At 31.2% G+C, this 72,089-nt stretch overlaps 7 protein-coding genes and 1 long non-coding RNA gene across 10 annotated transcripts; 2 read left to right on the top strand and 6 right to left on the bottom strand.

Moving 5' to 3' along the window:
• The first annotated feature begins 2,970 nt into the window (after positions 1-2,970).
• LOC105803602 (LEAF RUST 10 DISEASE-RESISTANCE LOCUS RECEPTOR-LIKE PROTEIN KINASE-like 1.3) lies at positions 2,971-8,056 on the top strand. 2 transcript variants are annotated; one of them, XM_052623724.1, is made up of 5 exons: positions 2,971-4,480; positions 6,076-6,111; positions 6,209-6,523; positions 6,611-7,521; positions 7,791-8,056. In XM_052623724.1, the coding sequence occupies exons 1-5, from the start codon at positions 3,706-3,708 to the stop codon at positions 7,809-7,811; spliced, it is 2,058 nt and encodes a 685-aa protein (XP_052479684.1). In that variant the 5' UTR covers positions 2,971-3,705; the 3' UTR covers positions 7,812-8,056. The 2 variants fall into 2 exon arrangements, with proteins under 2 accessions (XP_052479684.1, XP_012491318.1); XM_012635864.2 differs by lacking the exon at positions 7,791-8,056 and having other exon boundaries at positions 6,611-7,781.
• A 6,579-nt stretch (positions 8,057-14,635) lies between these two features.
• LOC105803603 (uncharacterized) lies at positions 14,636-15,124 on the top strand. Its single transcript, XM_052623664.1, has one exon. The coding sequence runs from the start codon at positions 14,636-14,638 to the stop codon at positions 15,122-15,124; it is 489 nt and encodes a 162-aa protein (XP_052479624.1).
• Positions 15,125-35,132: 20,008 nt separating this feature from the next.
• Positions 35,133-36,961, bottom strand: LOC105803604 (PR5-like receptor kinase). Its single transcript, XM_052623663.1, has 2 exons — positions 36,943-36,961; positions 35,133-36,339 (listed from the first exon to the last, which is right to left on the bottom strand). Exons 1-2 carry the CDS (start codon positions 36,959-36,961, stop codon positions 35,237-35,239), a joined length of 1,122 nt encoding a protein of 373 aa, XP_052479623.1. The 3' UTR covers positions 35,133-35,236.
• A 151-nt stretch (positions 36,962-37,112) lies between these two features.
• Positions 37,113-38,139, bottom strand: LOC128034898 (LEAF RUST 10 DISEASE-RESISTANCE LOCUS RECEPTOR-LIKE PROTEIN KINASE-like 2.7). The gene has a single exon (XM_052624115.1). The coding sequence runs from the start codon at positions 38,137-38,139 to the stop codon at positions 37,525-37,527; it is 615 nt and encodes a 204-aa protein (XP_052480075.1). The 3' UTR covers positions 37,113-37,524.
• A 663-nt stretch (positions 38,140-38,802) lies between these two features.
• On the bottom strand, positions 38,803-41,219 carry LOC128034897 (LEAF RUST 10 DISEASE-RESISTANCE LOCUS RECEPTOR-LIKE PROTEIN KINASE-like 2.4). Its single transcript, XM_052624114.1, has 2 exons — positions 40,210-41,219; positions 38,803-38,960 (listed from the first exon to the last, which is right to left on the bottom strand). The coding sequence occupies exons 1-2, from the start codon at positions 41,009-41,011 to the stop codon at positions 38,803-38,805; spliced, it is 960 nt and encodes a 319-aa protein (XP_052480074.1). The 5' UTR covers positions 41,012-41,219.
• Positions 41,220-46,713: 5,494 nt separating this feature from the next.
• LOC105803605 (L-Ala-D/L-amino acid epimerase) lies at positions 46,714-52,013 on the bottom strand. 2 transcript variants are annotated; one of them, XM_012635870.2, is made up of 7 exons: positions 51,359-52,011; positions 50,509-50,619; positions 49,894-50,110; positions 49,252-49,585; positions 48,259-48,320; positions 47,946-48,018; positions 46,714-46,937 (listed from the first exon to the last, which is right to left on the bottom strand). In XM_012635870.2, coding segments are annotated over exons 1-7 (1,299 nt in total). In that variant the 5' UTR covers positions 51,860-52,011; the 3' UTR covers positions 46,714-46,936. The 2 variants fall into 2 exon arrangements, with proteins under 2 accessions (XP_012491324.1, XP_012491323.1); XM_012635869.2 differs by lacking the exon at positions 46,714-46,937 and having other exon boundaries at positions 47,942-48,018; positions 51,359-52,013.
• A 1,950-nt stretch (positions 52,014-53,963) lies between these two features.
• LOC128034637 (uncharacterized) lies at positions 53,964-54,806 on the bottom strand. Its single transcript, XR_008190760.1, has 2 exons — positions 54,552-54,806; positions 53,964-54,309 (listed from the first exon to the last, which is right to left on the bottom strand). It is a non-coding gene; the product is annotated as an uncharacterized LOC128034637 (long non-coding RNA).
• A 5,850-nt stretch (positions 54,807-60,656) lies between these two features.
• On the bottom strand, positions 60,657-63,239 carry LOC105801017 (uncharacterized). Its single transcript, XM_052623662.1, is given in 7 exon segments — positions 60,657-60,935; positions 61,095-61,151; positions 61,468-61,590; positions 61,677-61,731; positions 61,874-61,963; positions 62,186-62,421; positions 63,188-63,239. Coding segments are annotated over 7 exon segments (747 nt in total). The 3' UTR covers positions 60,657-60,801.
• Between the last annotated feature and the right edge of the window lie 8,850 nt (positions 63,240-72,089).

The following is a 72,089-nucleotide window of genomic DNA, read 5'->3' as shown; positions in this document are numbered from 1 at the left end:
GGTAGCAATAGCAAATAATACTAGTATCCATCCAGAGGCATGCCTACATCGTGCCAATGTTATGATTCCTGAAACTTCCTTGGAAAGCCTCCGCAATCATTCCCCGGATTGGAAAGGAGCCTTGGAAACAGGATTCGAGGTGCAATGGAGGAAGAACTATGCAGAAGAATGCTGAAATGCACTTCTTCCGGTGGAGCCTGCGGTTTGGGCATCCACGATGAAGCCTACTGCTACTGCCCACCTGGAAAATGGAGTGGGCCGGAAGGCAAAGAATGTCGGCCCCATACAGGTAAGTACTATCCCTTTTTACAACTAAACAAAGCTTTCTATTATTAGTAGTAGTATGATTTCCCAGTGGATTAAACTTCAATACATAATTAAAATAACTGAAGTGGAGGATTTGATAGTTGTAGACTTGCATTGCAGTAAAACCCAGACACCAAAACAAATACATAGAAATGAGGTGACTAACAAACTGGGATAGGGGTTATGAATTATGAGATTGAAGAAATGGAGGTTGGGAAACTCTCTTGTTTTTAGTTAATAGAAAATAGGTTAATTTGATGTATAGAAGCTACAGGCATGAGTATCATGTTATCTTTTTTAGGTAAGAATTGGATAACAGCATCACTCTAATACTCTCATCTTTATTTATTTATTTATTTATTAAGAGTAGGATTCATTTTATGCATAACTTTTATTATCTAAATAAAACAAATTCACAATATTGATTTACGGCTTTAAATAAAATATTCGTGCTCCAATTTAGTTTTATTATTGTTCACTCAACCCAAACCACAAATAATTAATTTCAAACATAAATTTAAGCAGTTGGTAAAAGAGTTTAATTCATAATATTCTTTATAATATCTCTATCGTTATGGTTGACAATTTTAAGTTAAAAATTTTAAACTTTGAGATCAATTATTTTAAATATTTAAATTCTTTAAATTTATAAAAAAATATATTTAAAAATATTTCATTGAAACTTTTTATAGTATATCTTTTTAAAATTTTATCTATATTAAATTTTAGAGAATAATACTCAAATTTTTTCACTAAAAGTCAAAATTATAAATTTAGTCACTTTGTATAGTTTAAATTACATTTTGGTCACTAAATTTTTAAAAATATGATATGGTCACTAATGTTATCAATATGTTATATTTTGATTATTGAGTGTTAATTAGTGTTGATGTTGTAATGGTAATTGATATGGCATATTATATCATCAATTTAGACAAAAAAAATTAAAATATAATATTAATAAAAACGAATTTCAATCAATTTAAATATTTTTAAGTATTATTTAAATATTTATAAATTTAGTCAAGGACAAATCCAACTGATGAACTAGGAACAACATTAATTTTGTTTTATTCTATGTACTGATAGACATAGTCAAAATTGTCGGTCTGATTTATTGAATAATGTCAGTCCCCTCTTTTCATCATTGGTTTGCATAATCTGAACAGATCTGGACTCATCTGACAAAGAAAGCATTCATGTTCCACATGATATTTCCTTTTTCATTTCCCAGAAATTACCAAACTCCAGGAAATTTCCTACAATGAACAGGAAATTCAGGAGACTCTTGCTGCCAAACTCATACACACGCGATCAGCATGTCTTCATCAACATATCCTGGTTGCAAACATAAAAGTGCTATTGTGATTAGTTGCAGTGAATATCGATAGCGGAGAGAGTCGAATCCATAAAATAATCACCCTAACATCGTTTCCCGATCGGTTCTTAATCCTGTTAATACAAAACAAAGATTTTTTAGTTGTGTGTGTAGGTTGATAACTTGATATATAGAAGTCAAGTTCCATTTCATTGCTTTGATCTTCATTTAGTCTATCAGGTCAATTAATCCAACACAAAGAAGATTCTTAATAGAAGTGGGGACTTGGCACCCAATTTCCAAATTATTTTGGTTTAAGTCTCCACTTCAGTTCTTCGATTTGGAATTAGGGTGTTTTTAGTGTTGTCAACTTATGTTATGTCCAAAGCATTTCCTGCCAGTTTCCTTCAAATTCTGCCATCGAAGCTTTGGTCTTCTTCCCCGTAATAGATGCCCCCATAGACTTCTGCAGCACTCTAGAACCAATTTTCCAACTCCTGACGTAATTTCCAGATTAGAAAAGGATTAAACGTGTATACTAATATTGTAGAATTCAACATTGACCATTCCATAATTCATAAATATATTCAACCCATCACCCTTGTAACATCAACAAGATGTCTTCGCTTTCTCTTCCGATATCTTCCCTTCTGGCCCTCTTCTTTCTCGTTTTCTTAACCAGAGTTCCGACGATTTTATCCGCTGACGATCCGCGGGCCTGCAGGGAAACGCTAACATGCGGAAGCGTATCAAGTATCGGTTACCCATTCTGGGGAATGAACCGTCCGAGTTATTGTGGCCAACCAGGATTTGAACTGAGGTGCGAGAATAATGTAACGGAAATCCTGATGAATGAAAACACCTTACGAGTTCTTGACATAGACCCTGAACGACAGATTCTTAAGGTAGCTAGGGAGGATTACTGGAATGGTTATTGTTCCACGAAATTTATCAACACCTCAATCGACTTCGATCACTTCAATTACGGCTCAAACATTAGGAACCTCACCCTATTCTACGGATGCAACCGCTGCCAACCTCGACATTTCTTCCTAACTGCTCCATGAATAGTACACTTATTGATGTGTCATATGCTGTTAGAAACATGTTGGGTGACCCTCGCTATGGCATATGCCGTGAAATTGTCGTAGTTCCGGTTTATGAAGCTGCAGCAAAGGACCTGGAGGTGAACCCTATGATTATGCAAGCTGCTTTAAGAGGAGGTTTCGAATTGCAATGGGAAGCGGATAATGATCAGTGCAGAAGATGCAGAGATTCAGATGGGATTTGTGGATATAATCATAGTTCAAATAGTTTCACATGTTTTCCAACAACTGAAGGTACGTTATAGCTCTTCTTCCGTATAAGTTTGCTCAGCTGTTTGTTGTTGCAGAACTTACCGTTTCATTGAATATCTTGAGCCTTAACTCTCAAGTAACCTTCACGGTTTGACTCATTCTGATGTCCAATCTTCATAAGCAGTAGCAGCAAATTGGCCTTTGTTACTTCAGATCGAATCCTAATCTAAATCTCCCCAAGAAGCCAATGACTTCATTAACTCTAACCATTTTGATTGGTTAATACCAGTTCATCTTCAAATTCCATGGCCGCTTGTTCTCTTTCCCATCACAACTGCATCAGCTAGCAGATAAAACGTAGGGTCTTACCAGTTGTTTATAGATTCGACCTAGAAATACTTTCAGCCAAAGTAGTACTATTATTGATTTATTCAATCATTAAAATCAGATGATATTTTCCAGTTACAGCTTTCTTCAAGTTTTCAACAAACTCGAACTGAGTTTATACCTTTATGAGTTCCGAGTCCTGAGAGCACTATTATAATGAACTGGGTTATTCACACTTAATAATATATTATTGCCATGGTAGGCTACCTAAATTTCCATAGACTGGCACTTAATGGTGGCATATAACAGAAGTTTCCTTTAGAAAATTTTCAACTTTGAATTAGTCAAATACCAACTATTTGATCATGAAGATCAACACCAATTCACTTTCAGACGCTCATTTTATATCCAACTACTGTCAGTTTCTTTCCCTCATGCTCTCCATCCTCTCCGACAATGCCATCCAAGTTTTCGTTCACCATCATCATCATAAGCTTGGTCCTGATTCTTTCTCCAAAACCAGTGTTTTCGAATAATTATTTGAGCTGCAGTGTCCGATCTAGTTGCGGAAATATTTCGGATATCGGTTACCCTTTCTGGGGATTGGATCGGCCGGAAAGTTGTGGATATCCTGGATTCAAGCTCAGCTGCAGTGAAAGTGAGCTAGAAATCACAATCAGCTCTGCAACATACCGAGTTCTTGCAATAAACAAGGAATCACAAACACTTCATGTCTCTAGAACCGATTACAGTGAGAATCTTTGTCCCACTCATCTCATCAACTCCACTTTTGAAAGTGAAACCAGTCCTTTTCGACAAAACGGGGATAGTCAGGATATAAGGCTGTATTATGGTTGTCAGCCTCTCACAGCTCCACAAAATCTCACATCAATTCTCGGGATTTCCAATCAATTCGACTGCACAATAAACAATACAAAGATCGTAGGTTATTATGTGACAAGGGAATTCGCGGGAACTGTCACCGGCAATTTCCTGAGATCTTGCAGTAACAGTGTGATTATTCCAGTCCCGAATTCCCAAGTTCCGTCACTGGAGGAAGGCCGGGATCCAGATGATTTGGAAGAAGCGGCTAAAATTGGGTTTCAGCTGTGGTGGTCTGCAGATGATACCCGTTGTAATAATTGTGTAAACAAAGGTGGGCAGTGCGGGCGTAACCTCGTCTCAGGTGGATTTGAATGTTACTGCTCAGATGGCGACGTTTGTTCCCCAGGTACAATCTTCGTTGTTTGCTGTACCTGTTCAAATATCTCTTGTAGTGGGATTTAAGTCGTACGATTTCGGTTCCAAGAACCCAGTGTTTTGGGGAAACCCGAAGCCGGAAACTGATGGAACAAGATGTCGTCGATCGTTGTTCCGACCAAACAGTAGTTCAGGGTTAGGTGGATGTAGTTTGGTCTTGACCCTCTAATAATAATAATAATATTATTATTAAATAGTCCGGGGGGGCTGTCATGGTAGGAAACAAGGACATTGGGCCATTCCAGAATAGGATTGTTGAAACTCATTTATTTGCTTTTCCCAAACGCAAATCCCATTACAGTTTTTATTCTATATTTTAATTTTTAATTAAGGGTGAGTTTAGATAAGCAGTGCATTTACTTGTGGTTAATGTAAAAATAACGGTAGTGGTGAGATTAGATACTGTAACGATACTAAAGCGTGAGACAAAAAATAAGCTAAACGCATCGCATCACACCACACCCAATCACCCATCCAAAATTACCTTAACTTCAGACTCTGTTAAATTTCTTCCATTTTATGGTCGATTTTGGAGCGCTGTAAATTTAGCTGCTTTCGTTTCATACTATTATAGCAGCATGAAAACTTGGGAATTTGATGCCATTAAAGTTGACCCATTTGCTAAGCCTAAGCTAAAAAATTCAACATTCCCCATTTGTTTTTCCACGCGGCTCAGTAAGAAACTTCAGCTAACCCTTCATCGCTGGCCCATCTCCACCTAACTATGGCCCACTCACCTTTCAGCCTGACCTACTCCAAAAATACCACCTGGACACTGCCACTCCGACTCTCGAAACAAACCAATCCGTGTTGGACACTGTACCCAAATACACAATTCGACAAAGTCAGTGATCTTTAAAAATCCTTTAGAGGAAAAACAAAAGGGAGAGGAGGCAGAATTTGGTGGAAAAGGAGAAAGGCTAAAGATAAGGGAAACGAAAAGAGAGGAGGCACAATCTATGGGGATAAGAAAAGGAGCTGGTAGGGGAAGGGTGATTATGGTTTTCTCTTTTCTGCTTCAACTTAAAAAGAGAAGAGAGAGAAAGACTTTGAAATTTCACATTCTTTTCTTTGATCATATCTCTTTCATATATTAACATTGATAGCAAAATCTTAGTAACATAGTTAATCTAGAATTTAATTGCATTTCAAATAGAAAGAATCATATAAGTGGAATTCAAATTTGAAACTTTAAAACATAATCGTTTTGTGCATTAATAAATTTATGTCACGTAAAATACATTGAATTTTGATTACATTGATAATAATTTAGATCAGTTTAAAATAAAATATAGTTCATATATATTTTATTTCATCAGTTTAGGTAGTTTCTTTTTATTTAAAATGATATTTTATAAGAATATATCTCATTCCTTTCTCCTAATTATAAAAAAAGTTATTTTATAATTTTAAATGTGATAATTTCTTTTTATATTATGAAAATAAGAAATTTATTTGGTTTCAATAATTACTATATATATATATATATATATTTTTTTTTTGCGTGCAACTATAATTATTGATTCATATTTTAATTAACATTTTGTGATATTTTTACTATTACAGAGAAAAAGGATGGAAAGGCTCTCAAACTTGCCCTAGGTATTATTTGGTACTCATTATTAACATATTACATTGTTTCTAAAAACTTTTAGCATTGCAGTAACCGGGTTTAAGCAATCTCTTCCTTAACCTCCAGGCCTCGGAGCAGCCGGTGTCATTATACTTGTTGGAATCGGAGCTTTATGTGTCCGGCAACATCGGCGAAAGAAAATTGTAGCCCAGCTTATTAGCAGAGACCTTCCAACGTCTCCATCAAGCAAAGGGCCAACAACTTCCACAACTAATTACTCTCAAAGCAATTCATCCTATTCCACTTCAAAATATGACATTGAAAGGGGAAGCACTTACTTTGGAGCCCATGTTTTTAATTATGAAGAACTTGAGGAAGCCACTGACAATTTCAATCCTTCTAAACAACTTGGAGAAGGAGGATTCGGCACTGTTTATTATGGTAAGACAAACTTATTTGCAACTTTTTACTTTAGTCCCCTGTTATTAACCTTATCCCACCATGTTTATCTTTGATTTGCACGATCAGGTGTACTCAGGGATGGGCGTGTGGTAGCGGTGAAGCGCTTATACGAGAACAATTTGAAGCGTGTCGATCAGTACATGAACGAGATCGAAATCCTCACTCTCATCCTTCATCCATACCTCGTGAAGCTCTATGGATGTACCTCGAGACGTAGTCGAGAGCTTCTCCTTGTTTATGAGTACATTCCTAATGGAACCGTGGCTGATCATTTGCATGGAAAGCGATCCAACTCTGGTTTGCTTACCTGGCATGTTCGGTTGAGAATCGCCATCGAGACAGCGACCGCATTGGCTTACCTCCATAGAAAGGAAATCATACACCGCGATGTTAAATCCAACAACATTCTCCTGGACAAGAATTTCCATGTAAAAGTGGCTGATTTTGGACTCTCACGACTTTTTCCTAATGATGTCACGCATGTCTCGACTGCTCCGCAAGGCACCCCGGGTTATGTCGACCCGGAGTACCACCAATGCTACCACCTCACTGAGAAAAGTGATGTTTACAGCTTCGGGGTCGTGTTGGTCGAGCTAATTTCGGCGAAAAAAGCAGTGGACATCAGCAGGCACCGACACGACATAAATTTGGCTAACATGGCAATCAGCAGAATCCAGAATCAAGCATTGCATGAACTAGTGGATCCATCTCTCGGGTTCGAGAATGATTTTGTGGTGAAAAACACTGTAACGGCGGTTGCAGGATTGGCGTTTCGGTGTTTGCAACAGGAGAGGGATATGAGACCTTCAATGGAAGAAGTGTTGGAGGCATTGGAAGAGATTAAGGGTGTAAGATCGGGATCTGATGTGGTGGATATTAGATCGGGAACTGAAGTGGTGGATATTAAATCGGACGATGTTGGACTACTGAAGAGCATTCCTCCTCCATTTTCTCCGGATTCTGCGACAGAGAAATGGGTTAGCTTCTCTACTATTACTACCACCTAGTTTCTTCTGGTTTTGGTCATATGTTGCTTGGATATTTTGTTTTTGTTTAAAATGTTTGAGTATTTAAATGCCTGGCTGGAGTATTTATTGAGTCTAAATTCATCTCAATTCAATTGTCTCACATATTATAGTAGTAGTTAATGATATGTAAGCTTATTTTACTCTGATTTTCTATATTTTCTGGAAGTATATATGTCCAACCATATTCAAACAAGGTATGTGTTCAACCTTGTTTGCAGGTACAGATAAAATCGATGTAATCCCGAGTATCCTGCAAATGATGGAAGAGGCAGATGAAAATGGATTTTCAGTTCTGAGTTGAGAAATTATTGTATTGTAGAAAGGGAAAGTTGTTCAAATTTTATGAGCAAAACTCTAAATGATGTTTATGCATTAAAGCGTTGCTCAAGTAATAGGATTTTACTTATGACTATGAGCTGTGGTAGAATAAACATTACTCTGTAAATTGTAGTTATCTAATATATGATCTTCATTTTTGAACTTATACTTTCCCTATTTTTAGTCAAAAATCCCCCAAACCATTTTTCTTGGTTAACTGCCAATCTTTACTCTTTTTCCTTTTTGATGCGAGGGAGATTAAAATTTTTAGTTTTTTTATCTAAATTGTTTGAATTTTTAATTTCTAAATAATGCATTTAACTTTATTAATTTACATATTAACTCATGAATTAATTTAAAGTTTATTTAATTCTAATCGATCATCATAATTTTAATTTATAAAATAAAAATATTAATAAATGATTAGTTCAATAATAGATTACATAAAATTGAAAACGCCAACCTTAATCGGGTATTAATCCTAGTTTTAATAATTTTATATAACTTTTTAATTTTTAATAATTTTATTTAATTTTAAAAATTTTATAATGTTTTATAATCCTTTCATTTTCATAATATATTAGTCATATTTATATTTATATTTTATTCTTTTTTATAATTTTTATAATCTTTTCATAATATATTAATAATATTTTATAATATACAACAACTTTTTATAGTTTTTTTAATGTTTCTAAATTTTTATAACATTATTTTTGTATAATAGGTAAAAAAAAAAATGGCCCACACGACCCTAACTAAACTTACTAAAAATGGGCCCACACGGCCTGGAACACGATCAAGCATATGCCCGTGTGGTTCACACGGCCTGACACACTGCTAGGCACACAACCATGTGGTGTCGTCTATTTTGGTTTTTGCACAGTTTTACGAGTTTATGAGTATAGAGTCACACACCTGGTGCTTTTCTGATTAACAACACTATAACACACTCTCGAATCCTACATATGACATCCAAGACAAGCCAATTGAAAACAACACATCAAAACCAAAACATTTATTTGGCACCCTTACTCGAATTAAATTACTTGGCTATAAGAATTAAGGCATTCAATCTAACAATATGACATTCAGCCTAACAGAAATCAAACCCTAACTAGACATTCAGCTTACCCTTAGTAACAAAGTTGATGACAACCTCAATCTGTCGGAGGAATATTCACCACACAACGATCAGTACGAAAGAAAAGGAAACAGACTAGAACAATCAGTGAGGCACGGACACAAAATCAAAGGTCTACATGACAGCAATAGAACAAGCTTTGCACTATGGTGCCTTGGTGTGGTGTAGTTATCGCTTAATTGAGCAACTTGGTGTGGTGTAGTTACTCGCGTATCTATATCTTATTATTTGAGTTCATTGAGCTAATTGTTTAAAAGAAAAAGGGATTTGATTGTGTATGTGGTGATTTGAAAAGAATGTGAATGTAAATGGATGTGATCAATTTTTTAACATGATTCACTTGTTCAATAGTTCTAATTGAATCTTAGTGATATGTATTGTATTGAATGGATTGAAAAGTTATATGATTTGGTTTATAAAATGCTCACCTTGTTGATATAAAATATTTAGTATTTTGTTTACACAATTGTGATTTAAGGTAAGACTATTGTTTAAATATATATGAACCTATTAAGCATGTCAATGCTTACCCCATTTCATCTTTCATGACTTTTGTAGTTGACTTTTGGCGAATGTGGCTATCAGATTATTTTTAAGGCTCACACCATCCAACGTCTCTTTTGGTAGCCTTTTTAATTCATTTTGGCTCAATTATAAGTGGCATTTAATAGGTGTTAAGGTATATATATATGTTTTGAAGTTGTAACTTAGGAACTTGCTTATGTTGTTATGTTACAAGTGTAATGAGTAAAAGTGATGTTGTGATGTTATTTTAGTAGGTTTGGTTCATGCATATCCTTATATGCTTATGATAATGAGTAGACTTAAATTGAAGTATTATTAGGCTTTGATATTGTATTGGTATGATGATGCTTAAATAATGAATAGTGTGCATGATAAGTAGGTATTAGATTGGTTTGGTTTTGGTTGAAATGTGGCATATTGGTTAGGCATTTTAAGTTGTATTTTTGACATGTTAATGTGTATGTTTTGAGTAGGTTTTGATGTTAATGAAAGAGTGCATTTTAGGCATTTTAGCACACATAGTAACTTTTAAACATTTTACAATTTAATCCTTAAATTCATGAAAATTCAATAATTACTATATCACTTTACACTTCATTACTATCACATAATACTTCATTTAAGTCTTTAATCACAATATTGATTTCACATAATATCTTTTATACACATTACAATTTAGTCTTCTTTATCGTAATTTAACTATACATCTATTCACTTATCAATTTATGACAAATAAATAAATTTTCACTCTTTATAATTTAATCATTAGTTTCGTGAAGTTCACTGATCACTAAATTATCACTTTATTATTATTTTACATTAATAACATGCCTTTATTTACATATTCACTACTAAATTCAATATTCATAATCATATCTTATTTATTTTTTCATATGAAAATTTTAAATATTCAAATATTCAAAATAAAATAAATGAGCTTGATTTTGATTGAGTACTTACCTATTTCTCCACTTGAAATTATCCTTTCTTTTCACTTTCACAAGCTTTCTTTTTTACTTTCATCTTCATCTAAGTTGTTTCCATGATTGAAAATATTTCGGTAGCACTCTAGGATAGGAAATTAAGCTATGGTTTTAAGGAAAATCTCAAGAAAAATGCATGGGAGATTTTTCCTCTTTTTTTTTTCCCCTTTTTTCTTCTTTTTCTCCCTTTATTTTTTTCCCCTTTCTTTCCTATTTATTTTTGTTTTCATTCAGCCTTCTAATTGTGTAGAAAATTTTACACTTTTTTCTTTTCAATTTAGTCCATCTATTCCATCATCCAATCAAATTTCAACACTTTTCAACCTTAATTTCTATAAATTCCACAAACTTTCCACTTCATCAGCTATAGGATTTTAATCCCATCGTTATGTCTCTAAATATCAATTAAAGCTAAAAAATTATATTTAGGTCCCTCCTCCATAAATAAAAATTGCACTTTAGCCCCTATATCTTTTTCACTTTATTCAACTTAATCTCTATCCCAATTTTCCAAATCCACATATCAATACATATCCTTATCACATTCATAAAAAAATATTTATTCAATTTCACCTTTCTAAAATGATCAATTTGCACTTTTAGTCCTTCAACTTTCAAAAACGTACAACTTAATCCTTACTAAATTTCATTATTTATACTTTTCTCCAAATATTTAATTCACCTTTAAAATGCTTATCCTTTCTCAAAGACTAAAATTTTGGTGTATTACATTATGGAGAGAGATCGTATATAATGTGATGTATTTGGGAAGAGTGATTTGTAACTATTAGGGAGATAGGGTAGATTGGGTTTTAGCAAATAATTGTATTGGATGAATTGTTGTATAAAATTATTTTCCGAGTGAGGCATTGTGGAGTAGGATTCGAACCGTGTTAACAAATATCATGCATTGATTCTCTCTTTACTTATCCCTTTAATTCACTTACGTTTTAAACTTGTTATGTAAGCTCTCTAATTTTATCCCAACTTCTATTCCAACAAAAGATAAGACTTTTTCAACAGGGACAACACTATCAGAAACAACACTAAAAAGCAAAGTAAACAAAAAGAAACTAAAGTAGAAAAACTAGAGACTTACCACCAGGGCTTCCATAAGAAGCAGAGTGGACTTTATTTATTAACAAGCTCTCAATGGTGGTGCCGATGAGCTTGGCCCCATGACAACCACAATGAAAGTGGTTAAAAACAAAGTTGAAACGAAGGAACCAAGGCAAAGTGAGTGTCGAAAGAGAGACTTTTAATTCAATAGATTCCATGTGTTTTTTCATCAGATAATGTTCTGCATAGTTTGTCATAACTGTTCAATTGAAGGAACAATTCGTGTTTTTTGTGTTGTATTTATGTTATGTCTTACAATCTCATATTTTGCATTATTTATCATAGTGATTTAATTAAGAAAATATATGTTTGTATTGTATTCATATTATATTTATGTGTCTAAATTATTATTTGTTTATTTTATGTAGATTTTGATACATGTATATATTTTGTTGGAACATTTTCAAATATTTATAGTATTACAATAACTATAAATGAATGTGTGTAATTAATCAAAAGATACATCTTTTGGTCATTGGTCAAAAGTTATATCATTTGATTTTTAAAAAAATTATAACTATTCAAACAATATTATTTGAATAGTTATAATATTAAATGAATAATTATGTTTTTTTAAAGACATTATTATTCAGAAAGATGTCTCTATGAAGAGATATGAAAATTCCTATAAATAGGAATAAAATTTCATTTGGAAATTACACCAACAAATTTTAAAATTCTTTCTTTCCTTCCTTCATTTTCTAATATTATTAGATTATTCTATAAAGTATTACTGTACAAATCGTTCGTAGAAATTGAGTTTCTTGTTATACATTGCTCAGCGTTTAGTGGGCTATTCTCGTTAATGCAAAACACAAATAGTCATTGGCTTAATTGTATCCTTGAGGTTAATTTGCTTGAAACTCTTTTGCACACCGAAGATATATAGGTGGGGGCGAATATAACCTTAAAAATAGTGGTTTGATACAAGTCTTGGAACCTTGTCCTATTTCTTCTTTTTCTGTTTAAGTTTTGTTCGTGTGTTTGAGATTTTCCTCACTGGAATTTATGTACTAACATTTTTATGATATATTCACTTAATGATTTGTGTCATTTTATATTATTTTAATGTCATGTCTTAGCATGTATTGTAATTATTATTATAAAATAATAATTTAATTTTAACTCTAAATTCATTTAATCATTTCATTACATTAACACATATATTATGTTTAAAACTTTATATTTCCCAATGCATGGTTTGGTACGTGATCTAGTATAAGTGAAGTTTAAATCTCGATATTTATAGATTTATTGAAAAAATATATAAAATAAAAACAAAAATATTCTCATAATAATAGTTGTTATTTTCTAAATAAAAATTTTAGTCATTTTTTAATATTTCAATTATCGGATCGATGATCAAATTGATTAAACTATGAATTTTCGATTTACTTAGTTCAACTATTAGTCCAATAATAATTAAATCAATAAATAAAATTAAAAATTATAATATTAGTTCAACTATTAATTTTTGTCTTTATTTTCGATTTTTACTAGTTTCTAACAGTTTTGATTTAATCTTTTGTCCGGATGATCGATACTTAATCGATCGGTTTAATCAGTTAATTCAATTCTAATAATATTAATATTGAATTGATTCATGAAATTAATTGAATAAAGTATTTTAAGTTAATAATATAATATCACGAAAAAATGATGAAAGATGATGCAAATAATTTGCAGAGAAAGTAAATAGAAAAAAGAAAGAAAAGAAAAGAATATTAAATGGGGGTAGTTAACGGCTTTAGAAAATAACGTTTTGATTTGTAATTTTGTAGATAGCCTCCATTGGGTGGTTGAAGTAAAATCCACGCTCTTATTCCCTCCAAACCTTGGACTTTTCATCACTCTTCTCCAATTACTTCACTCTACTCTCCTTTTCTTTTTCAGAAAATATATAAATTAACATGAATCGACTAAATTTAATAAGATGACATCAATTACTTACATACACTTATAAAGTCTATAAAATTATAATACAAAAATCAAACTATGTAGGTGGTTTATTTAATTAAAATAATATCGTTGAAAACTGTAATTTTCAGTATTTTTAGTTTTAAAAAATTTAATTACTATTAAAAAATCATGTGCTTTTTTAAACAGTTTATGTAAAAAATGATAGCTTTTTTTTTTAAATCTTAGATTAACAATAAAGCTTTCCTTTGGATCCTCCTTTGAGGAGGTTCTCTCAAGCTAGAGTCTTGTTTTTCCAAAACTTTTGTGTTCAGGTTTCTCGAGTCTTCTATCATATATTTTGATTGTTTTATTTTCTAACAATTGCATCCATGTTGTTTTCAAGTTCGTTGTGCAATGTTCATCGTCACTAGAACAAGAACTTGAAAAGGGGATTTTCGAGGTGATTTGACTTAATTTAGCAATACTTTTTAAAAATATTTTTGAGAAAAAACTACTTTTAAAAAGAAGCTAACTTTTTAACTTCTCAAAAAAATATTTTTGAACCAATTTTTTATTTGAAAAAACATTTATTCTTTAAAAAAATAACTTATCTTAAAAATAATACTAAACATATTCTCGCTCTCCTAAACAATGGAGACCTAATACAAGTGCTGTTTGCTTCTTCTGGTATAGTTTGATTTTACGTGAAATCGTGCATACCGTGAGTTCGATTGTAATTTTGAGTTATCAGTATTAGTAGATGGTTTATTTTTATTTTTACAGATATTAGAATAAATGTGAAAAAATTAATTATTGCATTCCACGTGTACTACCAATATAAATTTACAAAAAAGGCCCAACAGATTGAGATAGATAAGGACCATCCCACGATCCAAACAAAAAGCTTCTCCCTTTACCCTTTTTATTCTTCCAATTTCTTTTAATAAATTAATATTTATTTTATTTTATTTTAAATTATGCTCACTGTTACCTTTCTCTTTGAGATCTCGTTCTCTTTCCCTTCTCTCTCTAAATCCTCTGCTTACTTGAGACAGAAACCGCGCTTCAAACAGAAATGGCCACTCTGCACAAATTCAAGCTTCTCGCAACTCAGTGTGCCGTCGCCGGAAGCCCAGGTCGCAGTCCCACCACCAGCCCCGTCGTTCACCTCCGCCGTCGCAAAACGCTCCGCATGCTTCTTAACCGCTCTTCTGCCACCGACCGTCGACGTTTTCATCGCCGCCAGACTGATAACTTGGATCCTCCTCCTTCACCTCCGCCACAGCCAAACACCTCCAACGCCGACAGCAAGAAGAACTCCAATGGTAAAAAAAGCCGGCGAAAATTGAAGGAACTCTTCGTGGCATCGCCGCCGTTTGAAGAAAGAGAGAGTGATGATAAAATCTGCGAAGAAGTAACGGAAGATTTATTACCGGTTACCAGTAGTTCCAGTGAAAGGTTTTCAGATCGGAGATCTGGTACTTTGACGCCAGTAACGACGTCGTTTCGGTACAGGTTATTAAGGAGAGCTTGGCGACCGATGCTGCTTACTATTCCAGAGTAAATTAGTTGTCATATATTTCAATTTTGATAATTATGAATTAAAAATATGTAAAAAAAATTTGTAGCTATTTTGTTAAGTGAATTTTTGGCTTCTTTTTTTTTATTGTTAACTTTAATTTTGTTTTTGAATTAATATTGAATTACAATAAATTTTTTCTGGGCTAAGCTTTGGGCACTTCCTCCATCGCTAATGTTTCCCTTGGAAAATTTTTACGGACTGCCTTCCTAGGATTTCAGAAATCAAGAAAAGAATTGGTGGAGTTGATGACTTGTGTGTGCTCTGCAGATGTGTATTGAGGATTATAATCATCTTTTTTTTTTTATGGGGTATCTGGGTTGGTTATCAGGAATAAAGTGAGATTTAATGGGGGAATAAAATAAATTGAACCCAGTTGCTGGTGAAGGAAGTTATTCAAGCGGCGGAAAAAGTTTTCCTGGAAAAAAGATAACAGAGAAAAGAGTAATGAAGAAGCATAATGAGAAAACCAAGCACTAGCAGCAGCAATATTGGAAGTAGTGATTGAAACAGGAAGACCTTTTGAAATCCATCTGGCGTGGCGTAAATCAGGTTCCAATGCTGATGGTTTTGCTTTCATTGTTGAGGGATGCAAATGATTATTACTCTTTTCAGGTATAGTAGAAGAATTTCAATTTGTTTCATGAATTAGTGTCAGCTATCTGGGCGAAAGGCATGTATGCGTGCTTAATTAAAAGTAAAGACAAAAGCATTGGCAGAATACTTGAAGATATTGCTTTGAAAATTCATTGGACAGCAGGCGCTTAAAGGACATGAGCAATATGTGTGTGTCTAATAGAGTTGATTGTAGGGTACAAAACAAGGTTATTTATTTAGCTACTCAATGAATAATTTCGTTTTATTTCGGTAGTTATAGTTTTCTTAAGTTTTTTGGAGTCAGATAGTACGATAAATTGCATGCCGTTTTAGTCTATTGTTAACAATGTACTTGAGCACTTCATCCAACAAAAATTCCTATATCGTAAAATAAATATGAATAATTTATTAATTTTACACACAAAATAAAGATAAAATAAATATTTTTATTTAAATGTTTGAAATTTTAAACATGAATATGGTGTTATGTTAATTGCATTTAAAAGCTTTATATTGATTAAATTTTTGAGCGTTGAGCTATTTGTGTTTTGTAAATGAAATTATAATTATACACTTAAAAATTAGTAGTTTTTGGCTAAAAATATAATTAGTTAATTTAAGCAACAGAATTGCCATTCATATTATAAAATTGTGTAATTTATTAAAAATAATAGGAAATAGTTTATGATATGTGTTGAGGTTGGAATTTTTTAACTTCATACTAGAGGTTGAAAGACACTTGTCAACTTTTTAATCTCGTTTGTAGAGTTAAAAATTTTTACCAACTGTGCACGTTCTAACTTGTAAATAAATTGAATATTGGTGTTCTATTAATTGTTCAGGTTGTGTCAGATAGATTTAGCATGTCATAGAATTGGTTTGTGTATGAGATTATACACTTATGTGCCAAGACGCACCTCGTGTGCTAGATATGCACTTCGTGCGCCAAGGATATGCTTTGTGCACCAGGATGCATTTTGTACGTCAATATGCACGTTACGTGCTAGTTACCCTACTTCGGCTTATTTGATGATGCACTTCGATATTAGTTGTTGGATCTAGTGCCCTATGTATAGTATTTTCGTCTATGTACACTTGTAATTTTTTCAAACAGATTTGTTAATTAAATTGTTCATGAATTATATTAATACCCGTTGTATATTGTCCTCACGTGGTTTTTGCATGTAAAGCAAAATAGAATCAAATATTAGTTCATTGGTTTTCTAAATTTTAACTAATACTAAGTGGTATTACATGATCGGATCATAATACGGAAAGACAAGTTATATTAGTAGACGGACCTAAACATGTCATTAGTTTAATAAGAAATGAGCAAACTGATTGAAAGACTAATATGTCATCTATCAAGTTCAATTGGAGAGATGTTTTATCTTGGGCATAGGAGCGGATGACTCCTAAAAGATATAGACATAAATGTGACTAACTGGACTAACAGTACATCGGACTGAATCCAAGAAGAATAGATCCTGAATCCATTCATGGATTTAATCACTTGTGGCGTTCAAAATGTGACATACCTTAATCCTGAGTGGAGGACGGACTATGTATACGTGACTTGTATGCTTTGATGTAAGTAAAACCTAGGTTCAAATAAATATGGAACTGAAAGCTGGTACGTTGGGTATACAACTTATGTAGTATGTAGCGCCATTCACAACAGTAGAATTCATAGCATGAGATATGGGTAAATAATATCCTTTCATTGACATTACATGATAGATGAAAAGTAAACATGGTCATGAGTCGTTCGCCTTTATGATGAATGACTTGATTACTATTTAATAGTAATTGACTTATTCATGAAGGAAGATGTAATGGTTACCATGAGACAAAATATGATCATATTGGGAGGGCGAATTTATCCCAAAGAGATTAAAGATATCTTATGAGGGTAACACACTTATAACAAAGTCATTAGACGAGCATTGATCGAGTTGCTTTCGTAATGGTATGTCATTAGGGAGAGCTCAATCACGATAATAGTGAAATGACTTTGTGACTAAATGAGTTTATAATTAATAGGCGGAAAGCTAGAACTTAATTATAAATCATTTCTGCCCTAATCACATATGTTCAGTCAGTCCCTCCACTAGCTCGTTAAAATCAGAAATGAATTGTATGTTGAACCAAATGAACAGAAATGGATAGAAATGGGAAACATTTAGAAATGAATAGGATTTTCTCTAAATGGAAATGACTTAAAAATTAATTTATGGTTTTTGAATTATTGATTATTTATTTATTTATTTGAAGTTTGAAAATAGAAATAAATTAATTAGTCATAGTAAATTCGTTGAATGTAGTCTTTTATGATAAATTCGTCATGATTTTAATGGAATTAAAATTGGGTTAAGAAAATTATTTAATTGGGAAATTATTTAATTAATTTAATATGTTTATTTTGGGAAATAAAAAGAATAAGTTTTGGGTTGGATTGAATTATAAAGTACTGGGTTAAAAATTAAAGAAGTATTTATAATTGGACCCGATACGGGAGTGGCCCAAAAGCCCCTCATGTTAATACTAGGGATGAAAAACCCTAGTATAATTAACTAGGGTTGCCACCCCCTAATCCTAGTTACACTAGGATTTAGTTTTTCTATTGAAATAGACTTCTACTAATTCAATAAGGGTTTCACCTCTTCTTCCCATAAATAGATGGCACTGATAGGGCTAAATACACAACTTTCAGATATTTTTATTTTGCCCGAAAATAGTGAGAATTTATTTTCTTAGTATAAATTCTATTTTCTGAAATAACAATTCTATCAGTTTCTATTAAAGAGAGGCTTGTTTTCCTACTAAAAGTAAAGTAAAGAATTTCTGGTTTTGTGTTTGATTCAAATTTGTTTGAGCTCACACTCGAAGTAGTTCATGGTACGAGAATAACATAGAAGGTCGTTTAGTTGAAAGTCAGAAATGATAAGGATTCATCTAGCCGAAAATATAGGTGTGATTTTGGTAAAGGGTTTATTACTAAAAATATAAAAAGTCGGCTCGATTTTTAGAATTTTAATTTTTCGCTGTGTAAGAAAACCATTTTCGAACATGATTTTTGCAACACCAGCTTGGTGTGTTGGTTGGACGATTCAAGTATCCGTCCGAATCTGAGTCAGGTTAATAGGGGTTGCAAAATGTAAGCTTGGTAAATGATATGAATACGATATCAATCGATGCCCTTAGATTAAATTATGTATCAATATGAGGAGAATATTAAAAATGTATAGTTAAGTATGCAAATAAAATGAAATTGATTATTGGGAGGCAAAACGAATGTAAATGAGTTGGTAGACTCCGTAAACAAGTTAGAATAATATGATATCAAAGTAAATAAATTATGTGTCACAGTACATGCATGGTATAATTTTAATGGTTTGTGGCTAATATTGAATTGGTTTGTATTGAATAGTTGGCTATTGATAAGTAAGTTGGAGTTGGTCATACATATTGTAATTTGGATAGGTTGTTTTAGTATTTGATATAAACATGCTTATGTATTTTGATTGATGATGGAAAGGTTAACAACTAGGACATGAATTGGTTGGATATTAGATGCATATATGCACAAATTTTCTTTATATTGAACCATATTTTTAATGCTCTTGTTATTTATATCTTGAATCATAAATGTACCACTGGGCCCTATTGTTCAGCGTACAGTTTGTTTTCTCTGTGCGCAAGCATAGATGATCCTTGAGATTTCGAGAAGTAGTTTTAGCATCCAAGAAGTGATTCACTAACTCAACAAAAGTTTGTAAAGTACTCTTTTAATTGTATATGGCATTTTGTAACAACCCGTTTTTAGTGAAATCAGAACAATAGTTTCGGGACCACAAATCTGAAGTCAGAAAAAAATATTTATTTTATTATTATTTTATGGTCTACTACATGATAGAAATACAGTATAAAAATTTCGTTAAGAAAATTTTCCGTTTACATACCTAATTTGATGAAAAGGACTAAATTGCATTAAGTGCAAAAGTTGAGTTCTAATAGCTATTGGTATTAAATAGCTATAGAATTTGAAATTGGAGGTCCTTATTTATTAAATAGACCATTAAAATGCTTAATGGATAAGCATGAATAGTAGTTATCATTGGAAATTTAATAAATTATTAATGGTAATTTTGGAAATTAGTGGTTAAAATGATATTAAATAAAATAAAAAATCTATTATCATCATCTACTACCAAACAAAAAAGAAAAAGAAAAAACTCTAGCCCTAGAAGCTTGAGACATTAGCAAGCTTATTTTGCTCAATTAGGTATGTATCCTTGTCCCGTTTTTGATGATTTCTATGTTTTCAAGATCGTAGTGGCTTAATCTAGCTATCTCGGGAATTAAGTTGTAAAATTGTTAAAGTATTAGGGTTTTTCCATTGATGAGCATGTTTGAATTTTGAATTTTTATGATATAAAATGAAAGGTTGTTGTTAGATAAACAATTTTTGTAAAGAGAATTTTGATGAAATTATCAATTAGGGATTAAATTGAAAAGATGATAAATTTATAGTAAAATTGTGAATTATGTGGGACACTATTAATATGTATAAAAATTAACTCGGCTTGAGTAAGGATTAAATTGCATGAAAGTTATTTTTCGAGCCTAGGGACTAAATTGCAAAGAATTAAAAGTATAAGGGAAAAAAGTAATTTTACCAAAAATATGTGCTGGACTAAATTGAATATGAATTATATTGAATTGAGTTAAATTCATTCGTATAGATCCTGTTAGACCTAGTACAGAGTTAGATTGAGGCAAAGGAAAAATATCTGATTAGTCGCCTTCGTATCTACGTACATTTGTCGAGGTAAATTCGTGTAATTAAATTATACATTTATATGAGTTAAATTGAATTATTGTTTGTGAATTGTACAATTTCCATGAATAAATACCGGCTGTATATTCAATAATTATTGAGTCCCGTTTGAACCTTATGAAATTCGTAGGATACAAATGACATGTCATTAGGGTTACCGATTTGGTTGGGGTCTTGCATGTGTTGCGGACACACCACAGCTCGTATGAGCTTCCTAATATTCAACTCTCTTGAGCTTCCTGTTATATAGCTTGCATGAGTTTCCTATTATACAGCTTACATGAGCTTCCCACTATTCAGCCAGGATGAGCTTTCCGTTTATAGCTCGTATGAGCATTCATGTACATGAATTGATGGATTACAGTTCAATACACCTCTTGTGTACTACCCATGTATCCAACGATATTTTAAATGGTTCGACGGGCATAGTTCTGTTATGAAATCATATTATTTTGATATGATCTATTACCGGTATATGCATGAAATACATGAAATATGATTGTTTGATGAATTCAACCATATGTGTTGGATTTTATATGTGATTTAATGGCTAATATGTTGTGATCATGTGTTTAGGCTTTTGGCCAAATTGATTGAGATATGCTATGTTACTTACCTATTTTATGGAAATATAGTAAGTTAAATTTTGTATTATACGAACTTACTAAGCTTAAATGCTTACTTTGTGTTATATATTTTCCATGTTTTATAGTAATTCAGAAGCTTGTTCGGGTTGGAAGCTGGTCGGAGTTATTTCACACTATCCATCAATCCTTTTTGGTACTTTCAGTAAATTAATTTCGGGTATAATGACATGTATAAGTTATTTTGGCCAATGCTGGCATATAAATGTTTTATTGAGACTAGCCACTTGAATGGTTTGTGTTTGGTATATCTTGATGTGTATATAAGTGGCCTTATCATATTTGATGTGTGTTTGATATGGTAGAATGAAAGAAAATAAAATGTGGTTTGAATATGCATATGAACTTAGTCAAATAGGTAGATTGAGATACTTGGTTGGCATGTCTTTAAATTGTTAATTAAGGTGCCTAATGGCACATTGGTTGTATATGGTTATATTTCATGTTTAAGACTTGATTTTAACTTGATTTGAATGCCATGTTATGGCTTGTTGATGTGCAAATTATTGTGCTTAGATTGGTACCAAATTGGGTGAGAAATGTGGCTTGGAAATGGCCTATTTTTGTCCACACGGGCAGAGACACAGGCGTGTGTCTCAACCGTGTGTGACACACGGCCAAGTGACACGGCCGTGTGGCCCAAATCAGGAAGTTACATGATCATGGACATGGGTTGGGACACGGCTGTATGCCCCTATTTCAAATGCCCACACGGCCTGAGACACGGGCGTGTCTCCTGGCCGTGTGAGTCACACAGCCGTGTGTCCCCTGTAACTTTGAAAAATTTTAATGTTTTCTGAAAAATTCTTTGAGTACCCGATTTAGTCCCGGCTTGTTTCTAATGTGTATTTTGGGCCTCGAGAGCTCGCATAAGAGACAATATGTTTGATTTCGACTGGTTTCTGACAAGAATGTTAAATGATATGAAATGTATGTTGATTTGATTTGTAAACTCTAATAATACTTTGTAACCCTGTTCCGACGACGAACTCAGGTTAGGAGTGTTACACATTCACCTAGGGTTTAAGCTAGTTTTGTACCGTAAATGGTCGAAGTTAGAACTTGGTTACTTAATGTTATTTTGAAATATCATTTTGGCATATTTCGACTTGAACACAATTGGTATATTGTTGCTTTGGTTGTAACTGAGATGTTAAGTGTTATTACATGTCTTCCGAACTTGTTTCAAACTGATCTTTTTGAAAACAATGATCCTTTTCAAACTTGTTTCAAATTGTCCAAAGTCATTTGAACTAGCCTGGTTTGATTTGAAAAGTTTATTTTTACTATTCAAAAGATAATAGAATATTAAAAAAAATTCACATAATATTTAAATTTAAATAAAACATTAATTTTAAGCTAGTACATTAAAAAAAAAACCCTTAAACTATTATACCTTATGTAAATAAGTCTTCATGATATTTTAATAGTTAAAAGAAGTCACTAACCTAGGCTTTGTTCAAGGTAATTGTTGAATTAAAAAAGAATAGAAGTTTAAAGGGTAGTAATTTAAGAGTAAGAGAAGGAATAGGTTGAGGTTTGTAGCAAATATGTATAAATCTTTGTAATTTAATCATGGATTTTCTCTTCTTTCTTTTCAAGTCTAAGTCAAGTGAGTGTCCATAAAAAACTGGTGTTATTGCGTGTCACCAAAGATTTGTGGACTTTACTAATTTACACAAACTTAGAAATATCCTTGCATGCCTATATGCAGTATGGAGAGAGTAAATGTCTGTCTTAAACTAAACATATGAATATGAATATATACGTGTCTTGATAAAGATGGTTTCATTTATTCAATTAATTTGGTTGAAGCTAATTGTGGTCAAACCCAATCCAAATCTCACTTTTCAAAACTACTTCTTTAATCTACAATATTTATATCTATAATCTATAATTTATAATTATATGAAATCAACTTTTTATATAATAACATTTTGTTCATTTTGTGATTTAAAGTATTAAGAATAAGTAACATTAATTAATTTTTTTAAAAATAATATTAATTAATTATTAACAATCAATAAAATCGTTTGAGTTAAAAGTTGGATGTAATATATTAATAATAGATATTATTTAGATTAATTTCCAATTAATGTTATAGTTATATAACAATCAAAGTTAAAGATTTACTGCTATAAAGAGCTTTCAACACTTAAGCATTTCCTATCAATATTTAAAGAAAATCATTGAGAAAAGAATGGGGATTATTAACATTGATAAACTAGAAGTCTAGAAGTATTTAAAAATTAAAGTAATATTTTTTTAAAAAATGCTGATTATATTCAAATGGTAATGGCAGTAGAAAAGAACGAAAGATCATTTTAATTGATGATGAGGTATATATTATAATATTCATATATCACAAACTGAATATTTTATTTTCAGCAACCATGCATTGTAATTTTTATTTTGGAACAAGAATAATTAAATGTTAATTTAACATCATAAAATGTTAGCCCAAATTAAAAGTGACCTAATATAGTTAAGGTTAATTGGGATTCAATTATTAAAAAAGAAGAATGAGCCAAATATGTGTTTGTACTCAACTAACTAAATTGTAATTAATGATGAGCTAATTAAAAACAATAAGATTAATGTTTTAAAGTTACATATTAGAGTTATGATCTCCAAATTACACATAAGATAAATTTTCTAGCAACCGATCTTTTGAAAAGAGTTTCACTTTTCTAAAGAATGACGTGATAGTTTAGAAGATAAAAAGCGATAAGATTAAAAGACTTCAACATATCAAAGAACTGCTTCTACAACTAGTATTTGTTCTTGATAATCTAACATGAAAAGTCTAATTTATTACTTTTTACATCAAATTTACTATGGTTTTAATAAGTGACATTCAAGCTTTATCATGTTAAATAATCGAGAATAAATTATTAATTTTAAATGATTTTTCTTAAAATTTGATGATGAATTTTCAGATTTACATTAAAGTTTTAAGAGTTGATAAATATAAACTTAATGCACAATTGTAATTGGATGATTATTTAATAGTCAACATTCTTGTTTAAAGTCGAACATTCAATCGTAAATTGGATGATCTTATCAATGCCGATCATTAATGCTGCAATAAACGTTGTACTCTTATTTTGAACCCCAAAAACCGTTGTATTATTATAATTATAAGAAAGATACCTTTTGATCACCCATTATTTAAAAGACTGATGGTAATGCATTATCATAATGAAAGGTTCAAATAAATACAAATATTTAACATAATTATATGTTCAATTGTGATAATAAATATATATGATGATTTCGATTTTACGTATGAGTAATAAATTGACTCAAACGAAGATTTATTGTTTAATATTAATGTAACAATTCATTTTTCAGTGGTGTAGTTTTGGAATCCCATTTTCGATGATTGAGTCCGTAAATATTAATATTTAATATTTATGAGATCAATGTGAAGTTTAGTTCGAGTTTGGATATTTAAATTTATTAATTTGATAGTTAATTAAAGTACAAGTGTAATGACCTTAAAGTTAGTGGTGTCGGAAAATGAGGTATCGGGATCTCGTTTTCATAAATCAAGCTCGTAAATATTTTTATTAAATATTTACAGAGTTATCGTATAAGTAAATTGAATTTTGAATAGGTAATTTTGCCGCTTTAGTGACTAATTAAGGTATAAGAACTAAATTGTAAAAGTAGTAAAAATTAATCGCTATAAAAGTGTAATAATTAGAAGACCAATTAGGCAAATTGACCACTCTGAAAGATTTAAACGGTGGTGGATGACAAATGTATCCCACCAACTTTGCTAAACATGTTTAATTTTAAGTAATTAAGCTTTAATTAATTAGCCAATTAATTATAGTTTGTTAACTTATAATTATAATATAAAACATAAACAAACATTTCAACATTCGGCCTATCATTTTGGTATGTTTTTAAGTTCTTTTCTTGTAATTTTATGTTTTTGAGATAGTGACACTCAATTTAGTTAATTTTACTTTATTTCTCAAAATTGTTAAAATTTTAAAATATTATCATTGATGAATGCTTGAAGTTTTGGTGTTAAAATGTTAGTTTTAAGCTTATAAATGAAATATGACTTGTTTGTAAAGTTTAATTGTTAGTTTTGAACATAGGGACTAAAATGCAACAATTTCAAATTTGGTACAAAATTTATGTAAATTTTAATATTGGAGGGTCTAGAAGGATGAAATTGAAATCAGTTTCAAAATCAAAACTCAAATTTGAAAGTTATGGCAATTCTGATTTTAGGGACTAAACTGAATAAAATACAAAACTTGAATAGATGAAATTGAATTGATAAATAGTTATAGTAGGCTGTTAAATGATGTTTGGAATTGATAATTTAATTGAATTATGGTATAGATTGAGATTTAAACCAATCGAAAGATAATCACGAAAAAGAGAAAATTGTAGATTAGTCCTCGACACCTTATCGATTGCTATTTTATCTAGGAAAGTTCATATGGGATAAATGTTCTTAAATCTCTATGTACGTTATATTGTGAATTTATGTATGCTTTGTTGAACTTCAAAGTAATCTCAATTTAGTACTAAAGGGTGAGATTGGGATAAAATTGAAAAGGAATAAATATATGAACTTACATGATGGAAATTACCCTGATGGAACTTTGTAAATGTATTGTACACATGGTTATAGGTTGATTTCCAATGATTCTGAGTTCCATCATTTGTTGTAGACTTGAAGATACATGTGATACATGTTTAGCTTGGATGAGTAACCTAATGTCCTTTTATAGGTTTAGCCCGGACGAGTAACCTGATACAAACATATATGTTTAGCTCAGACGAGCATCAGATGTGGTTAGTTAAGCATAAAAGGTTTAGTTCTTTTACGGTGTTTCATCGGGTAGTTTACAAGATGTGAAACGTAGAATTAATATAATGTGTTTAATGATCAAAGCTAGCAAAGTGGAAGAGTTAATGATAAGTTGAGTGTATACATATGATTGAGTTGTGGTTAAATTGGATTTAGAATATATTAAATGTTATGCTTGTACTTGATATGTTACATGATAGAATATGAATTAAGCTCACCTAGTTGTGCTTGTGTTTTTGATATGTTAGGTAAATTTGGTTATACACATTAGATTAACATAAATACTTGTCATATGAGGTAAGTTAATTGTTTGTATATGTATGAGCTTACTAAGCATTTGAAATGCTTACCTAGTTGTTTTTCCTTCTTTATAGATTTTCAGTTCGTAGAATACGTTGATCGGATTGCCTCAGAACTCACACTATCCATCTCCTGATTCGGTAGACTTTTGAGCATTTGAATTCGGTTATATGTGGCATGTTCTTAGGAGTGGTTATGTTATCTTAAAATGTTAAGCTTGATTTGAAGCATTAGTTGAAAATGAACTTTTGTTGTAATGGAAAATTGTTTATGTTCATAAATTTGGTGTTATGTTGTGTTGTATGTGGTTGGCATCCATAATTGCATAGTTGAACCTGAAATAACTAGATGAAATGAATGGTTGAATGGCATGAAATGATATAAGTAGGTTGTTGTAAATTTGGTGTCAAATGTGACATATTTGTTTAGATGTTTGAAATATGTTTAATTGTGAGTTTTGGTATGAAATTAGTATGTTTTGAATGATACATAATGGTACTTGTGAGTATGATTAGGCATGATAACACGATGGTATTAAATGATAAATTGAATGGTAAATTGAGTCTGAATTGTTCAATTAGAAGTGTTGTGTTTTGGATTCCATTTGAGACATTTTGGAATGGATGAAATGTAGTATATTGGTATGTTTTGAGTGGATTATATGCAGGTCAAAATGTGTCTACAAGCACCATTTGAGTTTGAGTTTGATTGAGCATGTTGGGGTGTTAAGTCGGTTAACCGACCCGAAATAACATTAACCGAATTAACCGATCTTTCAAAATTTTTAACCGTTAACCGAACCGGAATTTTTTCAAAAAAATTAACCGAACCGAAATTTTTTCGGTTAATTCGGTCGATTAACCGAATTAACGAAAATTATTAACCGAATTACCTGAATTAACCAAATTGAATCACTACATAATTAAAAACATTACATAAGTATTTGAATCACTAACATTACATAAGTCTTGAAATTAACACATAATTGAAATTTTATTTTTATTTATTAAATTATTTGTAATTTTTATGATTGGGTTGGGTTGGGTATTTGGGTTGGGTTGGATACTTGGATTTGGATTGGGTTTAGGTGAATAGTGGGCCTATTTATATATTATAATTTTATTTATTAATTTTTTCGGTTAAACCAAAAAAATTCTGTTAATCGACCGGTTTCGAACCGAATTAACTGTTAACTGAAAAATTAAAAAATAATTAACCGAACCCCGACCGAAAAACTTCAGTTAACCGACCAATTAACCAATTTCGGTCAGTTAACCGAATTTTTTTGGTTTTACCCGAATTTTGCACACGCCTATGAGCATGTAAAAATGACCAAAATGTGTGATTTTCGGCATTTTGGCAAAATGTATACCCTAGACAAAGGTATTGGTACTTTACAAATTTCCATGAGTTTTTCAAACATCGAGCCTAAAAACGGTATCGATACTGGGATAAGTATCGATACTTTGTAACAAAGGTATCAATACTAAATCCCAGGTATCGATACTTGTACATTTTCATCTTAATTTTGTAACATCAAAAGTGAAAATGGTATCGGTACTTGAAGTGGGTATTGATACCTATTTCCATTTTTGTTTTGGAATTTTTTTAGATTGGTCCTTATTCGTGCTCAGGTCAATCTAAAAGCTTTTGTAAGCTCGTTTAAGACTCGGTTTTGATAGTATTTCATATTATACATGGAATTATGGCATGAATTGGTGTTTAGATGATTAATTACTATAAATTGTAGTGGTTTGCTCTGATAATAGTGGTAGCATCGCGTAGCTTGAGTTTGGCAATCGGACTGGGCGAGGGGTGTTATAGACATGCTCTTATTGTTGGTGTTTGATTGCTACACTAAGATATCACTTAAAAGTTAATATTTATTCAAAGATGAAATATTAATGGAGTGTCTGATATTTTGATGGTGTTTACCATTACTTAAAATTATTATTTTTTTTTCTATTTTAGGTCTTATGTGAGCTTTTTTATTTGATTAACTTATTATTACATCCTTTGGCATAATTGTAAGTATGAATGCAATCCCCTTTTTTTTTTAAATGGCATGAACTTCAAAACATGATAAGAGAGTCTTATGATAGTTCTCGATCTTGTATTAAGGGTTAATTCTCCTCCATCGTTTATGTATGAGAGTGCCTTTAATAGAAAGAGGTAGATGAAAAGGTGTGAGAGATCAAACCATATGTGTATGATGATTATGATGGTCATTCCAAAAACATTCAGGGGCACTACGTTTGATAAGATTACCATGGCCAAAAATTTCATGATCGACATTGGAAAGAGATTTGTCAAGAATAAAAAGGTTGAAATTAGTATGCATAAGTCTAACTTTAATAAAGTATACAAAGAAAAATAACTACGATGCAAATATTGTACCGCAAAGAAAGGTACACTTCTTATTTTTATTTATTTTGAGGTCAATTTAACTTTAGGACCTAGATACACTTGGTGGATAAATTCCAATGCAGTAACCCTGTAACAACCCGGTTTTGACCCTAATCGGAATAGTAGTTTCGGGACCACAAATCCGATTTAGAAAAATATTTTTATATTATTTTCTGTGTTCATTATGTGTGAATTTATTAGTGTGAAAATTTCGTGCTTTAATTTTGCCGTTTGAGTGTCTGATTAAATAAAAAGGATTAAATCGCGTAAAATAAAAATTTAGGGGTTAAAGCTAAAAGTATCTATTTGTTGTTGCCTTTTTATTTGGAAGGTTTAAACATGCAATTAGACCATTAAATAGTTAGTGGATGGCTAAGGACAAAACTAACCTTATTATATATATAAGTTATATTTATTTAAATAAGGCTAAATTAGTAAATTACAAATATTATAATATATGATTGTTAAAAACATAAAAAAAACATTAGATGATTATCATCTTTCTTAGCTGAAACCAAGAAGGAAGAAAGCCATTAAAACCTAGTTAAGTTTCGGCCATATTCAAGCTTAAATTCAAGGTTCGTTTTGTTCGGTTTTCGATAATTTTTACGTTTTTGAGATCGTTGCTTTGTGTTCTTCAAAACCCATGTTTTAATTTTGTGAATTGTTGATGATTTTGAAATGTGCCATTGATGAATGCTTGGACTTTGTGATAGTTGATGATGAAAAATGAAAGACATGTGATAGATTAATATGTTTTGTATTGGAATTTTTAGTGAAATTGAGTAAATAGGGCTAAATTGTGAAATTAAATTTTTGGGGGACTAAAATGTGAAATAAATGCAATGTGTGGACTTGTATGAGAACCATGAATATTCGGCCTTGTGTGGTATGGGCAAATTTTGTATAAATTGTGTTTTATGCAATAGGGAGTAAATTGCAAAAGTGTAAATATTAGGGCAAAATAGTAATTTGCCAAATTATGTGTTTTGGATTAAATTGAATGTGTTAATAAATAAATTATCTTATTTTGAAAATATTTAGATCGAGAACCAAAGAAATCGGAGTTAGATCGGGGAAAAGCCAAATTAGTCGAATAATCGTCCGACTTCGATTTTCTATCGTCCGAGGTAAGTCTAATAGCAAATGTATGTCATTAAATTAGAATATATATATGTTCTATAAGCTGAATTTTATGTTCTATAAGCTGAATTTTATGTTCTATAAGCTAAATTTGATTTTATGAATTATATAAATTGTTAGTCGGATATACAAGTAGAAATTGGAATGTTGAAATTTTATTTTACAAATATTGAATATGTTATATCATGCATGCTTGAGTTTAATAAGATGAAGTTAATAGCATATATTAAATAAATATATGATATTGTTCGAATGTGTAATACAAATTCTTTAAGTTGAATTTAATGATATAAATTGTATGTATATATGTGGTTCGAATAAATGATGCAATGTTTTGAATTGAATGAAATGATTTGAAATATATATATATATATATATATATATATATAAAAAGAGGTTAGAATGTAAGATACAAGTTTCTTTGAGTTGAATCTAATGTTAATAATTATATATAATTGTACATGTGAATCGAAAATAGGATTTGAGTTTCTTGAGTTGAACTTAATGTTGTGAATTATGTATATGTGGTTCGAATGTGAGGTTGCTATAAAGAGTTGAATATAAAACAATTCTTATCGAGATATAGTTTTTGAGAAAGATCTATGTGTGTTATAAAGATTTATATGAAAGATTAACTTTGCATCTCAGTTATTCAGGCTATGTGCCTAGCAGGCTTAATGCCGGTGAAATAATTCAGACCTTACGTCTAGCAGGCTTAATGCCGGTGATACATTTCGGACTATAGGTCCAGCAAGCTAAGAGCTGGTGTACTGAATCAGGTTTTAAAACCTAGCAGGCTAAGTGCCGGTGAATCTGTTCAAATTATGTGAGAATATGCAATTGATATATCTATGATTTTGATTATATGAAATTGATGAATACATAAACATTCAGTTTTTATATACTAGGTAAGTGTATACCTACATTCGGGTTTTGCATTGGTTAAATATAATTGTATGCTTTCGGTATATACAATTAATAAAAGCATATGTATATTAGGTAATATGCGATTGTTGAATTTATAATTACATATGGTGATATACGGTTGTTCAATATATATATATATACAAATGATTATATAATGTGATTGGTATATATGTGCATTCGGATGTATGCAGGAAATAAAATGCATACACATTCGATTCTAAAATTATTAAACATATGATTATATATATGCAATCGAATATTTACGTAAACGTGTATATACATTCGGTTTAAATTGTTGAATATACATGTATGAAATCGGCACATGTGAATTAGAAGTATAAATGTGCATTTGATTCATGTAGTTGATAAGTAAAATATAAGCTTTAGACATATGTATTTAAAAGATAATAGACATGCATTCAATGAAATGCAAATGATAAGTATATTTGGAAATTTCATATGCAATTAGTGATTATGTATGTAACTTGATTTTAAGCATATAATGATTATACATACGTTTGTTTATATGTATTTTAAATATGTTATAAACTTACTAAGCTATAAAAGCTTACTTTGATTGTTTTTGTCCATTTGTTTTATAGATTTTGGTGACGCGTTACGAGCTCGGGGATCATCAGCATAGTCTATCACACTATCGACTTCTTTTGGTATTTTGTTAAATATTTGAACTCGATCTTATGGCATGTATAGGTTTGAGTATGATGTTGGTTAGATTTTGATTGTAAATTATAAATAGCTATGCGAAAATGATTTAATTTCCATGTTTTGTGATCAGTTTGGTTTTAAAAATGGTTGTGTTTGTTTGGTAATGCCTCGTAACCCTAATACGGCGACGGATACGGGTTAGGGGTGTTACAAACCCACATTAACGTGTTTATGCAAGACTAGCAAACCCACTGAAAGTTAAATAATGTTGAAATATACAATTATGTAAGCGACAATATTTTGATAAAAATTAAGGTAATAGGAAATTTTAGGTTACTATTAAGAATTAGATTTTATTTGGATTTGAATGAGACTCTTTCAAGGGGAATTTGATTATCATTTCAGCATTGGGCTAATTTGCTTATTGTTGTTTATTTGGAAATGGAAAATTTAATATCTTTTCAAAATTCAAATTTGGTTGGTTCTAGTTCACTATCTGATTATGATAATCTATATTTACTTGATACTATTGCTTCATTTAATGAATCTTTGCACACTACCATAATAGATAAAAAACATAAATTAACCATTGAGAATTTGGTTCATTGTGCTACAAAAAAATTAAGTTATATCTCCAAAAGGAGAATTTAGAGACTTGCATCTGACGATATTCTGAATCCATTTGATTTTTTTAGATCTTGATGTGTGTACAAATTGCATTAAGGGGAAATAAACATATGTTAGTAGATTTGATGCCAATAGGAATTTAGACGCCTTAAAACTGATATACACGAATATTAGTGGATTGTTCCCTATAGTTTTTTGGAATGGTCAACAATATTTCATAACGTTAATAAACAATTTTTTATGTGACTACATTTATCTCATTCAAGAGAAATTGCAAACACTAGATATGCTAATGTATTATAAGGTTGAAATTGAAAACCAAGTTGACAAAAGAATTAAACGTGTTAGATCTGATCGTGAATACTAATGCAATTATAATGGTTTAGGTTATCAACATATTTGATTCTTAGAGGAAAGTTGTATTATCCCACAGTACACTATGTTAAGTTACCCACTATGAATGGTGTTGCTAAAAGATGAAACATTACCCTTAAGGGCATAATAAGGTGTATGATTAATTATTCTACTTAATTTAAATCACTTTCGAGAAGCATTAAAGATCACAACATATATATTCAACAAAGTTTCGACTAAGGCAGAAGAAAAGGTCCATTATGAACTTTGGATAGAAATAAAGTTTAACTTAAAGCATTTGCACACTTTGGGATGTCCAATTCAGGTTTGGCCTCATAGGCCAAATGAAAGGAAATTGAACTTAATAACTGTTAGTTGCTATTTCATAGGTTACTTTGAAAGGTCTAGAGGTTATAAATTTTGTGATCCCATTACTAACGCAAGTTTTGATATGTTTAATACACAGTTCTTTGAGGATATTGAGTTTGTAAGGAGGAGACAATTAGGGACATTATTTTTTAAGAAAAATATGTTGATAGTTCTCAACACATTACTTTAATTGCTATTGACAATGAGAAGGAATAATCTACTATACCTGAATTTGTTAAAGCAGTAACTCTAGATCAAAACAATACCATTGAATCTAGTAATCAAGAACAAGAATTTGTTCCAAAAAAACAAACTCTACAATCTCAATAGCTAATGCCATTAAAAATATCCACTATAAAAAGAAAAAAAGAATGCAATATCATATGATTGTATTATATTTCTCTGAAGTATGAAGTTGACATTGGAGTGATGTAAGATGATCTAATCAACTTTTGTCCAACCGACAAAAGTTCTAGCTTTCAAATATGGATATATTCCATGGACGAAAAGATTAAGTTCATGAAAGATAATGATGTATGTGATCTTATTTCATTGACTGAAGATAAAAACGCATTAGTTGCAAATGTATACTTAACATCAAGAAGTGTTCAAAATACAATGTGGAGAGATACAAAGCATGCCTTGTTGTTTAGAAAGATTTACACAGATAGAAAGCATCAATAATATAGAAATATTATATTAATATAATTATAATATATTAGATTAGATTATATAAATGTGTTACTTATAAAACTTTATGTATGAAATATAAAGATATTATATAATTAATTAATTTTTTATTTAAAACAAAAGTAACATATATTTTATTTTTTGGTTAATGAAATTGTAATAATTTAAATTTTTATTTGTTATTATATAAAATTTTTGTTGGACAAGTAACGTGGTCCAATTATGCGTGTCCGTGGGCCTGGTTAGGCCAGGGTTTGGTCACTGTCCAGAATCTTTCTTTTTTTCTTGACAAGATTCACTCTCCAGATTTTTTGATGTTTAAGTCCATCGTGATCGGCTTCAAGTTGATGCGAAAAACTCATGTTCTTATTTTAAAATTAATAAAATACTAATAATTTTTATATTAAAATTTATTATTACATTTAAATAGGAATATTTTATTATTAAAATAATCATTTTGAATTATTGTTTATCCAATTTGCAAAATAATTTTGTCCAAAACTCGATTCAAACCCAATGCATGGTTCGTTGAAATACAATCTGAATTTTAGTAACAACATACCTATCTTCTAATTGCAAGTGATTTTACCTTGTAGTGTGATAAATATTTTATATGTTTTGTATGTAATTTTAGACATATATGCAGGTTATATGTATTAAAAATATGTACATGAATAAATTATAATGCATATATTTTTTCTTGCAAGACTAAATTAAAAATAATTAATAAAATGTGGGATGGAGCAAGGTACTGGAGTTGTTACTTCTTATGCATGCAGGTGTGGTGTACTTCAAATACATGAAAAGAAAATAGAAAAAGTAAGCATACTCATGTCTGATAACTAACATTCATTTTGAGGATAGACAAACCTCACACTCTCTCTCTAAGCAGAAGACACATTTTGGGATATACAATCTCAAAATACCTGACTTCAGCTAAAAACTATATTTTTCTGAATTTTTATTTTTGAAATTCATGTCTCCAAAACATGCTATTGTGGTCACTTCTAATAAACTTTCAAAAACATGAAACAACTCCATAATGCACATATTAGACGCATAATCGTCACACTTTATGACATTTTGCATATTTCTTTCCTATATTAGCTCCGCAGGAAACACTAATACATAAATATATAATTTTTGAAGTTGAAAAATAAGAGAAATAATAATTTTTTAAAAAATTGCATAATTTTGTAAAATTTACACTTAACCTTTTACCTTGTCATTTTCTCCCCTTTTATTCTAATTTGACTTTCTGTTTTATCCTTCTATCAAATCAATTTAATTTTTTAATTTTTATTATTCTCTATTTTTCTTTTCGCTTTTTTACTCTATTAAGTACATCATTGATTGCTTAATCCCTATAAAATTAATACAAGAAAATTCTTGATTCACCGTTATTATTTCTTTACCAATAATCATTATTCCAACTGATAACCCATCACAATGCCTTATGTAATTTTATATGAAACAAAATATATATTATTGCATGAAATCAATCTAATTCATACGATGAGGAGAGAGAGAGAAAACTATTTCATCATCTAAAATTGTCCAAATTTTCTCATGCGATTACGTGCTTTAGCATATTTTGAATTGTCATAGTTTTTCATCATAATTGTAATATTCAATCATAATTTTTATTACAAGTTTGAGTTAAACTTGCAACATCAAACAAATCAAAGCTTAAATTATTTTTGAAGTTCTAAAGTTTTAGGAGATCGTACAGGAGAAGATACAAAAGGTCTAGGTGGAATGATCAATGATTGAAGACTTACTTGTAACATTTCTATCACTTTAGTCATCGATGGTCGATCAGATGGATCAGATTGAATGCACCAAAGGCTCACAATAATCAACTTCCTTGTCATTTCTTCTTCTTCTTCTTCAACTATTCCTCCATTAAGATTCAAGTTCATAGACTGATCAAGATGCTTATAAATCCAAGACGGAAAATATACTTCACTAGTTTGAGACACTCCAACATCAATATTTTTTCTTCCTCCCACCATTTCAAGGACCATCATTCCATAGCTATAGACGTCAGATTTATAAGAAACTCCACCAAAGTTTCGACAAAACACTTCTGGAGCAATATAACCTATTGTTCCCCTAGCACAAGCCATGGAAATAATACTCTCCTTTCTTTCACATAATTTAGACAAACCGAAATCAGAGATTTTGGGACAGAAGTTCTCATCTAAAAGGATGTTGTGAGGTTTTATATCGAAATGTAAGATCCTTGTGTTGCAACCTTGATGCAAGTATTCGAGTCCTCTAGCAATGCCAAGTGCAATGTCATACAAAGTTGTCCACTCCAATCGACAACTTCGATGATGCAATCCTCTATCATAAATAAACCCATCCAAGGATCCATGGGGCATGAATTCATAAATTAAAGCTCTCTTTGATTTCTCAAAACAAAAACCAAGTAGACTCACGATGTTAACATGAGCAGTTCTACTAATGCTAGCCACTTCATTCATGAAATCCCCTCCATTTCCTTTTGATTCACTTAAGACTTTGACTGCCACGAGACGACAGTCAGACAATTTCCCTTTGTATACACTACCATATCCTCCTTGACCTAATTTATCATTAAACTTATTTGTCAATTTTCTGATTTCTGCATAAGAATATCGCCTTGGTGCAAGAGAACCAAACTTTTTGATGAATGCCTCAATCCTAGCATCCTCTTCCTTCTTTCCGTGATTAATAGGTAATGACTTTCCTAATTTGAAGCACAAGACAAGGAAGCATATGAGAATGGTTATAGCTACCGCCGATCCTGCTCCTGCAGTATGAAAACAATGAATTAGTTATATAATATATAGAGAAAGTAAGTGAAACAATTAAGATGGAGAAAAGAAAATAGAGCAGTGGAAAGAACTGAAATAATAACAACATGCACAGTTTGTTAGAAATCTAGAAAAAAGTTAATAAACAAATAATTAGATAAAATTTTATTTAAAAATTAAAAACCAAAATATTCTCATAAAGATTTTTATTTGTTTTATTTGGTTTTTATGTATTATTTTATTGAATTAATGTTAGAATCAAATAATTTCAGGTAAAACTATTTAAGAGTTGGTACAATTTAAACTAAAACCAAAAATCAAACTAATTGGACTGGAATAAAATTTAAACATAAGTTAATAAGGGTACCGAATAATACCTAGTCCAAGTTGGAGGAGAGACTTTCCATCCTTTTCTCTGTAATAGTAAAAATATCACGAAATGTTAATTAAAATATGAATCAATAATTATAGGTGCATGCAAAATTAAAAAAAATAGTAATTATTGAAACCCAATAAATTTCTTATTTTTATAACATAAAAAGAAATTTTCACATTTAAAATTGTAAAAATAACCTTTTTATAATTAGGAGTAAGGAAACTTCTGTTGTATGCCACCATTAAGCGCCAGTCTATGGAAATTTAGGTAGCCTACCATGGCAATAATATATTATTAAGTCTGAATAACCCAGTTCATTATAATAGTCTCAGGACTCGGAACTCATAAAGGTATAAACTCAGTTCGAGTTTGTTGAAAACTTGAAGAAAGCTGTAACTGGAAAATATCATCTGATTTTAATGATTGAATAAATCAATAATAGTACTACTTTGGCTGAAAGTATTTCTAGGTCGAATCTATAAACAACTGGTAAGACCCTACGTTTTATCTGCTAGCTGATGCAGTTGTGATGGGAAAGAGAACAAGCGGCCATGGAATTTGAAGATGAACTGGTATTAACCAATCAAAATGGTTAGAGTTAATGAAGTCATTGGCTTCTTGGGGAGATTTAGATTAGGATTCGATCTGAAGTAACAAAGGCCAATTTGCTGCTACTGCTTATGAAGATTGGACATCAGAATGAGTCAAACCGTGAAGGTTACTTGAGAGTTAAGGCTCAAGATATTCAATGAAACGGTAAGTTCTGCAACAACAAACAGCTGAGCAAACTTATACGGAAGAAGAGCTATAACGTACCTTCAGTTGTTGGAAAACATGTGAAACTATTTGAACTATGATTATATCCACAAATCCCATCTGAATCTCTGCATCTTCTGCACTGATCATTATCCGCTTCCCATTGCAATTCGAAACCTCCTCTTAAAGCAGCTTGCATAATCATAGGGTTCACCTCCAGGTCCTTTGCTGCAGCTTCATAAACCGGAACTACGACAATTTCACGGCATATGCCATAGCGAGGGTCACCCAACATGTTTCTAACAGCATATGACACATCAATAAGTGTACTATTCATGGAGCAGTTAGGAAGAAATGTCGAGGTTGGCAGCGGGTTGCATCCGTAGAATAGGGTGAGGTTCCTAATGTTTGAGCCGTAATTGAAGTGATCGAAGTCGATTGAGGTGTTGATAAATTTCGTGGAACAATAACCATTCCAGTAATCCTCCCTAGCTACCTTAAGAATCTGTCGTTCAGGGTCTATGTCAAGAACTCGTAAGGTGTTTTCATTCATCAGGATTTCCGTTACATTATTCTCGCACCTCAGTTCAAATCCTGGTTGGCCACAATAACTCGGACGGTTCATTCCCAGAATGGGTAACCGATACTTGATACGCTTCCGCATGTTAGCGTTTCCCTGCAGGCCCGCGGATCGTCAGCGGATAAAATCGTCGGAACTCTGGTTAAGAAAACGAGAAAGAAGAGGGCCAGAAGGGAAGATATCGGAAGAGAAAGCGAAGACATCTTGTTGATGTTACAAGGGTGATGGGTTGAATATATTTATGAATTATGGAATGGTCAATGTTGAATTCTACAATATTAGTATACACGTTTAATCCTTTTCTAATCTGGAAATTACGTCAGGAGTTGGAAAATTGGTTCTAGAGTGCTGCAGAAGTCTATGGGGGCATCTATTACGGGGAAGAAGACCAAAGCTTCGATGGCAGAATTTGAAGGAAACTGGCAGGAAATGCTTTGGACATAACATAAGTTGACAACACTAAAAACACCCTAATTCCAAATCGAAGAACTGAAGTGGAGACTTAAACCAAAATAATTTGGAAATTGGGTGCCAAGTCCCCACTTCTATTAAGAATCTTCTTTGTGTTGGATTAATTGACCTGATAGACTAAATGAAGATCAAAGCAATGAAATGGAACTTGACTTCTATATATCAAGTTATCAACCTACACACACAACTAAAAAATCTTTGTTTTGTATTAACAGGATTAAGAACCGATCGGGAAACGATGTTAGGGTGATTATTTTATGGATTCGACTCTCTCCGCTATCGATATTCACTGCAACTAATCACAATAGCACTTTTATGTTTGCAACCAGGATATGTTGATGAAGACATGCTGATCGCGTGTGTATGAGTTTGGCAGCAAGAGTCTCCCCGAATTTCCTGTTCATTGTAGGAAATTTCCTGGAGTTTGGTAATTTCTGGGAAATGAAAAAGGAAATATCATGTGGAACATGAATGCTTTCTTTGTCAGATGAGTCCAGATCTGTTCAGATTATGCAAACCAATGATGAAAAGAGGGGACTGACATTATTCAATAAATCAGACCGACAATTTTGACTATGTCTATCAGTACATAGAATAAAACAAAATTAATGTTGTTCCTAGTTCATCAGTTGGATTTGTCCTTGACTAAATTTATAAATATTTAAATAATACTTAAAAATATTTAAATTGATTGAAATTCGTTTTTATTAATATTATATTTTAATTTTTTTTGTCTAAATTGATGATATAATATGCCATATCAATTACCATTACAACATCAACACTAATTAACAGCTCAAGAATCAAAATATAACATATTGATAACATTAGTGACCATATCATATTTTTAAAAATTTAGTGACCAAAATGTAATTTAAACTATACAAAGTGACTAAATTTATAATTTTGACTTTTAGTGAAAAATTTGAGTATTATTCTCTAAAATTTAATATAGATAAAATTTTAAAAAGATATACTATAAAAAGTTTCAATGAAATATTTTTAAATATATTTTTTATAAATTTAAAGAATTTAAATATTTAAAATAATTGATCTCAAAGTTTAAAATTTTAACTTAAAATTGTCAACCATAACGATAGAGATATTATAAAGAATATTATGAATTAAACTCTTTTACCAACTGCTTAAATTTATGTTTGAAATTAATTATTTGTGGTTTGGGTTGAGTGAACAATAATAAAACTAAATTGGAGCACGAATATTTTATTTAAAGCCGTAAATCAATATTGTGAATTTGTTTTATTTAGATAATAAAAGTTATGCATAAAATGAATCCTACTCTTAATAAATAAATAAATAAATAAAGATGAGAGTATTAGAGTGATGCTGTTATCCAATTCTTACCTAAAAAAGATAACATGATACTCATGCCTGTAGCTTCTATACATCAAATTAACCTATTTTCTATTAACTAAAAACAAGAGAGTTTCCCAACCTCCATTTCTTCAATCTCATAATTCATAACCCCTATCCCAGTTTGTTAGTCACCTCATTTCTATGTATTTGTTTTGGTGTCTGGGTTTTACTGCAATGCAAGTCTACAACTATCAAATCCTCCACTTCAGTTATTTTAATTATGTATTGAAGTTTAATCCACTGGGAAATCATACTACTACTAATAATAGAAAGCTTTGTTTAGTTGTAAAAAGGGATAGTACTTACCTGTATGGGGCCGACATTCTTTGCCTTCCGGCCCACTCCATTTTCCAGGTGGGCAGTAGCAGTAGGCTTCATCGTGGATGCCCAAACCGCAGGCTCCACCGGAAGAAGTGCATTTCCAGCATTCTTCTGCATAGTTCTTCCTCCATTGCACCTCGAATCCTGTTTCCAAGGCTCCTTTCCAATCCGGGGAATGATTGCGGAGGCTTTCCAAGGAAGTTTCAGGAATCATAACATTGGCACGATGTAAGCATGCCTCTGGATGGATACTAGTATTATTTGCTATTGCTACCGAAACATTACTATGATCATAATTTTTATTGCAAGTAAAGAATAGAAGATCTGGTGAGATGCGAGAGAGGCAGTCATAAAACAGTGTAACACTGGCAAAGCCGGGACCGGGAGTAAACACCGGAGAATCTTGGATCCAATCTGCATCTGGAAATGGAGGCGGACAAATGCCTTTGTTGATCACCTTCTCACTCAAAATTCTTAGGATTTGACGATCAGGTAGGATCTCAAGCACGCGATACCGTACATCGCGAATTTTCATCGTGGCCATGTCATCGCCACACTCAAGCTCTAAATCTGGATGTCCGCATTCTTTTTCTCGATCACCTCCATGGAAAGGAAATCCAGCAGTGATACTCCCACATTTGAACTTGCTATCACGGCAGTTCTCGAACTCAGGCTCAAACCAGGCAGTGGTTAGTGAAACAGGGGTCCCAAGCATGATAAATAATAAACAAAACAGAGGAAGAGGAAGAGGAAGAGGCAGATATGATGAGAAAGAAGGAGAAATCATTTTGAGGGCAGAGAGATGGAGGAAGAAAGGGTTGATTGCCTGCCTCAGCTCTAATGAAATACAATTAAAACCAAGCTGAAAGAAAGACTTGGAATATAGAGTAGGAGAGTTGACTTGCAAAGACTTTGAGCATCCATAAGTCGTGTCGTGTGGGTGTGGGTGTGGGTGTAGCAGTGAGTAAATGGAAATGCAATAGTTCAAAATAGAAACAAGAGATGGAGACACTTTAACACGCTTTCGCTCCTTGCCCTCAACTTTCTCATCACTTGGAAATTGCTGTGTCATAAGCCTACTTCTTTATTCATATTACTGTTGAATAATTCCTCTGGAATAGTGCCCTCAAAAATTATGTTTGAACGAAAAGTTAAAATGAAATCTTTGAACGAAAAGTTAAAAATTAATTAAATTATATAATATTTAAAAGTTTTAATATAATGGTATATGAAGTATGAATTCTAAATAGATTTTAAGTAATTAATAAAATTAATAATATATTTTAAATATTCTAAAAACTTAAATATAATAATAAATTATATTTACATAATTTAATATAATGATACATAAAGTATAAATTAATCTAATTTATTATGTACATTAGGGGTAACCGTTCGATCAAATCGAATCAAATGAAAATTTTTTGAATTGACGAATTCTATTTTATCATCCTAACTTGATTTGAAATTTTCTTGAACCGAATTGAGTGAGATGGAATTCGAATTGAATCGATTCGAATATATTTGTTCAAGTTAAATTAAAAAAATGACTTTAGATTTTTGTAACCACTGTCACTCACCGTAATTAAATTTATTATTAAATTTTATCTCCTCGTAATTTATTTATTAATATTTTATATACAAGTTAACTTCTTTGCTTGCTTAGTTGCTTCAATTATCTTCGATTTTTGTCACTAGGTATTTTGAAATTAAAAATATAGAAAATGTGATTTTCTTTAATAAAAGTTATCTTAAATATAAAATATGAAATTGATACCAACATAAAATTTTAACACGAATATTTTATGCCATCATCAACAATTCAATAATATAAATAGTAAAAATATGAAATTTTATTTAATAATATAAATAGCGATATAAATAAAATTATTACTATTTAGGTTTAGAGATTTTTTTGGATAATTTTTTATTTGGGGTAAAGGGAGAAAAATAAAAGTTTAAGGGGAAAATAAAAAGTTTTGAGGGTTGAGGGAGTAAAATTTTGAGGGAGAATGAATGGGGAGAAATATTAAAAAAAAATTTTGGGGGGAGGTTAAATGAGTTTTGTGGGAAAAATGGGAGGGAGTAAAAGTATTGGGAGAAAGTAAAAAAGTTAGGAGATTTTGGGTAAAAATATAAAATATTACAGTTTGATATTCGGTTTATTCCAATTATTCGAGTTATCCAAATTTGAAAATTAAACTCGATTTGAACTCTCAATTCGAAAAAAAAAATCGAATTAGTTTGAATAACTCAATTCATTTAACTCAAAATTCAAAAAATTAATTTTTTCGAATCAAATCAATTTTACTCACCCTAATATACCTTTTAAATAGCTAATATAAATAATAATATTTTGATAATTTTCATTTTCAAACATAAAACAAAATTAAAAAACACCTAAATTTTTGTTTATATTTTCTATTTATAAAGTATTGATTTTGTATTGTATTGATTGCTAGTTGCGCAAATAATGTGTCAAAATACATATTATATATATTCGTCATATTTACGCATCATACCATGTTTGTTACGTAATTTTCATATTTGTTACATTTTTTATGTTTATTGTGAAGGCTCAATTTCGTCAGGCCCAAAACCAAAAATAAGGAAACAGAATATAAAAATAAAAAACAAATAATAAAAATCCAAGTCCACTTACAAAAAAAATAGGGCCCAATACATTACCCAAATTACAGGCCCAATAACACAAACCCTAAGGCCCACAACATTAAATTTTTTCAGAAAACTAAAACAAACCTTAGCCCTTTCGTGCCACGCCCCACGTCGGCGTGCCCACCGCCCAAGGTCTGCTTCCCTGACGCGCCCCTTGCACCAAAATGGCAAGGCTCAAGTCTCATCATCGCCTTTGACCACGCACCGTTACCTCCAAAAAGAAAGAAACAAGGACAGTAGAAACAGAAGCAGAAACAGCAAGAAAATTCAAAAATATATATGTAATAAACAATGTGTAATGGCTATAAAAGCCATAGAAGTAGATTGTATTCGGGCCATATTTTAAAAAAAAAGAGAGAGAAAGAAATAAAAAAATGAATCAAAAAACAGAATACGAAGAAAACATTTTCAAATGTGATTTCTTCATTTTTCATCTGTTATTTAAAAAAAAGCATAAAAACATAAAATCAAAAATCAAAAAAACTTACCAAGTCATTTCGGGTTCCACCGCCATGAGTGGATGAGGACAACGTCCCCGATGATGGACGGCTCCCTTCGGTGAGACCTTCGAGTCACTTCCGTTTCATTTGAGGACTACGGCGGAGAAAACCAATGGGCTTTTCAGATTTTTTTATTTTTTTATTTTTTGTTGAGTTTTGGGAAGTATTTACCCTCGATTCGGGCCTAGGGAACCGAAACGGCTAAAAAAAGGGTCGTTCGTGGATTCTGGCCCCGGGAATGGCATAACCGTAGCCAGCGACCAATGGCTGTCGTGGCGGAGACTCGTCGGGACCAAGGGCGGATTGGGGGAGGGCCGAGGGAAAAAAAAGGGGCTGATAGTGTTTTTTATTTTTTTGAAAACGGATGAAAATGATTTTTTTTCCTTAACTTTTTTACTTATATAATCCTATAAAATGGCGTCGTTTTGGGCTTAAGTTTTAGACTCCAAAACGACGTCGTTTTGAAGCGTGACCTGAAAACTAACCCCATGTGCCCTAGGATCCACTTGTTTTCGCGGCAAGGGTCTATTTCGACCCTGGTCCTTCCACTTTTGGGCCTATTTTTAATTTTGTTCTAAGTCTTTTTTTGTTCTTTTTAAATTGCACTGATAACTTCAAATTTCTTTCAATTTGGTCCCCCGTTTGCTGACCCCCTTGTGTGTCCATGAGTTTTGGGATAATTTTCCATTTAGTCCCTATTTCTTATTGCACGTTTCATTTTAGTCCTTTATTCCGTTTATTAGTTTATTTTTTATTATTTACGATTTATACCCCTAATTTCATTTAAATTTCAATTTAATCCTTTGTTTATTTAACTTCAACCTTTCTACAAATTGTTTATTTATTTATTTATTTATTACTTTTTATTTTTATACATACTTAAGAATTATATTGTATACATGCTCTTATTGGTGCATTTTTATTTATTGTTATTGTCTTTTTTTGTGTTCTTTTATTCTTGTTATTTTATTCTTTCTTTTATTATTTTTGGCACTTTCATGTCATGTCCATTTATCTTTTAATCATGAATCTTTCATTTTTATTTATTTTAAGTTACTTTATTTATTTATTATTATTATGATATGATTATTAATATTATTATAATTATAGTATTATAGTATTTTTTATTTACTTATTATTTATCATTCTAATATTTTACTCACATAGTCATTTTATATTATTTCACCATCACTATATCATACATTATGTTTAAACATTTGTCCGTTTCATATTCTACTCGAATAAACTAAATATACATCACTTTAAGTGTTCCATTAATTTTACTCAACTCATAAAAAGGAAAATTTCAAAACCAAGACAACGTTCTTATTTAGAGATTTGAGAAGTCATGCCCTAACTTACGGGATTTGATTTTCTTTTTGAACCTAAATAACCGAATATCCTTTTAAAATTAAAAAACACACGAGATTTAAACAATAACTAAATAATGAACAATTTTATTTTCAAGAATTCAGGATGTCATGTCCTAACTTAGGGGACATAACCTTTTCGTTTTGGTTATCTCGAAATAAGAAAGCTTCTTCTATGAGTTTTGATTTAACTAAATGATTTTAATAAAAAAATTATGCAAAGAGGGATACTATTTAAATTTTTAAATTTTTAATTCTCGACACTAAGACACCAAGTAATCTACTAGGTACTAATTTTGGGCGCCACGAGGGTGCTAATTCTTCCTCATGCGTAACCAACTCCCGAACTCATTTCCTGGATTTTGTTGATTGAAAAGTATCGTTTTAAATCTAACATTTAATTAAAATGAGTTTTGAGGTGATTCAATCACACCTAATAAAAAGTATTGGTGGCAACTTCCATTTTCGTTTTTTTAAATAAAAATAAAAGTCAATCTCAAAAAGGTTTCGACACTTATATCATATTTTTGTTTCTTATCCTATTTGTTATATTATGTGTCAAGATATGTGTAAGATTGTCTTTCTTTTCTATTAGACTTTTTATAACAATAATATTTGTATAAGAGTTTATAATGTTTTATTTTGTTAGAGTTTAATGTTATATAAATTTGTATTTAATTTTAACAATTAAGTGTAGCCTTTAAACTTATATTGTTAGTATATAAAGTTTTGTTTTTAATTTTAAAAATTAAGTGTAACCTTTAAAAATTAAGAGTAAGCGATCCCACATTGTCTATATATACTCATATCCCACATTGCTTAAGAAAATAAGGAAAATGAGACTTGGGGTCTATATAAAGACATGTTTTATAAATTTTATTTTCACATTAATAGGTGGCACCAGAAAATTAAAAAAAAAACTATTGGTCCTGCCACTTTTAGTACTGATATGGTGGAGAAAGCGTTTCCAGTTGGAATCGTTTTTTTTTTTTTTTGCAAATCACCTGAAAATGCTTCCACATGCGTTTTTTTGAATTTCACTTAAAAATGTTTTCAGTTGGAAGCGTTTTCATCAAATCAGCCTATTCTTGCAAATCTTCCAAAAAAATGGCCTAATTTAGTAAATTTGAAAAATTTTCGACATTTATTGGTAATTTAGTCAAACTTGATTACCTTCCATCAATTGGGTATATTAATAATGTTGTTGATGACAACACTATAATAAATAATCGTATTCATTTAGCATTATTAATATGATGTGTTCATTTGTTTAAATTTCATTTCACTTACAATTTAAACACATTGTGTGTTTTAAATATGTGATAGAGTTTCTAGTAGATATAATTAAAAACTTTCACCCACATCGTAGATATACCATAATCTAATTTTATTAGTAAAAGAAATAAAAAAGTATTTTTTATTTTAATATTTATGTATTTTATTTAAATTTAAATACAAATTATTATTAAAGGGTAATTCAAATCAATAACACCCAAATTTGACAAAAATATTATCCACAATGGGGAGAAGCCTGAGATGTTGATAGATTTACATTAGGGAAAATCTATAATATTTATCTAAATTTGATATTTAAATTGTAACACTTCAAATCCGATTCAATTGTCGAGTTTGAGTTCTAGGATGTTACATTCATTGTCGGATCAACTACAATCAATCACAACTAAATATACATAAAACATGTATTATACATGATAAATAATTATTTTCAGGTCAAATACTAGCTTACGAAAGTTTAGTATCATCCCGAGATCAAATAAGGAGTAATCTGTAAAATTTTCAAAATACCTCAGGCAAATGTCACCACTTAAATTGCAGTCACAATGTTGCCATTGCTATTTTTTAATTTTGGCTCTATTCATTGATGTTTATGGTAATTGATGATAATAGCATCCATTGCATTTACAATTGAGATAAGAAGAGAATGAAACTGAAAAAAGTTAATTAAATATGTAATTACAACAATTTAGATTTCAACACTTTATTTATTTGAAATTTATACATGAATAGACTTGGATGATTATATAGTGTTATAGAAATACAGAATTATGGAGTACATAAGGATATATGAGTTTGTTCCGAGAAGACAACAATCATCCAAAAATCTGAATCCTTTATGTGAGATAGCCAAATCCAGTCAAGTCGATTTCTGTAAAAATATTTAGATTATTAGTGAAAATGAAGAATATCAAATCTAACCTTAAAACCTTCTAGTATTTAAGGTGAAGTGTGCAATAGGATATAAAAGTAGTACAAAGGTAGACAACATGTGATTTTTTACTCTACAAGGTAGCCAAATTCGACCCGACCCACCCACATTAAAAATTTTTATATTATTTTTTATATAAAAATAAATTTTAAACAAAATAATACATCAAATTCTCTAAAAACATTACAATAAATGTTTCTCACTAAATAAATAAATTTAAAAAAGTCTTCGTATTTAAATAACACTAATATAAGTATAACTTAACAAACAAACGGCTCTAAAATAGTAGAAAAATTAACAATAAAATAAGAATTATACAATATTCAAATAATAATAACAAAATAGTAATAATATAATAGTAAAATGACAGTAAAATAATAAAAAAAAAAACAGAAACAGAACAATGAAAAACAGCAGCAGTTTTTTTTTTTTTTGCAAATTCAAACCGGGCTAGGTCGGACAAAAAAAACTTACCTGAAGCCTAGTCTATTTTTTAAATGGATCTTAATTTTTTACCTAAACCCATTTTTTAGGCCTATATTTTTACTTAAATCCTTTCATTTTTCAAACGAACCTTCAAGTTGAACCAAATGACTCAACCCATTCATAACTAATTATTAACTTTACAAAACATAGCATATTAGTAGAGTATTCTATAACCTTATTACCAGCCCTACGAAGTAATACACCTGTCAAGAGAGACCCATGCCAAGCTCCTAAGTATTCACTCCATCCCTAAAAAACTCCAAGCTTTCTACTCTTAACCGACACCTTTCCTAAATAACTCTCTAAAACACTATTAGAGCATTAACCAGTGACTCCCGGCACCTCATATTAACTGCCTCCACCCTTTTAAACTCTATCTTTTGTCAACATAACAATAGTACAAAGATCATAAAATCATAATGTAACCATGAAAAATGAGATTAAGATCAAAGGAAAGCTCACCATGAGAAAATATCCCATTTGAGAAAACCTCCTTGCCCTCTGCTATTAACAAACTTGAACTTTGAACCAGCAACTAACATTAAGAAAAAATGAATATCTTAACATGGCTTTGAGAGTTATATTGTTTTGGTTTTTTATTTTGTAAAGTATTTGTATTAGACAAATGATTACGATTCTTAAAAATCTAAAAATCTTTAAAAATTTTAATCATAACGGTATCAGATACAAGTCCATATTCGATGCTCAAGTAGCATATATTAAGCTCCAAATCACGTATGAATCCAAATATGGATTGGAATTAAAGTAATTGTACCTTCATAACCTCCCACAACGGGATCTCCTGATAATAAACTGGGTGCACTAATATTAACATATCTGCATACAAAAAAGTCGAATCAGAACTTAAACCCTTTGATAATTTGTTTGAAATTTTTACAGATTTAGTTCAAAATGCTAGATATAAGCAATGAATAATATCTACATTGCTTCGATTTTTCACTTTTTTGTGCTCACCAACATTTTGGACGTATTTTTTAACATAGTTGCGAGCCTGTAATCTTTCAAAAGATATCAAGTGTTTGAAAACCTCAACAGCAAAGACTCTTTTGAGCCGGAAAAAAATCGGAATTGGACCGAGAACTGGAATAGAAAAACCGGTAAAAACTGGTCGGACCGTTTTTTGGAAATTTTGGGCTCCTTATGCCCAAAGCCTGGTTCTTTTCAACTATCAGTCCAAAGCAGAAAAAATAAAAACTAAAACCTGAAGTGGTCAACCTAACCTCCCCCGTCCCGCACCCATCAGCTTCTTCATCCCCGGCACAGCAGAGAGAGTAGAAAGGTTTAAACTTTAAAGAGTAGAGAGAGTTATGAAGAAGAAAGGTTTAAAAAAATGAAAAAAAATATGAAGAACTGAAAATCATCATGAAAATGAAACGTTGAGAGAGTGAAGAAGCCACCTGATAAGAAAAGGAAGGGAGGGTTCCTCTCTTCATGAATATCAAAAAATAAAATATTTAAATAAGGAAAAAGAAACTAAATGGCAATACCCTTTTCTACTTTGGCATTTGGGAGATTGAACCACGTTATTATTATTATTATTATTATTATTATTATTATTATTATTTCTCTTTTAAGTTTTATTTTTTTTTCATTTCTCTATTCTTTATTTTTCAATTTTCAAGTATACGGATATGGATATAGATATTTGTATTCGAAAATCACACTTAAAAGCTCGAGCGACACAGGATAACATCAAATGCTAGTTGCAGTTCCCAGAAGAAAGGAAGGAAGGAAGAGGCAAACTTACCTGAAGCAACCAAGGCCAGCGGCTAAATGACCAGCAACACCAGTGGCAAGTCTAGTTTCAGCAACACTATCAATCATAAGTTCCAATCCAGATTTTCTAACCATTTCTACAATTTCAAGGATACCAAGAACCCCAAATTTGGATAATTTAATGTTGATAACATCCACAAGATTTTCCTCCATAAGTTTTTTGATGTCCGTCAAATCCCTGCAACTTTCATCTGCTGCAACTGATACCCCATACTTATGCCTTGCAACGTTACTCACATCACCAAGGCCTCTCCAGTCATCTCTATGAACTGGTTGTTCAAAAACTGTAGGAATCACCCCTTTTTCTGCAATGAGACCAACATAATTGTGATCTTTTAATTAGAGGTGTACGTGGAGCAGGTTTATATACCGTATTACTATTATATCAGGCATGCCCTGACTTAAAATAAGAGCTTCAAATTTTATTCAGACTTGTCTATATTTAACTAAAACTGAAAAACAACTCGGATCAAACTCAAGCATCGCTCATAGTTTAAATGTCTTATTTTTTTCTCAAACTCATTTTCAAGCATAATAATTTTGTTCAAATCACCTCAAATATTGGTGGGACTTCAGTTTTGGACGATGACTTGTGATATTGAAAATTGCTTACCATTTAGTTTGTGAAGAACTTCAATGGCTTCCTTTGAAGTGTAACCCTCATTTGCATCTAAGATAAATAAGCAATGAGGGTGGGCAGCTCTTACTGCTTGAAGAACTTCAATATCTGCATTTACATTCCTTCCCAGTTTAATCTCCAATGTCTTGAATCCTAGTTTGTAATATTTAGCAGCCAGATCGAATGCTTTAGCCGAGGAAGTAGTTGGGATCTGTAGACATGGAAATTATTAGTCTCCATCTCAACCATGACACTGCTATCTAAGTCGGTCTTTGTAATGTGATATGCTATGTTGCTTTTATTTGTATTCCATACTCCTATTCCGACGCATATTTTCATATTAAACCTTCCAATCATAAAAGGATTAGAAAGAACCCAACATAACCGTATTAAATAAACATTATTCAACACTCAGTATCCAAATTTGTGTAACATGTATTATGTTAAACTAGGCTCTAGGTAATTGTCAAATACAAAATCTGTCTGTATACTCGATCTTTTCGAGATTTTTGTATATTTAGAAAACCATACCTATACTCAGTATCAAACTAGTATCGAACACAACTACATATAAAAGTAAAAAGACCGATTATATATACATTACTTAACTGTAGCAGCAGTGGACAAGGAATTGGACACTCCCCCAAATAATCTCCAGAGGGGCACATCAATGCTATTAGCAACTGCGTCAACCAATGCCATTTCTAACCCAGCCCTAACCTTCATACACAGATAAAAAATCATAAGGATCCGATGCAAAGGGGACCGAACAAATTACTTAGTTTTCTTCTTCTTTTTTTTTCCTACGTAGTTTTTTTTATCAGGGGTATAGGGGAAGAGGATGACGATTTGAAGGTTCGAACCCTCGACTTAGTATCAATCAGAACTTTATTTCAATGGAAGTTGTTTCCCCTGGCACCACAAGCTTATTTGATAAGTAAATAGTTATATTATTAGAACTTGAATGTGTATAGTTAAAATTTTTAAATTTTTCTTTATGTATTTGGAGAATTTATGCAAATCATCCTCTTCGGACATGAATATCATAATATCCTTCTAAAAAATTAGTCCGAGCAATATAAGAATACTATTGATGGTGAGTCGAAGTCTTGGGAATGTCTCGATTGGCAACATGACCTGCAAGCTCACGAGAACACTATCAGTATTGGGCAATTATTATGCATATTGTACTTATGGGGTCCATACCACCAACCAAGGTATAGATCTTACTCATGATACCGGCACTTCTTTTGTGAGCGTTTAAATCATATTTTCACCAATCGAAACACTCTCTGAACCGTAAACCTCTTTAGACTTTTCTCTATAAATGGAAGACAAAATCCCAACGAAAACAATTCCTTCAATTGAAGGTCTAAGACACTCCAAAGCAGCCCCTCGCCCTCAACAAACACAATACAATGTTAATGTTAGTACATAATGAGAACATGATTGTACTTACAGAAGCAAATTCGCTACCAGGAAACATCTCTGAGATCTGATGTAAAACCAAATTCAAAGTCACTGGAGATCCCTGGCTAAGAAATTCACAGGCTTTTCTAACTTCCTCAAGAGCAGTGGCTTGGTTCCAGTTAACCCATGGAAACACTGATACCTCACCCCACCCGACACACCCATTGCTGAGTTCAACCCGTACAGCCACATTCTCAACCTTTTCAAGCCTGGAACACCCAACGGTCACCGGTTCTTGAAGCCCAACATTCAATGGTCTCCCTTCAGCACAATGAACATCAACCCAGAAAATCTCAGTCAAGTTCTTCAGTCCCAAGCTTGTTCTTGGCCTTTCAGTGCTCCCACTGACTGCTGATTGAGTCACCAGCTCACTGCTGCTAGTGCTGGAGCTGACAATGAAACGAGTCTGCAAGTTGCTTCGATGGTTAACCAGAGAAGACCGAGAGAAAAGGAAAGAGTTTGTTGGACAACAGAAACCAAGTGAAGCCATTGGATTGGAAAGATGGTAGAACTTAGCTTTCTTGTTGATATTTAGCAAGCACTCAATGTCATTCTTTATTTATCTATTTTTGTTAGGTTTGTTTTCCAGTTAACATACAAAAAAACAAACCTAAGCTGCACCCTAACAAGGTCTTTTTTATTTGTCATGCCATTGATGGTGTACTGTACTAAGAGCATATTTAAGTGATTGGTGACCTTTGGAGGAGTGAAAGAGTCACATGGAAAAAAGAAAAAAACATATGCGTCCTTTGAGTGTTGACCCCACTTTTTAAAGCTCCGGTCTGTAATTTTTGGCCCCTCTGATATGAATGGAAAGATGGAGTGATAAAAAGGTTTAATACCCTTAAATAAATTTTTAATTTCGAATTTTATGAAAAAGAATAGATGAAAACCGTTTTCTTTTTCATTTATAATTTGTTAGGGCTGGATGTAATTATTGAATACTGTCTTACTTAAAAAAAAAAAAACCTGCTCATCAGCCTAATGCATATAGTAAGCTAAAACATGGCAAGGCCACCGTAGTGAGCACCTCGACGGCAATGCCGGGACATAATGATTGGTTATAGGCTGAAATAGACAAAACCTCCGTCCCCACTCCATATCAACTTTAAGGAAAGAAACAAAATCTGTTTTGGTTGACACATTTAATCAATTATTAGGGTCAGTAAAATAATTTGAAACAAAAATCATGGGCATTAGCTTCTTTGTTAAGTTATGAATATGGTTTTATTGGGATGTTTTATTTGGAAATTCAATTCGAGTAGTATTTGTGGTGAGGTAACAGTTACAATAATTAATTTTTTTCATCATAATTATTTTTAATTTTATTGAAGGTAAACGTATTGCTCATCTAAAAGCATAATCTTTTAGATCAAACTCGTTTGATTGAATATAGTTATTATAAAACTTTTTTCAAATTTCCTAATTATTATTTTGATATTTTTGGGATTTTTTATTTTTCATAGATAAAGAGGACAATACACTACCTTAAATCAATTTATTCATACATGGGAATCACTTAATATCTCTTCTAAAAGTAGTCTCCTAACGTAAGGTGTAGGAACATCAATATAAATTAAGTTAACATCATTAGAAATACATGATTTAGCTAGCCAATGAGCAACCATATTTCGTTCCTATTCACGAGCTGGAACTTAATTGTTGGAACCTGACGAGTTACTTCCTTAATTTTCCTAATAAAAGTCATTGAACGTGTACTTCCAGAACATTCTTTAATCATATCCACAACCATCATGCAATAAGATTCGAAGGTATACTTTGATATCATATGTTTTAATATTATTTGGGGTAAATTATACAAATGGTCACCCAATTGTGCCTATGTTCCTTTTTTGGTCATCTAACTTTAAAAATTTACAATTTAGGCACTAACGTTTGAATTCATTCTTATTTTAGTCACCCACCGTTAAATTGATAACGGAAAGCCTTTTCTAACTAGTATAATAACACATTTACTCCTCAATATTTGCATTTTTTTATCAATTTGATCCTAATTCTAAATAATTTAATAAATTTAACCCTTCACATTTACAAATTCTATCAATTTGATGATCAAACTTCCTAACCAAAACTTTCAACTTTTAAAACAAAGACCTTCCACATCTATTAATTTTTTACTTTTTCACAAATAATTAAAAAATAGAACACATAATAATCTCTTAATCAATTTATAAAATTAAAAAATCATTACCAATGTAACAAAAGAAAATTCAATTAATTCTTTCAAATTTTTTTCTTATGAAAAATTAAATGTTCATAATTTTTCATATATAATTATTGATTGAACAATTGGATTTTTCAAAACCATATTTTTTAACTTTAGATTTAATTTTCAATTTCAATGATCAACTTTTAAGACAATTTCTATGTATCTTAAAGGAAATATCATACTTATCAAGAAAACAGCAAGCCAATAGTAAATGAAGCTAAATAGTCCAAAATCAAGCAATTTTCACTGAATTTTTTTTTTAAAACATTTTACTTCCTAACATATGGTAAAATATGCAAACCAAGATAAAAAATACCAAATTAAAAAAAAAAAAAAAGAAGACATTAGTCCACTTTATGGGCGGTTTTACCATAAGCTTCAAACTTTATACTATATTCACATTGTACAAGCCCATTTTGCCCGGCCCATTACAAACCCATCTTAAACAAACCAACTTAAAATAACCCAAACCCAACCCCCTAAACACCGGCCCAAAACTTGGAGCCCAATACACCTAAACAGACCCTAGACCTAACCCACTAGCCCAAATAAGCCCAACTCCTTAAACCCTAACATTTTCATAAGCCAAAAATAGTGAACCTAACCCTAGGTGCGCCGCACCTAGGGTCGGCCACTTGCCCTGCCACCGCCACTCTGCTGGCCGCCGCACATCACGTCTCTACCCACCTGCTCCACCGCCTTCAAATGGCCTGCAAGAAAGGACAAGAAATAATATAAAAACATTGTAAAATGGCTATAAAAAGCCATTCAAAACCATTGTAAGGGATTCGGTTTTCCCCTCTTTTAAAAACACTTTCAGAAATCAAAAGGAAACAAAAAAATTTGAAGGTGATTTGCGATTCTCCTGTTTCGGATTTGTTTATTTTTCTTTTTCTTTTTCTTCTCTCTACATCTACAAACAAAGAAACAGAAAAAGGAAACGAAACGGTACCTGAGTCACTTCGCTTGCGTTGTCGCCGGAGTCCGTCTTCGGGTCTCCGAGATCGGACCCCGAGGGCGACGTTTGGGGGTTTCGCTCCTCGGCCCTACGAGTCTAAAGCCCGATCCTTAGTTGGTCCCTGAAACGGGGTTAAAAACCGACCGTTTAGAACCTCCGACCACCGCATGTGGCGGGGTCATGGGTGGCCCGTTTAGCCAAAGGAAAAGGCCGGCTGAGGGTTTCTATTTTTTCTCTGAAGTTTTTTTTCTAAACAATGAAAGAATGAGTTTTTTAAAAAAATTTTGTCTTAAATAAGGTTTTCAAAACGGCGCCGTTTGGGCTTAGGGTTCAGAGACCAAAAACGGCGTCGTTTTGGTCTCTGACCCACGCGGTGACCCGACCCAAGGGGAGGATCCGCGTGTTTCTGACTTTTGGGTTATTTGCGCAATGGGTCCCTCCGATTTTGTGGTACTTTCAGGGAAGTTTTCTGCACTTTTGCAATTTGGCCACAAAGTTTTGTTTTTCTCTCAATTTGGCCCACTGCTGCGCTGCGTTTTGAGGCGGCTGGGTTATTTTCCCATTTGATCCCTTCGTTTTTGGCGCGCTCTGTAATTTAGTCCCTTTTATTTTGAATTCGCCCAGTTTCTTTTGTTTTTATTTCGATTTAGCCCATATTTTAACAATTTTATGTTATTATTATTATTATTATTATTATTATTATTATTATATATATATATATCTTTGTTATTCTCATTATATATTTTCATTTATATTTACTTATGTAATTTTAAATATGTGTCTTATTATATTAATATTATTATTATATATTTGCTTATATATGTATATACATATATGTATATGTATTTGTTTCTAACTTATTTAATATATACATAAATACTTTTTCTTTTATATATGTATATCTATATACTTTCCATTTTCCTCACGAATATACGGATACATATTTATATGTTTTTTATACGGCTTCTTTTATATCTATACATATATATATTTATCTTATTTTATTTTTTATATATCTCACATGCATATTTTTTATATGTATATATTATATATTTATATAATATTTATACGCATTTATGCATTTTATTTACATGTTACGGTTTATTATTTCGCATGTTATCGATTTGTTCTTTTCTTTGTTTTATTTTATTATTATTGCCCGTATTATTTTTATACTTTTGTATTCATCATAGTTTTGCCATGCATAATAATGTAATTTGCTTTCACATTTTTACTACGACTTCGTGTTTTTATTTCATTCAATATAACAAAATTTGTTTTAAAAAATGGCACTTCGTGTTTAGATTCGAGAAGATCGTGCCCTAACTTACTGGGTTTTGATTTTCACAATAAATCTAAATATACGAATCTTTTCAAACTCAAGTTTTTAAACAATCTCGGGAATTAAAAAAAAAGATCGTGTCCTAACTTACTGGGCATAGTCCCTTTTCTAAACCCGAGATAATTAAACATCTTTTAAATAAGTAAATTTTTCCATTCATCCGCGTATCAGGAATTCAAGACATTGTGTCCTAACTTACTGGATGTGATGCTTTCTTTCTCGATTAACGTGGAACGTGTCCCTTTTTCCTAAAATTTTTAACATTTCAATACAAGGATCGTATTTTTAGATTCTTCAAAGTTCTCGATTTTCGACATTAAAACATTAAGTAGTCAACTAGGTACCAATTTTGGGCGTTACGAGGGTGCTAATCCTTCCTCGTACGTAACCGACTCCCGAACCCGTTTTTTAAATTTCGTGGACCAAAATCGTTGTTTTAATAAAATCAAATCATTTATTAAAAACAACAATTTTCAAGGTGACCCAATCACACCTCAAAAAGGATTGGTGGCGACTCCCGTTTTTATTTTCAAAATTCAAGTCGACCCCGTTTTCATCCAAAAAATGGTGTCAACACACATCATAAATAAATTAAACAAAAAAGGTCAATATTATCAAGCTTTTAAATTTTGATTTCTGGGTTCTACAAACAAACACATTATTACAGCAGATTACCAATTATATTTATTAGCCATATGAAATAATAAATTACTTTTTTACTAAAAAACAATATAACAAAATCACATGCTTAGAAGTCAAACTCAAGCATACAAAATAAATATCATGAAATTTCTACACTGAAAAAAAAAAAGATGATGAAGAAATAAACCTGTAAGTGATTGTAGCTTGGTTTCTCAGTTAGGTATCTATATGCCAAAATCCCCCAAAAAAAGGGAAATTCAAGGATATGTAAATGAATATATATAATATTTTTAGCGAAGAGAAAAAAGAACACACCTTGACATAGAACAGTTATTGATAAAGATGATATTTAATTTCAAAAGGGTTATGTACTGAATTGGATTATTTTAACCATAAATAAAACAATTAATAGATATGGAATGCCTTTGTTATAAAAGCTTAAAGCTTTGTTAGAAAGTTTGAGGATCAAATTGATAGAATTTCTAAATGTGAGCTGTTAAATTTATTAAGTTATTTAGAATTAGGATCAAATTGATATAATATGTAAGTATCGAGGAATAAATGTGTTATTATACCAATTAGAATAAGTCTTTCTATTATCAATTTAACGGTGGATGATCAAAATAAGAACAAATTCAAATGTTAATGTCTAAATTGAAAATTTTTAAAGTTGGGTGACCAAAATAGAAACATGGGCACTCGACCATTTGTATACTTTACCCTATTATTTTTTATATGTTAATGGGAAATTTTTATGAATATTTTTTCTTGAGTAGTAATTCGACACTCTACACTAATTAGTGTTATGCATGTTATGAGGTATTATTGTGAAGTACATGCAAAGTACCTCGACACATATGGGTGTTGAGTTAAGGGTTAAGAGGTTTGATGGGGATATTTATTTGGATGTTGACCTAATCAAATGAATTAAATACAGTGGAGGTTGACTCTTACGGTTGCCAATTTCCACCCTATAAAAACTCATACATTTCTCCTTTCTTCACGCCCAAAATCTTCCCAAAACTCAAACTCTCTCAAGCTCTTAAGCACTCCTACTCTTCAGAAAATCTTGTTCTTTTTACTTATTTTTCAGAGAAGAATGATGGAACACGTTGCAAAATACACCATCAATATGGTGATATCTCTAACTCAATTCTTTTTAGTTTTTAATTTTTGCGAAAATATTATTATGATTTTTAAAATTTAATATTATTATTTTGTGAATTTTTAACAAGCCATTGATCGAGTTCTTTGGATCCAACACAATTTATATTTCATGAATCCTAATCGTCATATCAAAGAGCACTTGAAGGATGTCGGTTTATGTGTGATATCTAAGATGACAAAGTTGAAAATCATTTCGAATTTAGTTGTCGCATTGGTTAAAAGATGAAAGCTAGAAACATTTGCATTCCATTTTTCATGTAGGGAAATGACCATTGTGCTCAAATATGTCGCTTTAATAATCGACCTTCCAATCAATTGGAAGGCGATAATCATAACTAGTGGCATTAATCCAGAGTATGAGTGTGGTTAGTTGTCGGGGGTCATGCTGCTGAAGGAGAAACCATATAAAGATTTTCATGGTTATCGGATGAAATGCATATGGTTGGACAATTTTGTCAACCTAGCCCCTCCACTACATGCAATTATAGAGGAGATTGATTGCTTAGCTAGAGCTTAGATGCTCTAGAAGTTCGAAGGAATGTTGTTTCCAAACAGATCTGGCATATTGGATGCAATCATGTATCTTTCTCTATTCAAGGATTTTGATATGGTGCAAGAAAACATTTTGTCTTTGCATAATTAACTTCTATCTTATAGTATTTGGGTTTATAGTTTAAATAGTTTGTAGCTTTAATTATAAAAACTTATATGAACTTATTTTGGAGAAAGGCTTATGCTAAGTTATATCCCTTCTATAATATATAAATAAAATAAATAATAAAATAGATTTTATAATATATAACCTTTATAAAAAATTATAATTTGTCCAATAACTTTCATAAAACTTCTTATAAGTAATATATTTTTGTAAGAAAGTTTTTTTTTATAAATAAGTTATGATTAAAAGGACTATAAATTTTTATGAATAATTATATCATCTATATAATATATAGCATGGACGCATAAATAAATTATATTCATACTTCTTGACCATAAGTTTTATAAGTAAATATATTATAATCCTTTTATAACATATAAATTTTTTATAATAAACTTTTAGTCATACCTTTAGAATTTTTTAGGATTTAAATAATATAACTTTTATTATAATTTTATAAAATACATACATTATTTTTATAATATAATTTTTAAGATTTATAATATAAGAAATTTTTGTCATAACAATCTGAACGCTTATATATGTTCATGTTTATAATATATTTTTATAATTTGTATAAAAATAATTTTTAAATTTAGAATTTAGTGTAATTTTATATGTAATTACTCCAATTCTCACCTCCCTTAAGAATTGAAAATGTAATCGGGATGTTCCAATTACACCTAATTCGATAGAACTTATCAATTACAATAGTTACTTAAATATGCTATCATTATGTAATTATAAGTAGCTACACTCAAATTCAATTACTCGGTCACTTTTCAAACAATACTAAAATCTTTTACTTTATAAAAATAACAAATATTAATAAGAGATTACTTTTAGCTTTTTTTAATTTTTTTAATAAAATAATACTAAGGCAGGATTTGATTTTTTTTAGACGTAAGAGATTTACCTTTATAACAAATAATCTTTAAAATTTTAATTTAATCATGTAAATAACACATGCGCCACATAAGGAATAAAATATAAAGGAATATTCAGCAGCAAGATTATAAAGAGATGCCAATTAATTTTAGTCGTCTAAGGCTTAGTTTGGATAGACGGTGTGTTTAGCTCCGGTGAGGTTAAAAACAGTGGTGGCGGTGAGATTAGGTACTGTAGCGGTGAGATTGGTTACTGTAGCAGTGAGATTAGAAACAGCGGTGGAGTGTGTGTTTGGATTCAAACGCAGCTGTAGCGGTGAGGTGAAAATAGAAAATGACTTTTAAGGACATTAGATTAAAAATGATATATAATAGAAGTTTTTAAAATTATTTAACAATTACAAAATTACTAAATGATTAAAAATTATTATTAAATATAATTTAATAAAAATATATAATTTAATAAAATATATGAATTTACTAAAATTATAATATATAATATTATAAAATATAATTTAAAATAATTATTATTAAATATAATTTAACAAAAATATATAATTTAATAAAATTCTTAGTATTAAATATTCTTATATGAATTTACTAAAATCATAATATATAATACTATAAAATATAATTTAAAATAATTATTATTAAATATAATTTAACAAAAATATATAAATTAATAAAATTCTTAGTATTAAATATTCTTATGATTGTATCAACAAACTTCATCAATTTCTTCTATCAAATATTAAAATATTTAGACTTGACTTTGAATATTGATTTTATGATTGTTACTTTACCATTAGCAACCCAAGTTCAATTTACTTAACAACATAATGAATTAGGGTTTTTCTTCATATTCCCAATTATGTATTCTATTTCCGACCGTAAAGCACCTTTCAACTCATCTCATCAGTGATTTTCTGTCCATTGGCAAATTAGGATTCTATTGTTTGTCCATCAACAATTTCGAATTCTAAAATTTAGAACGTAAATTTTATTTTCTCAATTTCAATTTTGTTTCTAGATTTGAATTGCAGCAATTTTGGTCTTCAATGTTGTTTTCTTCTTTCATTTTAACTTCTTCTTTTTTGTTATATTTTCTGATGGATTTTTATGATTAAACTTTTAGACATGTTTATTTTCAATTTTTCCACGAGCATTTAGATAAGAAAATATTAAAACTATTCAAAAGTTACTTGTTTGCTTCAAAATGAAGCATATAAGGACTAAATTGCTCATTTTTATATTAGATGACCCAATTTGCTCTTGAATTTCTAATAGTTTAACTAACAAAAATATTACATGACCTAACAAAAAACCTCTCCAACTAAATTGCACGCATAACTTGTTTAGCAAGGTTCATTTTGTCTAAAGATTGAACAGACTTGGATTAACAATTTATATAGATAAAATGTACTCTTATTGTAATCGACTTGGACAAATATGAATGGTGGTCATCTTTTATAAATACAAATTTATCATCACACAGGTTTAAAAGAAAGTTAAAAAAAAAAAAAAACCTGATCATTTCATCATTCAATTTTAAACATTTAAGAAAGGTATGGGTTTTCTGTCTGGCCATGATTCTATTTTCTCAAAGCACTTGACAGGTACCACTCCATCAAAACCTTAAGTCAATATCACTTTGTTGTCTGAAATGTAAAGCTTCATGCCTTCTGCAGTCATCAATAAAACAAGCGAAGACAACTTAAGAATCGTAGTTTGGCAAGAACAAATCAATATATGTTCGGCCACGACTCTAAAGAAAAGTGAGAAAGATGACTTGCTTCTTTCATGATTCTATGAACCGAAGCAATAACTGCAAGCATGCTTACCTTCCAAAGCTTTTCTAACATCAAGATAGATCAAAACGTTAACATCTCGTCTCATACCTGAAGAGGGTAAAAGATACAAATCATCATAAGCCCTCTACAGCATTTAGATTCACTAAAACTCAATTTATGCCGATTAGTGCTTGTCATTTCCCATTATCGCTTAAAATTCACGTTTTATATCGGCACCTTAGTAATCCCCTTTCATAATCTTTAGCATGAATCCTATGGTGAAATGCAGATAACAAGCATAACAACACCCCTAAGCAGTTTGTCACGTATACAGTGCTGGCATATTAAAAATAGAGAGTAAAATGAAGGAGTTCGTATGTCAAAGTTCAGAGGAACAGTAAAGAGAAATTTCATGATATCTCACCACTTATCACTTCACCGTCAGTCGGCAAGCCACTTGAGAAGTGAACATGCAATCTTTTCATGCGCTTCAAACGCGACTCCAAAATTGATTCCAAATTCCTCTTATAGGTTCCATGTACGCAAACTATCATCTCAGGGAAAATCAAGAGGATTATGCAAAATAAAAGGCATAAAGAAAGTCCATAAATCTAAGAGACATGATGTTCTTACATTGCACTTCATCAGCTGAAAGTATTTGTTTTAATAATCTTTCAGACTCAACTGTCTGCCAACATGACATACAATATCTTCCTTAGAAGTGCATAGACATAAATAAAGATGCTCAAAACAACAGCTAAAAATAATCTAAGGTGACAATTCAGATAAAGCATGAAGAAATTAATAAATTTTTAAGAAAGATTCATCACCATGACGGTATGGCCTTGGTTTGCACGTATCAGAAGCTCTCCATTTTCCTCAAGAAGGCTAAACCGTTGTTTATTATCTTTTCTGACAGCCTACAATCAATAAACATAAAAACCATGAAATTTCTTTTGGCTGCAAAACGAACATTTTCCTTCTCATGATTGTTTATACACCAACATTTTGGAGACCAAGAATCTAAATTACTACTGGTAACAGCTCAAAGATCACTTATAAGTAAACAACAAATAGTATTTAGCTCAAAGAAGGAAAATGTTTATACATCAATAGCTCAAAGAACATTTCTGAGGCAGTACATGAACTGTCCTCTTTCTCCTCCCGCGTTCGGCACAACTCATCTGCTTCTTCCCTGCATTAGTAAATTGATCACTTAATTTGCTTATATAAAATTCAACATGCAAATACATGGATTTAGCAGCACTAAAAGGAATAGAATTATGGAAGAAGAAAACATCAATTTTTTTGTCGGCATCATCCAGCTTTTGCTTTTGAGCACCGTCAGCTGCTGACCGCTCACTAGGCGATGGATACACTGGAAAATCATTACCGAACATAATATTAAGTTGCTACCAACTATGAATTCTGTCAATTGATACAACAGTAAGTCCACATCTTCATCAACAAAACAACTGCACAATATATTTGCTACTTGAAGAGATTTATGTGCTTCACCTCATTTCTTTCCCATTATTTACATTTTAGAAAAGATTTCCATTCATTTCCTCGGCAGGGGTTTCATTAACATTGTCTTTTACAAAAACTAGAAGTTTTTCATAAGAATTTCACGACACTACTTATTAATGTATTAGATGCTCAAAGAAAGAAATTGCATCAGTTGCTAGTTTCAACTGCCTAAAACCTCATTAGCACATTCATCATAAGAAGCCTTCTTTTCTGGAAAGATTACTGAATGCAAAACAATGATCTGAATTTATCTGTAGGACTATTTTTGAAATTTAACCAAATAACAGAAGGGTCATTAAAATAAAATGAAAATTTTAGCAAAAACAGACCCTTTGGTTGCGTCCTCTTAGGTATACAGCAGTTTCATGGCATCGGTGTATCTCAATTCACCAGCAATAGTTGAAATCTGCAAAAGGAGAAATGCATGTTAACCCGTAAACAGTCACCACCATCACTTTGACCAAACTGATTTGCAAACCAAGGGGAAAGGGAAAGGGAAGGGGAAGGGGAAAGGGAAAGGGGCGAAGAAGGGTAACCAAAAATCAGAAGAAACAAAAGAAATAATATGGGCAAAAGAGGAAAAGAAAAAGCAACTGGAGTTGCTAAATTTTTACCGGACCAACAATCTCCAGTTGATTTGGGGCTGACCAGTGCGGTTGCTGCCATTTCCCCCCCCCCCCAACCGCACCTCACTGGTATGCAATGGCAAACCAAAGGAGCCCTAAGTCTCCATTTTTTTAATTCTGAGTTCACGAGAACAAGAAAGTGTGAACACTGTTATGCGATATTAGGATCGGTTATATTGATATAATAAAAGATAATGAAAATACGAAATAAAATATTATACCACGTGATATGAGAATTTAATACGAAAATTACATGTCAATATTATTTTAATAAAAATTATTAATTTATCAATTTTTTAATCTTATGTACGATTATAATAGGACAAGATGTCCAATAATATATATATATTTGGGTACGGGCTTTGACTATGAAAATGAAATCAATCCTCTCTCTTCGCTTTAAATTTTGCACTAATCATGCATATTGATATTATTTTTGTCATTATTTTTAAAAATGGAATATAATTAAAAAAACACGTTAGTTTGCTGTAAGTTTAGTTTAATGTTGTGTTCAATCACAATATCGATCAAATAGTGAAACAGAAATGAAAAATAGAAAAGTAAAGAGAGACTTGTGTATAGTTGTTTGTTAACGCAGTTCGGAAATAATCCTACTTTGCGGAGCTTTACTCAGTAAATGATTCTTATTCAACAATCTTTCAGATCACATATTGGTTTAAGCTCAATCCACCATTACACAAAGTAATTGCATCCCCTAACACCGACCCCAATTGTTGCAAAATCACTCACCCTAAAAACCTCACTTGTATCAAATATAAAGTCTCTAATAAAAGCATAACACAAGAGTGCAAAAATACCAAATAAAAGATAAACAAATAGCCAAACAAAAGCCACCTCCAAATGTGCAACATAACATCCTATTTATAGGCTAAATTCGACATCATAGTTTTGATAAAATAAAACTCTTGATTTTAATATGATTATAACTTGTTGAATTATCTTCAACCATTATCCAAAATAAATTAAGATTAATCTAAGTCAAACTCAAACTCTTCAACACACATAAACTCTTCACAAATACATAGCACTTCAATTTCAGCTTTAACGACTGGAATGAGAACATCCAAGAAGCCCATTTTATTATTAAAATAACATCCTTAGCCCAAGTCAAGAAGGCCAACATATAAATATGTCCAAGCTGTCTCATATATTGACTGTCAGGTCTTTGACTGATCAAATAACTGAACAAACATTGTTGGACAACTTTGGCTCTAACAATCTCCTCTGTTTTTTTGACTAAACATAACCAAATGGTGTATACCCCTATCAACAAGCCATCATCACACATGAAGATACCATAGATAAGCTCACATGAAAAGATGTTTTAATACATCAACAATATCTTGCTCGCATAAGCCAAAATTGCAGCAAATAATTATCAAGCCATCATCAAGAATAAAACATGAACAGATCACAAAAGTATAGTAGCAGTCGAGATAGACTAGCAACATTGTAGTACATCCTTCCCGTACACCAACAATAATAAATCTTCAAGGGGATTGCTCATACACAAGCAAGCTTTATCAAGCTTTTCTACCAAGAGAACATCCAATAGCAACAAACAACATACGCAACAACCAACAAAAAACGACAGCAAGAATCAGTTCAGTTCATCAATGCAACAACAAACACAAGTCCATCAAACTCAAACTCCTCCTAATCAGCTCATCATACTCCCCCCATTTTTTTTTCAAAAAAGCTCAAAACAACTCCTTCTACCATGGTATACTCTCGTCTTTAGAAATTTTCATGGGGGGTAGAAGATATCCCAAACTCTTTATTTGCTGTACGTTTCTCTCTAGTCATTATGAACCAAGAAAGTAGTTCTTTGAGAATTTTAAGGGGAAAGAAAATTACAGAGAGGGAGTATTTTAGTCAATTAAGGAAATAAAAAAGATTAGGGTGAAAAATCTTCCCTTTTCTTATCACCAAGTGACGTACTTAATGCGGCCACAAACACCTAAAATTTCTCCTTATAAACTTTTACTCCAAATAAAACTCCATAAGTAAGCATTATCCAGCTCGATAATCAAGCAACTAAAAAAGTGCTCAAAATTAGGCATGTATTTAGCTTTGTGTGTGCTCTTTCTCATCATCAACTCTTATGCTCGACAACCACCCAACCTTCTTACATCAAGACTCTTAAAAATAATTCAGCTAGCTGGTGAACATATAGCAAAAAATAACCCTTTTCGATTTAATATGCTCTTGTAAAAATACAACATTAACAATCCAAAATCAGAAAAAATATCAACAATAAGAAAACCGTCAACTCGTCTGGCCCAATTCTTACTTGGTGGCCCATGAAACATGTTCTTAAGATTGAGAAAAGCGCTCATCATAATCCAAGTCGAACTCAAACTCTTTACAAATATACACCACTTTGATTTCAACTTTAACTATTGGAATTAGAACATCCAAGAAGCTCATTTGCTTATTAAAACAATATCCAATAAGGCCCAAGTAAAAAAAGCCAATATATAAATATGCCCAAGCTGTCTCGTGTCTTGACTGACCAGTTCTTTGACTGATCAGGTAATTGAACAAACATTGTTGGACAACCTTGGCTCTGACAATAATAAAATGATATTATTTTGTCTTTATTTTACAAATAGGGTTTCGTTAGATCATTTATGTACATAACAAAATAACTAGAAAATATATATACTAAAAGAAATTAAAATAAATAGGGTTAAATTTTGCTATTAGTCCTTGTACTTTGTAAAAATTTTAGATTTAGTCATTGTACTTTTCAAATTTATCATTTTAGTCCCTAAACTTTTGAATTTTGAAATTTTAGTCATAGTAGCAATTAAATTCATTTGGTTAGATTCAATTTCTAATCCTACATTATTCGTGCAATTGTAGACTTAGTCCATGTTCTTAATCGATTAACTGAACTTTTGGTTGAGTAATATGTGGAAATAACTAGTTGATATGTCATTACACATATGATAATATATTTGCTACATCAAATTTTGTAAATAACAAAACTTAATAAATTTAACAGTTATTGTTTGGTGATGATTGAAATTTTAAATTTTGAAAAATATAGATACTAAAAATGTCCAAATTTAAGTATAAAGACTAAGCCTACAACTTTTGCAAAGTACAAGGACTTATAGCACAATATAACCAACAAATAATGAATCATTAGATCCGAGAGAGCTTGTGGCGTTTAAGCTATATCGTAGAAGGAATGGTTTTTAAAATTTGGGCTTACGATTTAGTGTTAGAAATATTCTTTTCTATCTAAATGTAATTATAAAATATAAAAAAAAAATTTTGAGTTATCTGATTTGCTTGATTAGGCTTTGATAAAAATCTTAAAAGGAAAATTTGGACTACAACTTGGTTGACTCATAAACTGTTATAATAAAATTATTTTACTCTACTTATAAAATAAAATAAAATAAAAAAATCATCGTATTAAAAATCAATTATGGATTAAATCTTAATTTGATTGATATTATTGTTATAAATGCAGAGGAAATTAGGCCACATAAAGTAGAAACATTAAGGGTTTGCGGGGAGAGCTCAAGTGATGAGCTCGCGAGCTAGATTCACATGCATATTACTCGGGGTTCGCAGGCAGAGGACGCAAAGTCAAGCGCGTGGTATGATAAACACTTGTTAAGACTAAAGTAGTATACGTATTAACATGCATAGAGCCTACTTAGGAAGTCATTTTGATGAACAGTAACTATATATTATAAATACTCGATTTCCCCTCTCTAAGAAGATACACAACGAAAACACTCAATGTATTTAAATATAATTTTACATTCGAGAATCATTGTTGGGTTAAGAGAGAAATACATTAATGTAATAAACAATATTAGGTTTACAATATCTCAATTAGATTTAAAACTATTGAAAGTATAAATTTAAATATTGATATGATTTAAAGTAAAATTGATAGTAAACTTTGTTATCAATGAATTCTTTATTTTTATAATTAAGAATTTAAATAAGTGAGGATGAAATTTTAAATGAAAACAAACAAAATTAAAATTACGTGTTTACTAAATTCCAAAAGTTTTTCTAATCTGGTGTTGCCACTTTTGTTCAAGATAATTATATTTTAATATTATTATATACCATTAATTTTTTATACAACTCTGAAAGATTAAAAATATAAATAACAAGTCATAAGTCATAACTAAGTATGATATAATTAACTAAAATAAATATGAATGGATTGAATTACAATCCGGGACTAATGAATTATAATGGAAAAAGGAAAGGAATTTGCCCTCTATAACCAAAACCAATCAAAGGGATGGATTTTTTTATTTTAAAGTTTGTAGGTTATTTTCGGTTTGGATTCCTTGTAGTTTGAAAAATTGCTAATAAAAGTTTCAAAATTATAAATTCATATAGGGACTAATGAAGAAATTACAAATAGTAAAAGGCCTATAAAATGAAAAATGGAGGGTTTATGTTGCAATTAACCCCTTTGTTGTCATCTATATAATGAAGTTCTTATTTCTTATTTTCCATTTAATCCAACTTCTTGTTGAAAAGAAATTCCTCAAATTTTATACTCGTATTTAAGTAATCCTCTGGATGGAGAGCTGCTGTCATTTTTTTAGGACTAAAAATAAATATATAACCTTTTGAATTCCATGCAACTATATTTATATGGAATATTTAATAAATTAATATTAGAAATAAATTCACCGTTGATAATATATATTTTGAAAAGGTTTTCGGAATGGAATAATTTGTAAAGAAAAATATTGACTCCCTGATTGTAGTAATTTTTAAAAGTTAGTTTAAAATAAAAGTATTATGTTTGTTCTTTCTAATACAATACTTAGAACTATTTATAATCTCTCCAATATTTAAGTAAGAATATAATGCGCTTCAAAGACACTCAAACTTAGTTAAGATTCAATCATGAGTAATTTTTCTTTTTTCTTCTTTCAAAATTTTAACTTTTAAAATTTACAAGAGTTAACTGTTTATTTTATATTTTAGTCAAACTTAGAACAATTTAAATTGAATAAGGAAACGAAATAGGAACCTAAGATTATAGGGTTGTAGTAATGACACAAATTTCAAACGGAATATATTTTCAGTGAGATAATTCCTTCAACTTTTGTATATAATTATGTGATCAAATAAATGTTAAGGAAAGATTACGGGTTTTTTAACACTAACAGCATAAGCATCACACATGTCAATTATGTGTAAAGTCAAGCGTCGTTCAAACAAAATTAACCACGTAAGTGACATTTCCTTATTTGTTAAATACTTAGTTATGGGATATAAATTAAATTACTAATTTTTTTTTTCAAAATTAACGAAATAGGTCGATTTTTGGAATATTTACGAGTACAGTCCAATTTAGGAAAAACGGTAGAAGCAATTTTTGAGTGTCACTAGTAACACGCTTTTAGCTGGAAGCGTCCCCCCCTAACGGATACTTTTCCAATGGCTATTTTAAATAGTCATTGCCCCTAGGAGTGTTCAATAGGTTAACCAACCGGTTAACCTACCCAAAATAACATTAGCCAAATTAACCGACCTTTTAAAATTTTAATTGTTAACCGAACCGAATCAAAATTTTTCGATTAATTCGATCGGTTAACCGAATTAACCGAAAATTATATATTTTTATTTTTTGTTAAAAATTAACCGAATTACCCGAATTAACCGAATTGAATCACTACATAATTAAAAACATTACATGAGTCTTTGAATCACTAAGATTACATAAGTCTTGAAATTAAATTATTTTTATTTATTAAATTATTTGTAATTTTTATGATTGGGTTGGGTTGGGTTGAATACTTGGGTTTGGATTGGGTTTAGGTGAATAGTGAGCCTATTTATATATTATAGTTTTATTTATTAGTTTTTTCGGTTAAACCGAAAAAATTCGGTTAATCGATCGGTTTTGAACCGAATTAACCGTTAACCGAAAAGTCAAAAAATAATTAACCGACCTCCGACCGAAAAAAATTCGGTTAACCGATCAATTAACCGAATTCGGTCGGTTAACTGAATTTTTTCGATTTTACTCGAATTTTGCACACCCCTAATTGCCCCCTCCCAACGATAAAAAAAAAACCTATAAAAACCCCTCACCCTTACTCATTTATCACAAAATTCTCTCAAATTCTCAAACCAGTCTCAAATTCTCTCAGAAATCTAAATTATATTTTCTATTAGATTTTTTATTAATATTTTCTGAAAATATTTTTTAAATTAATTTGTGTTCTATATAATTAGCAATGGCCAGTTCTCTAATCCGTTATGATGACAATCACATTTTCGTCATTCAATTGCAAATGGTAAAAATAGTTTTTAATAAATTTCAATTTTGTTTAATTTGTTTATTTCATTGTTATTTATTAACTTATTATTTTGTATTTTTTTATGTAAATAGGCGAAAGATCGAATTTTACAATGCCATATTTGAAATTTACACGGTCCTTCATCACCGTTAATTGAACCATACTTGAGGGAAGTCAGTTTTTGGCACGTGGCCTTTGTAGGTCGATGGTGTAAGTTGGACCCAAAACTTGTAAGCACGTTGGTGGATAGGTGGACGCAAGACACACACATTCCATCTTCTATGCGACAAGTGTACTATCACTCTAGAGGACATGCATTTACAGTTGCAGTTACCCATGGATAGGTTAGTAATCACCAGGTCTATTTAGTATGGTGATTGGCGAGGTGTATGTGGTGAACTTTTGGATTCAGTTCTGAAACGATTTATGGAGGTTGGATCGAAATGACTTGGTTATGAAAAATTTCACGGTGTTGGATGAGGATTCGATTGAAGTCGAAAGAGAAGGACATGCTCGGGTGTACATCCTTTAGATCATCGGAGGTATATTGATGCCAGACAAGTCACGAACACTCGTCCATCTAAGGTGGTTGTAAAAACTCGTCAATTTTAGAGGAGTGGGCGAACTAAGTTGAGGGTTCGTCGTGTTGGCGACATTGTACCATAAGATGTGTCGGGCGATACAACCAGGAAAAATCAAAATTGGTGGTCGCATTTTACTATTGCAATCATGGGAGCGATACCGATTTCCATTTGTACGTCCTCGAGCGAACTACCTGTATACATTCCCAATCGTAACAAGATAAAATTCATATTTTAATAATAAAATTGATTTAAATAAATATGATTATGGTAACAAATTATTTAATTAGGTGGAACCATGGACCGAGTCACGTGAGACTACCTACTGAGCTTCAAGATATACAACTTCTATTAAACCAATAATTGGAAGCAGAAGTATCTATTTATTTAAATTTGAATTATATAATATTACCATAGTTGATTTCGTGTATATATATATATATATATATATAACTAATGTTTTTATCACGTTAATATAGTTTGAATGGACACTATATGAGGATCCGACAATTCAACAAGCCATCCCCGAGGAATTCTTTGTGAATCCCAATATCTGGCACGTGAAGGTCCCATTGGTAGTGTATACTACCGTCGAGATGCATGAGACCGATAGAGTGCTGCAACAGTTTAGATTTCGACAATCGATTCCCGTGGCACCTCAAGACCTTGATGATCTACATCCTGTCGACTTGCGGCAGCCGAATGAGAATTGACTGATATTCTTCTCCCAACATATCAACATGTGGAATAATCAGTATGATTTAGTACATACTCGTGAACATATTATCGTTCCGGAGCTAACATGCGATCTGGAGTACATGCAATGGTTTAGGATTCATGGCAAATCATATTTGTACAGAGAAGAGGCGAGGCATTGGCATCCCCATATGAGTAGGCCACGATGCCCCCTTTAAATCCAAGAGCTAGCGAGGCGGGTCCATCATTAGTGCCCACGCAAGAACTGACACCAATGACTGCACAACCGATGCCCACACCACCCACCGGTCAATATGTACCGTCTTATTCTAGTACGTATTCTAACCTTATTATCTTCACACAAGCACTATATATTGCACCACATTTTTCTGCTTCCAGTCCTATGTTAGGTTGGAGTGTAATACATTTGTCCCCGATGTATTACATGCCTATGCCATCAACACCTCTAACAATGACGATGTCAAAGACGATGTATAGGCCATCTATGTTTCAAGCACCGATGGAAAGTCCATTTGTTATCCCATCGGTGAATGAGACTCAACATAGTTATGATCATTCGTCGTTTGTGACGTAAACACCTCTGGGATCTTTGTTCTACCAAGCTGAGTCATCTTTCTAACCACCTATTCTTAAACTGGAGGATGCACGATGGCAACCGATAATGCAAGGGTCACAATCGATCGAAGGTGAGGAAGAAGAGCTACTAAGACCACAACCCTAACGACCACAACCTCGTCCAAAGGCTGAACTAATAAGGAATCTAGTGCGCAACCGTCGACCACCCCGTTGTGGCACAGATTTTGACTGGCATCTGGACTGATTAATTTTATCGTTATATCAAACGTTTATATTTTTTCGATGATTTTTATTATTATGTTTTTAGAGGAACATTGTTATAATTTAACAAAATTGAAGTTGTAATTTGTTACCATTTCACAAAATGAAAGATAATATTTATTATCATTTCACAGAACCGTGCGTTTACATATTACAATGGAATTGATATTTGTTTTCTAGTTTGCTTCTTCCTCGGTTGGTTTGACCTGTCTCGAATATCCATGTTGTCACGTATTTGAGTTGACGTCGGTCGACCTTTTGGTTTGCGACAGAATAACCTATCGTGTAACAACTTAAACGGAGCGCTCGATATAGGCGGCCACATACGATTGGTGTAAATACGAATATTTTAAATATTGAATTCAATAATTACAATTATTATGTTAAAAATTTAATCAATTTAAATTTTAAAACCCTAACCTTAAACTC

Source organism: Gossypium raimondii, chromosome 11 (assembly GCF_025698545.1).
Source record: "Gossypium raimondii isolate GPD5lz chromosome 11, ASM2569854v1, whole genome shotgun sequence".
Classification (NCBI taxonomy): domain Eukaryota; kingdom Viridiplantae; phylum Streptophyta; class Magnoliopsida; order Malvales; family Malvaceae; genus Gossypium; species Gossypium raimondii.
This window is presented reverse-complemented; position numbering and strand designations above follow the sequence as displayed.

Bases quoted from the DNA above. Each gene is read 5' to 3' on its own strand.
- LOC105803602 (XM_012635864.2), top strand. From the start codon at position 3,706: ATGCCATCCAAGTTTTCGTTCACCATCATCATCATAAGCTTGGTCCTG. The intron at 4,481-6,075 runs GTACAATCTTCG...TTACTATTACAG, and splicing joins TGGCGACGTTTGTTCCCCAG to AGAAAAAGGATGGAAAGGCT. The intron at 6,524-6,610 runs GTAAGACAAACT...TTGCACGATCAG, and splicing joins ATTCGGCACTGTTTATTATG to GTGTACTCAGGGATGGGCGT.
- LOC105803603 (XM_052623664.1), top strand. From the start codon at position 14,636: ATGGCCACTCTGCACAAATTCAAGCTTCTCGCAACTCAGTGTGCCGTC.
- LOC128034898 (XM_052624115.1), bottom strand. From the start codon at position 38,139: ATGCGGAAGCGTATCAAGTATCGGTTACCCATTCTGGGAATGAACCGT.
- LOC128034897 (XM_052624114.1), bottom strand. From the start codon at position 41,011: ATGATTTCTCCTTCTTTCTCATCATATCTGCCTCTTCCTCTTCCTCTT. The intron at 38,961-40,209 runs GTAAGTACTATC...TTCATTTCCCAG, and splicing joins AGAATGTCGGCCCCATACAG to AAATTACCAAACTCCAGGAA.
- LOC105803605 (XM_012635869.2), bottom strand. From the start codon at position 51,859: ATGGCTTCACTTGGTTTCTGTTGTCCAACAAACTCTTTCCTTTTCTCT. The intron at 50,620-51,358 runs GTAAGTACAATC...CTGTGTATGAAG, and splicing joins CTGGTAGCGAATTTGCTTCT to GTTAGGGCTGGGTTAGAAAT. The intron at 48,019-48,258 runs GTACAATTACTT...TCTTAATGTTAG, and splicing joins CGTTGTGGGAGGTTATGAAG to TTGCTGGTTCAAAGTTCAAG.